The following is a 70,984-nucleotide window of genomic DNA, read 5'->3' on the forward strand; positions in this document are numbered from 1 at the left end:
CTCACCCCATTTAAGGGACCAGCTCCCTGCCCCCTCAGAAAGCCATCAAGGGCAACTGTTACTTGTTTTCGCTCCCTTGTGCTGGAGGACAAGTCCCATTAAAGCCTTGCCTTAATTTCTCGTCTGGCCTCTTAACAATTTCTATCGATTAAGGAAGACCAAGAACCCTGATCGGTAACAAGTGTGCAGTAGCTGGGGTTCCACCCCATTGTCTCCTGCTCAGAAATGTGTAACTAAAGGAAGATGACTGAGTCACCTTAGTATAGGGAAAAATCTCTATTTATTTTTCAATGGTCAATACTTGTAAACCTTGGTACTTTCTTGTGAGAAAGTCTGCTCGTGTCCCAGCACCCAGTGCAGATCCCGCTGCTTTGTCTTTTGTGCAACTCAGCACAGCACCGTGACCCTGCGAGGGCTTAATGCTTGTAGGGTAGATGCACAAATAAGCAATTGGCTAATCCTGGGTCCCTCTCAGGGGTGAAAATGTAGGATCCAACCAGCTTGTGCTTCTCTTCCCAACTCCACATTCAGTGACGGATGCCATGTTGGTAGCTTGCCATCAGCCATGATGGGAGCATTTACACTATGGAAATTGGCAAGAGCTACAAATTAGGACTTTTTCCCCCAAGGAACAGGTTGTTAAACATTTACCAGTACATCACGGGGCAACTTTGTTGCTGGCGGGGAGATAGGGCAGCAGTGGAGATTTCACGTGTGCTGTTATGTGCCGTGAGGAAGAACTCATGATGTCAGGACACTGGGGACAGACATCTCACTGCTTTGGCCAGATTTACTCAGGTATACTGTTAATGTAAAGGATCATCCCAAGCGTTATGATGGAATCTGGCCCCAGAACAACCTTAGAGCTAATCTCCAGAAAGGGTTCCTCTGCAGATGGCATCTAATTGGTGGGTGAGACCAGTGGCAGGACGCTCTGGGGCCATGCGTCCCAGTCCGTGTCTACCTTCCAGCCACTCATTCACCCCAGCAATTGCAAAAGATAAGGATCCCATTTTCAAAAGTGCTACACCTACTTACGCAGAGGCACACATCCTCAAAAAGCGCTGGAAACTTTCCCAACCAGCTGTAGTTCTATCATTATCCTATAGCATTTGGACTATCTCGTGGGTCTTTCATGCCATCAGAGTAACTTGGCAGCAAGAAACTTATAATCCTCCTTACATGTGTTTCGGGTTAGGAAGGAGTGGTACAGATTTCGTTCTGAGCAGCATTGTGGTGTTTCAAGAGAAGTTGCATTTCAGTTTGAATTAAGTTTACATATAAGTGAAAAAGTATATGACATTTCTTACACACAGTATAAACCTTAAGGGAAAGCAGTAGTGATCTGGGACACCGCTCATGTAGGAGAATCCAACCTGGAATTTCTTCCCCTGCGTTTTGAGAGTGTCTTGTAAAAACCTCAGAGCACACCATGATGCTTCAGTACTTTCGGTCATAGTTTGTGTTCCCTCTGGTGGGTCTTTCAGTTAAGTTATCTATGGAAAACTATTTGTCTAAGACCTACTACACACAGGCCCTGTGCTAAGCAGTTTGCAAAGAGTATGGTTACAAAGAGGATGGTTCTTGCCTTCCAGGAGTACAAATCTGTCATGAGAGACCAAGACGTAAAACGATTACAGGGTAGTGTGACAAATGCTTTCCTGAACCTAAAGGGAGATCAGGGAGTCCTTCTGGACGAGGTGCTATTTGGGGTATAAAACGAAGAGCAGGAAGATAGGAAAGGGAGGTTGCTTCCGGCAGATTGAAGAGAAAGTGCACAGGAAGAGCCTCGAGCTTTGGGCCCCAGAGCATGGTGCAGTGGCGGGCACCAAGGATGGGGTTCATGTGTCGTTGGCCTCAGAAATTGTGTGCAGCAGGGTGTTGAAATGGAACCACTTTGTTTCTGTTTCAGCTGAGACTCCAAGAAATGGACACCGTGTTCTAAAGTGAAGTCTGAGGCCCCGTGCTGGAGGTGGTGAAGACAAAAGCTGTTTTTAGGTAAACAACAGGGTCCTACTGTATACTGAACTATATTCAATACCTTGTAATAACCTATAACCTATCATGGAAAAGAATCTGAAAAGAATATACATATATATGTAAAACTGAATCACTTTGCTGTATATCTGAAACTAACAAAACATTTTTAATCAACTATACTGCAATTAAAAAAATGAAAAATAAAAGTAACAAATCCATTACATATAACCATAAAGGACATATTTTTAATGAAGACTATATTTCCAAAAAAATACTGAGAATATTGGCATTATTTTCCATTTTTGCAAATCTCTTTAATGCCTTCCTTAAAAGGCAACTGGATTCTCATACTTGCTTATACATTTAATCTTTTGTAATATGTTGTTTTGATCGAAATATATGAAGAAAAATCTGGCTGCACACAAACTTGTAGCTGGAGAAAGGATCTGATGGGCACCTGAAAGAGCCTCAGGGACCCAGCTGTTTTTGGACCACATTTTGAGAAGGACTAATATAGATGTAAGTGCTAAAACCACCTTATTCCCATAAAAAGTAGATGAGAAGGGAGAGAATGGTTATAATAGTTATGCACCTAAATAATTTCTTGTATATGTTCCCATTCTCAAGTATTGTTTTTAATTTTCTATCATCTGACAGCTAAATAAAGTCCTCCCTCAATTTTGTTGAAAATAAATGATTTGAAATCACACACACAATAAAGACAAAAGCTGTTTTATTACTTTTAATTTTTCACACACACTGAGGTTACAGAAAAGCCAGCCTAGAGGCGAAGGGAAGATTTCGGGGGGTTATTGATGTGTTGTGTGTCCCAATCCCATCCCCAAGGGGTGACGGGCAAATATGCATCTTGAGGGGAGGAGAGATGAAGGCCCCACCCTCCCAAGCAGGTGCCTGGCCTGTAGTAGGCATGCGCTGGCCAGGAAGAGAACTCTTAAATGAAATCACATATTTTGATTACGTCACTACACGGGACATTGTCATTCCTGACTGGTATGGGCACTTTTATTGGTTGAAAGTGACCAGAACGGTGACGGGACATGACACAAATTCCATCTCAGGGCAGGGGAAGAATCAGCCTACCAGAGTAATTTGAAGGCACAGTGGAACTCCAAATAAAATTAACAGATTATTGTATCCATGAATTATGCTTCTTCAACATAGTGGTTACAGACCTCTCTAATTTTTTTTTCCCTGAAAAGGGTCATAGCTTTATATGGACACCAAGAGGCCTAAGATTCAGAGAGGTTCTAACTGCTGCTGCAGACAGTGGGACGCCGTTGTGTTGTGGGTCATGATAGGAGCAGCTTTGTCATCTCCATGGCTGCCTTTGGTGGCAGGGTGGCCCGTCGGATGGGATGGCCCCAAGTCTGGAGGCAGGGAGACGTGTGAGGGGGCCACTGCAGGAGCACAGGGCTTGTATCTGGGACCATAGAGCTGCCCGCAGATTCCAGAGCGATCCAGAGACTGGATCAGTGGTGATAGAGGCTGCACAGAGGAGGAGGGATGACTCCCCCCAGAGTTCCGGGTTGACCAGCTTGACGGGTCCTGGTCTTATGACTGAGCCAGGGGAATACGAGGAGGAACAGTTTTTAGGGGGACGATGATTGGCTCAATCCAGGAATTTGAGGTGCATCAAGGAAGGAGTCAATATTGGTTTGATGCTTGGAAAAGAGATCTGGGCTAGATTTGCAAGAAAGTAGAGGTACAAAGTGTAGGCTATTATTTTAAGAAACCTAGAAAGCATGGCAGAAATCTAGAAGACACAATATGGGTTTTATTTTATTTTTAACTGAAGGCACTTGGACATCTTTACATCTTTTTCACTCCAAAGGAGAGAAATCTGGTCTGCAGATGGTGGCGGGCAACCAGAGCAGAGGTGGAAGAGACATGTGACCCCCCAGCAGCCTTGCATCACAGGGGGCTGGTGTTTCCTGTTTACTGAAATCCCTCAGGATGCCACTCTTGCTTCCTTTGGGTTCTCTGGATCGTCCTGCACCCATTCTATACATCCTTCATTGATGGAAGCTTAAGTGAGGTTGAGAGGGCTTCTGTTTCTAGCAGCTGAAGGATGTGAGACAGACACCTTGACCTTCAGGGGCTCTGTCACTCAAACACATTTGGGAATTTGTGCCCATGGCATCATTCCCAGCTCTGAAGTGCCCCCTTACTGAGTGTCCACAGCCCCTCCTTTTGTCACCCCGCCTGAGAATACAACGTTCATGCTTCCCTCTTTATTCACCATCTCAAAGCCATAGCAATTCTCAGTGCTTCTACTTGGGTATTTCTTTCGCGTTTGTGCACACGTCTGTAGGTCCTTGGAACCCTCTGTAAGTGCTGTATTTAAAAAGGGAAGAGGCTAATGAAAATGTTTTACCCCCCATGATAATGGACCCAGGGAGCCGCAGGCATATTTCCATGATGGTGTTTAAGACACGGTAGTAAAGACACGCACAATATTAGGATTCCAGAGAGGACTTAGTGCAGGCAAGCAAGTGGACACAATCGATTTCTTTTCTGAGTGTAGTTCAGACCAATAAAAGGTCAGGATGTTCAGCTGGGCCTGATATTCTACTTCTCCTTCCTTCCCAGACACTTTTGTCTTCAACAGTGAGCGGGGAGTGAGGGCTGCCATATGGATTTAGTCTCAGTGCAGCAACTGTTAAATGCTCTTTGCATCTTGGTTATAAAACAGGAAGATTTCATGGTATGTAAGATGGGATCGTTTCTCTCTGGGGATGTAAAATAAAACCTCTGGGAATTTATTTTATAGCCGTTATGGGGAGAGTGTATTGTGTTTTCAATAAATACTTTTGCATTACTAGAAAGAGAAGTCATGATTATTTGTGAAATGATTTGCGTGATTTAGCCTGCTGTGGTTGCACTTCACGTGCCTCAGACACACAGTATGGTGAGAACTGAAAAGCCCCAAGTCTACAGCATGTGGGAAAGGAAGTGCGGTTATGGAGCAGCTGTTCTCGGCCTCATTTTTCAGCCCGACTGCAGAGGAGGGAGCCATCTTATGACCTCAAGGGTTTTGCTTCCTTTTCAGAGATTCATCACCTGTGTGACTGCAGAAACTACACAGCAGTGCTTTGTGAATTGCAAAGCACCAAACAACAGAATTTTCCTTCTGACGCTCCACGGTCCTGTGAGAAACTAGATAACTGGCTAAATGTGTTGAATTTGTGATATGAAGATTGTTTCTCAGTCGTTGGTAACATGGGGACTTTGATGACTGACATGCTTTTGAGGGGCCCCAGCCTCCTTCGGGGCTCGTTCTGGAAGGATGTCTTCTCAGCACCGACCCACAGAGGACTCTTGGCTTCAGGGGCCAGTGAAGACTCTGCTCTGTCTCTCTCCGTCAGTCTTCCCCTGCACAAGGGCAGGGCCTATTCCATCTGGTTATTTTAATACACAGCTACTTTTCCACTACAAATTTAATAAAACACGTGCTCAGTTCTTGGTGGTTACGGTGAGAAATTAGATTTTAGGTAGTAAAAGCGTCCTGCGAGGTTTATGTATTTTTATAAAATATAAAGATGGGTGGATGTCCATTCACCCTGGAGCGGGCACTCCGGCCACCAGCTTGGCCATGCTCCTGAGATCTCTGCAAGGATGATTTTAGAAAATGCGGAAAACATATTAGAAAATGTGGAAAACATATTAGAGTATACAGAAGGAAATAAAAATCACCCAGAGCCTCTCAGCACAGATAATGACTATTCACAAATATTATCCTTCTTTTTTGGTTTTTGTTTTTAACTTAGTTCAAATCATACACCATAAAGGTGCAAGCACAATCACTGAAGTTCAGGTCCCAATTAAGAGATGCGCTGAAGAGAAGCAATTTGTCCCTAGGCTTATCTGCAAAAGCACACATCTTCCTGGTCCAGAAAGAATAAGCTCCAAATATATATGATCAGAATTTTTTTAGATTTACCCACAAGTTTATTATTTTCTTTTCTTTTTTTTTCTTTTTTTTTAAAAAACTTTTTATTTTATATTGGAGTCTAGTTGATTAACAATGCTGTGTTAGTGTCAGGTGTACAGCAAAGTGATTCAGTTATACGTATACATGTATCTATTCTTTTTCAAATTCTTTTCCCAATTACATCATTACAGAATGTTGAGCAGAGTTCCCTGTGCTATACAGAGGTCCTTCTTGTTGGTTATCCATTTTAAATATAGCCCTGTGTACATGTCAGTCCCAAAGCCTCTAACTATCCCTCCCCACAACCCTTCCTCTCTGGTAAACATAAGTTCGTTCTCTAAGTCTGTGAGTCTGTTTCTGTTTTGTAAATAAGTTTATTTGTATTATTTTGCTCATCCTTTCTTCTTGAGTATCAGATCTTTTTTCCCCTGAGATTATTTTATATATTCAAGAAGTAGAACCTTTAAAGAAGTTCCTTTAAGGAAGGTTTGTTGGTGAAAAACTCAATCTTTGATAGTACAAAAGATTAATTTTTGACAGTATATATATATATATATATATATATATATATATATATATATATGGTTGATATTTTATTGTCAAATGCTTTTTGGGAAATGAATACTTGAAACTAATTTTTATTTTTTTAAATAAAAAATTTTAATTCTATAGTGGTTTACAATTTTCAAAAGTTTCACACATATGATTTCATATAATCCCACAATAATCCTTTTTTAATCCCTTAGCCCTATATTGCCCCTCCCTCCTTTTGTCACCCCACTGGTAAAAACTAGTTTGTCCTCTGTATCTGTGAGTCTGCTTCTTTTTTGTTATATTCACTAGTTTGTTGTATTTTTTAGATTCCACCTATAAGTGATATCATACAGTATTTGTCTTTCTCTGTCTGACTTGTTTCACTTAGCATAATGCCTTCCAAGTCCATCCATATTGCTGTAAATGGCAAAATTTCATTCTTTTTATGGCTGAGTAGGGACTAAATTTAAAATTAAGTGTATCTCTTGGGGTGATGAAAATGTTCTGAAATTGGATTTTGGTGGTGGTTGTACAACTATAAATATACTAGAAAGCACTTAAACAGTTGAACTTTATAGTGTGTGGCTACAAAAGGTTTTTTATTTTGCACTCATTCTTAACAGATAATTATCCTGGGCTGACAATTCTAAATTGAGAGTTCTAGATTGATCATGGTAAAGAAATTATCCCACTGACTTCTAACTTCCATTATTATAGCTGAGAAGTCAGATTTCAGTCTAATTGCCATTCTTTTGTGGTACTCTGTCTTTTTTTGAGGGTTGCTTCTGAGAGCTCTTTTGTGTTTAGTGCTCTGAAATTTTAAAATAATATATCTGGGTGTTGAGCTCTTTGTGTGTATTCTGCTTGAGAATTGTTGTGTTTCCTGAATCTGAGGATTTGTGTCTTTCATCATTTCTGGAAAATTCGGAACTATTTTTCCTGATTATTGTGTCATCCTCATTCTCTTCTGTCTCTCCTTCTGGAATTTCCATAAGACATCTTAGACATTCCTGTTAGCCCTTCATATCTTTTCATTTCTCATTCCCATTTCCATGTCTTCATTTTTCTACATTCTTATTTTCTTGTTTCTCCCCCAAAATTTTAATACCTGTGTCTGCAGGTTTGGATTTGCTGTTTGTTTTTTTCTGCTCATTCAGCATTCCTGGTCCCTTGTCTGCTCATGTATTCTGTGATTTTTCTGAGTTTCTTTTGGTTGTGAGCTCACGATCAGTGGTCTTCATCTCAGGGAACTCTTTGAGGCCTGGCTTGAGAGCACTGTCTTCCAGAGAGATTTGTGTTTACTTCAGTCTGGCTCCTGCGTGAAGGTCTACTTCAAACTAACTTCTCAGCCAAGGTGTTTTTGGACCACAAAAGTGGGATGAAGTCAGCCCCCAAACTCACATAAGTCTGGCCTGTAATTATGAATCCCAGGGAGTATTTTCTCTCCCTCTAAGCAGGACCAAGACCAAGAGGATAAGATTCTTCACCATCTCCCTAACTGACCTCCCCACGGAGGGTGTGGTGCTGTGCGTGGAGGTCCCTGACCTGACCCCTTGGCTACTGTCCCATGTTTTTGAGCAAACCAATCCAGCAAGAGGAAGCAGAGAGGACACTGCATACCTCTGGATGGAGCCATCGTTCCACCTGGGACAGGAGCTCCATGTGACACATGCACGGAGAGGCTGGAGAGTATTATCTGAGGAGACTTGCAGATGTTGGCTTTTTTCTGACATAACAGCCAATAAAAATTCACATTGGCACAGTTCAGTATTTATTTAATTGTGATTTATACTTACTGGATGAGTTTCTTGCCAGTTAGCTCATTTACAGGTATCTAAAGAGGCCATATTACCATTTTGGAGTATATGGCCTCAAGGCAGACAGCAAGGGCACACATAGGCTATTCTTAAAACTCTAGCTTGACCAGCTTTTGGTCATCAATTAGAGTTGTTTAATTCAATAGAGAACCTTAATTATCTCAGTTCAACTTTGGAAGGAAATATGAGACAGCTTTAGTGAGTTACTAAGAACCCATGACAAATTTTGATAAACTCTGTTTATCTGAAATAAGTTCTTCTCTTTTGCAATAAGATTGAGTTGAGATGCTTTTGAAACGCTGAAGTGTTTCTGCCCCTGCTCTCTCTGTCTGTGGGAGGTTGGTCTGAGTCCATGACTTGGTCATGGAGCAACTCTCTCCTCCTGTTCTAGCTCTGCCTGCTCCAGGCTTCATTCTTACCCCTGACCCCACCCTTCAGGCCTGAAGGGCCGCAGAAAGGGGGTGCTTCCACCTTTGCTGACCCCCATATGCTTCACAGTCCCTGGTTGGTGTCTGTAAACCTGTCCATCATCCTTTTTGGGTCCCTGTCATTTACCCCTTCCCGGCGTGCCATCTGCCCCTTGCTCTTGCCTGGAGGGTGATTTCAGGTACCCTGTGTCCCTCCTTAACGGGCAGAAGGCTCCCATCCTCGGGGTCCCCACGCACAGCACACTGGAGGGTCTATCCCGCCCAAGGGCTCTTCTCCGTGAGGTGTCTCTACGAACTGTTGGGTCTGGATCCCATGACAGGTGTGTTGCCAGTAGGTTTCCAAGTGATTTCGTTTTTCACTAAATCATAATGGAGTGAAGATGCTCGTCAAGGCAGCATACTCCTCCCTCGGCTGCAGTTCTGGGCATGAGAACAGGAGCAAGGTCACAGCTGGTGCCGGGAGATTGGTGCACGGTGCATGCCCAGCCTATGCCGCAGCTGGGGGGCAGCGAGCCAACACCTGAGTGCCTGCAGAGCTGTGGCAGGTACATGTTATCGTGGTGCGTGCCCGGTACATCCCTGGAGAGTGCATTTTGAATGTGGACATTATGTCTTGTGTTCAGTAGAAGACAATTGGATGCGAACCATGAATCAATCCACTTATTTCCAGAGAGCCAGAGGACCAATGGGTAATAGTGTTTGAAAATCATCAATTTCTCTAATGTGACTGAGGACATTTCCACCTGACTCGCGTCCCTGATCTAATCTTGTGTGCTGTGACTGTGATGGCGGGGACAGACAGAGCACTGTCTACCGCGGATGCTCATTAGGCTTTTGACAAGTGCACCCTGAAAGTGGATAATCACGGGCTCCAGCTCTGCAACAGGCAGCCAAGCCACAGCAGTGTGTGTTCTTGCTTCGTACCCTGTCCTTTCCCATCCCCACGGTCATCAGAGGGCCTGGCTTTCCTCAGGCAGGCTGTGCAGTGTGGGAAGTGCCAGGGAGAAATCGATAACATCCTTCCTCATGTCTATAGCTGGGGTGAAATGGGCCGGAACGCTGGACCAGGAGCACTGCTTTGCCAGATGAGGTCCCAGTGGGAGATTTGGGGGTGGGTGGGCATCCTGGGGCCCACACGTCTGCCAGGCCAGTGTGCTGACCTGCTGAGCCTGGTTAGAGACGACGTCTCAGTTTCCAGTGGTGCAGCTGCAACTGGTGAGTCAACGTTCTTCGTGTCATCAGGCAGTAAAATACACGTTGATTGATGGCATTACCTTTCGAGGAAATCCATGCCTAGGGGACTACTTAGTTTTGTTTCAGGCCAGTGCCACAGTCGAAGGGTGAGACGCAGCCCTACACCAGCTCCAGGCAAGGCAGGGTTCTCTGAGAGCAAGTGAGTCAGTCTCCCTAACCCAGGTCAGGGACTGAATAGCTGGGCGAGGCTTTGGGCAAAGCACAGTGCCTCTCTGAGTATTAATATACCCATCTGTAAAATGGGTATATCAATAGTTTTTGTGGGGCTGTTACCGGGGTTCAGAGATAAATAAAAAGTCTCTGTCAAAGAGTAGATGCTCACTAAAGATTTACTTATTATCGCCATCATACTTTTATTGTTAAAATAAAGCCATTCCGTGTCATGTCCATCCGCATCTGGTGCTCCTGGCCTCTTATTACTAAGCCTCTACCCGTTTTGGAGGCAGAGTCTTCTTCCCCATGGGTGTTCCCACCTTGGTTTCCCTGGTCCCTCAGCACTGGAGATGCACCTGCCCTCAGTGCCTTCTTTCACAGGGCACCGTGCGCCTCTGCATCTCACATCCCACCTGAGGGCTGATCTCAGAGAGGCCTGGGTGACATGATGAGGGGCTGCCTGACTGGCACCCCACTTCTCCTTCATCCTCAGAGGATCAGGGTTCCTCACCCGGGGCCCGCCAGGAGGCTGACTTTTCATGCCCCAGAGCCCTCGTGCCCCTCCCCCCGGCCAGGTGAAGCCCCTTGACCAGGTGTCTAGGAACCCACCATGACTTTGAGCTGAAGGTAGCTGCCCGCAACGCCAGCCGTGTGGCCACAGGAAGGAAAACGTGCTTCTGCCTTCCCACGGGGAACTCAGAAAGCTTTTGCCCATGCAATTCTGAGGCCTCAGACCCGGATGTGCTGTCGTGCCCTGACAGGAGGGGTCCGTGCTGCCAGCTCCCTCCCCAGGTGCACCGTTTCTGGAAGAAGAATGGCATCAGGCACCCCCTTTCATACACTAACAGACCCCAAAGTCAAAACGGGTTGTATGGGGACTATCCGCCTGTTCCCTGTCGCTGCCACCTTAATCCACAGAATGATGGCTTCTGAAAGGCAGAATGGAATATTTCCAAACAACAAAATATATTTTAGGCTGTTTGAAATAATGTACAGTACTTCTCATTTTCAGTGTCAGCCAGCATAGATTTATATTTTAGCCCAGACCTCCAAGACCTCCATCTGCTGGGATGCCTGGGGCCCCGGTTCTCTGATTCCTGCAGCTGGAACCTTGAGGGAGGCTGGGCCCCATCCCGCCTCTGCGCCGGCCGGCCCTGTCCAGGGGGTCAGGGAGACCACGGCCGTGGCTCAGAGGCCCAGCGTCTGGCCTGGCTGCTGGTCTCATCCTGCAGTGGCACTCAGGTGCCCGTGTTTGCCAGTACCTTGATTCAGAGTATTTACATTTTTGTGGGGAAGACTCAAGGTTTCCCCGAGCAAACTGGGGATGATCTTTTAAGATGTGAACGGGCTTTGTGAAACCCTGAGTGAGATGTGAAGCAGAGGAGACGTCCCTGGTAGGGGACTCTGGCTGAAGACTCGTGTCCACGTGGGTGTGTGTGAGGGCAGCAGGAGGGGACAAAGGCTGGGGAGAGAGAAAGGACCGTTTCCACCTGCCTGTCATTGATCTACAGTTCATTTAACTCATTTCTATTTTACGTGGTGAACAACTGAGAATATTAGTAAAATCAGAACTAAGGGAACGTATTAACATGGGCCCCAGCACCCAAAGAAAGCCCCCTGTAGAGTTGCGGTGTATTTCCTTCCAGTCTTTTCCTCTGTTTTATTCTGTGCATCGTGCAGATCTCCATGGGCTGTGGTGACCCCAGAACAACTTCTCCTTTGGAGAGGATTTTTATCTAGAAAAAATGTAAATGTCTGCTATTGTTGAAAAATTAGAAAAGATAAACTGTGATGACACCATGAAGTGTGTTTGTCTACAGAGGGTCTATGTACCAAGATGTGGGTGAGATGACCGGAAGGGGTGGGGTAACAGAGCCACAGCACTAAGGGTCCTGGAGCTGGCAGCAGAGGGGCCACGGCAATGTCCACAGGACTTCATGCCGGCCACTTGCACAGGACCCTCCCTTCCTGGGCCCCCGGTGAGGTTCATGGTATCAAATTGTTTGGGACATTTGTAGAAGGAACACATTTTAACCGTCAGCAGGTAATGCATGTCTCTTCCCATTCTGATTTCAAGTGCCCCTTTGGCACTTTCCCGGTGCTTGGGGGTCTAGAGTGGCACAGGTGTGTTTAGTCATAATTCTCTTTTAAAGAGAGCTCTGCCTGAGGTGGAAAGACCAAGACATGGAGAAGCCAATGACAAAGAGTCAGAACAGCGAGAAAACAGATTCCTGAGGGTCTCAGTCAAGGAGAAGCTGGAAAATGACCCAGCTGCTCAGAGCAGAACCCCAAGTTCAATAAATTAAGGCACAGATAGTGAAGCACCTGCTTAAAATCTGAGGTGGAGAGGAAAGCCCTCATCCTTGGTCGTGTTTGAAAGTATTTAGATGGCCCAGTCCGTGAAACGTGGCTGGTCAGAGGCCTGCAGAACTGGCTCTGCAGGTGGGGAATGGGAGCCCCCCGTGCCTCCCCCCACCCACCATGCTTGTGTTCAGATGCTGGGCTTGTGGAGAGAGGCAGTTTGGTTTGTGGGCATCTGATACAGTGAAGGGAGGAGGGAGTGACTCAAAAAATACAGACTTCAGAAGAAGAAAGTGTTTTCTTTGGTGATATGTTAATTATTTCATCTCAACTTGTTCTAGCCATTTTGGGGCATTTGTCCTGCATTGTTATTCCATTAGTGTGGGCCTTTGCTTAGAAAATTCTTTCGCATCTAGTCTCTGTACCATTGTTAGACAGGGTCCAGGACAGAGACTCACGGAGCGTTTTTGTTTCTGGGGGCAGGACACAGTGTCCTGAGGAAAAGTGTTGAGTCACGGCTGGGAGTCCACGGTGGATTTAAGCTTCAGTGGGACTTAATCTCAAGGAGGAAAGTGTGGTTTGAAAAAGCTCCCAGGCGGTTGTGATACCTGCTCCCTTTCCCTTCCTCCATTCTGGGAAAACAGGTGATTAAGACACATTCCTTTACCCTCGAGGGGTTATTAACCCTTTGTGCATCTTACCTAAATAAAGTGAAGTATGATTGAGGCCTGTGCCCACAGATCTAGGTAAAAGGTCTCTGGATCCTTGAGGGAATGATGAATTCTTAAGGGCGGGATCAGGGAAGTCATCACGGGGAACAAGGTGGGTGTATTGATCAGGGTCCAGACGGGAGAGAGAAGCCGCAGGCAACTTGGACAGGGGAAGTCTAATGTAAAGAATTATTAATATAACAGAGGATCGAGTAAGGAGAGATGAATAGTAAGAAGTAAAGAGAACTCTAAAGAAGATACGATTGTCAGATATAAAGAGCAGCCAGGAGCCCCAGGGCTGGTACCCAGACCTCACTGAAGAGGGCACAGCCGGGGCTCCGTGGTGGCAGAGATGTTGCTATGGTGATGCCCCATCAGGACTTACCAGAACCCTGTGCTCTAGGGTTCTGGAGAAAGCTGTTCATGAGGAAATGTCTCATCAGAGGTTACCCAGGTTTTGTACCAAAAAACCACCAGGTTTCTGCTAAAAACCACCCAGGGGTGCTGGGGGAAACTGCTGGCTGCACCCAAACTAGGAAGCAAAACACTTCCTCCTGCCTCCTTCAGGCTCCCTCGTGCCCCTTCTGCCCACAAAGCTGAACATCAGGCTAACTGGCAAAGAAAAAATATTAAAAGGGGTCATATCCATTTTCACAGGACAAGCAAAAATGCTGAATCTATAGCTGAGAGGCAATTAATAAATGAGCATTACAATAGGGTCTCACTGAGCGTCAAGTTTGGAAGGGACTTTAAAAGTCTTATTGAATCCAAATGCTCACATCCCCAGCGTGGCGTTGCCAAGCTTCTGAGTCATCCACGGCAAGGCAGCTTACCTACATCTGAGATGGTCAGACAGTCCCTCCACATACTGAGCAAGCATCCATCACTGGTTCTGGTTCTGGAGATGATTATCTTCCGTCTTCCACCTGACAGCTCTTCAAATACTTGAACCTTATCCTCCTGCTTTGGTCCTTCTCCAAGTCTTCTGCCTCTTGTAAACTACACATCCTTATGACCTCCCTGACATTCACAGTCTTTTCACTCTACCAGGTATGAGACTGGGTAATTTCTCCACACAAATGTCTGTTCCAAATGTGCTCTGCTCGTGCAAGAAGGAGCAGGACCATTTCATTCATAAATGACCCCGTCTCCTTGGCCAAAGTGGTTGACCTAAGGGGTAATTCCTGATCTACATCAGAAATGGGACTTTTCAAGCTGGAGTTAGAGAAGAGAAGTCTCTCTTCACACCTGGTGATGAAACTAAGAAGTTATTAACTGGAAAAGCAGCCTTCCACTCTGATTCCAGCCTGGGAGAAAGCATCCAAGATGAGAGAGAAGCAGAGATGGGAAACGGAAAGTGTCCTGGTGCCATTGGAGTCCCTGGTTCCTGCCATCTCTGAGCCCAGTTCTGGCCCCTCTTCACCTTGGTTTGGTTACATGAGCCAATAAATTTCTCTTTTTTTGCTTAAACTAGTTCAAGTTGGGTTCCTGGCAATTACCAACAAAGAATAACAACTGCAGCCCTCCTGACTTCTAAAGAAAAAAAGATGTAGGAGGGCCATTGGTTCACTTCTTTGATAAGGTTTCTGTAGAAGTGAACATAACTTTAAATAGGAACTCTAGAAATTAGTTGTTAATGACTTATAAGGAAAGTGTATTAGAAAGTAGGCTCTGGCTCTGCCCCTTTTCTTCATTTTCCTTCCTGAACAATGCAGTCCTAAATTGATTAGGTGGGGCCCACATGGAAGCCATGGAGGCTCAGACTGGGGGGAGGAAGACATTCTCACAGGACAGCCCTGCAGGAGGTCTCGGGGCCCAGACATGGTGAAGAGGACATCCAACCCCAGAGGAAGAAGGGGCGACAAGGCCCCCAAAGATGTCCACATCCCCCATACCCGTGAACGTTACGTGTGCACCATGGACTGTGCAGATGTGATTAATTAAGGATCTTGTGACGGGGAGGTGATCCTGGATTCCCCAGGTGGGCCCAGTGTCACCACAAGGTCCTTGTAAGAGAGAGGCAGGAGGTTGGAGTCAGGAGTAGGAGGTGGGGGGATGGAAGCAGAGGTTGGAGTGATGCGAGGAAGGGCCCTGAGCCAAGGCGTGCAGGAATCCTCTGGAGCATGTCGCTCCTGAAGCTCCCAGAAGGAGAGAAGCCCCCAGGGCACGTTGATTGTAGACTTACAATGTCCAGAATTGTAAAAAAATAATTTTTGGTTTTTTTAAGCACTAAGTTTATGGTAAATTGTTACAGCAGCAATAAGAGACTAGTATAAAGGGGATGATGACTAAATAACTATAATAAGGATAATCTCCCAGCTATGGAGATGGGAGTTCTGAATATGGAAAGGGAGAGCACTTGAATAAAACCTGTCTATTGGATTGGAATTAGAAGTGTTGGTGTTAGAACCAATTATTTTATATATTTATATAAATATTTTGATGTGCATGTATGTCTGAATAGGTGTGTGTGTGTGTGTGTGTGTTTATGCATACATATGTGTGTCTTGACTGACAACTGAGAGAGCCGGGGAGTTGCAATACCACAATAAGCACATTTTGCACCTAGATTTTGGCTTCTAAATACCATTTTCCACTAAGGCTTCTTGGAAAGCCAATTCCAGGCTGGGTTAGAGAAAGTCCAAGATGAGCCTGGACCATTTTTTGTGCCTGAAAACAAGAAGCGTTCAAAGAATGATAGGGATTTATAAAAAGAACACAGAAGCCAGCTCCCACTGGTTAAATCAGGGACAATTAGCTGCAAAATAAATACTGAGAGCAACGGACTATAACTCACAGAGAGGAAACCACAAATTCATAGAGATGTAAATAAATCAATGACTAAACCGGAAGTTTGAGGAAGCATGAGATATCTGCATAGATTCAAAGTCTGTCCCCTCAAAATCATGTAGGAGAAAAGAGTAAGACAGTGGAGATGTCTGACAGACATTTCTTGAATCAAGGGATCAAAGTGAACACTGTCAATACCGTAATGAATCAAGGGATCAAGGGATCAAAGTGAACACTGTCAGTACTGTAATGGAAGCAATGAACATTGTTCACCACCTGATGGGCTGCAGTGAGAACACACCCTCATTTCTGTACGATTCCTGCCAAAAATGCATAACCTGAATGTCATCACAAGGAACCATAAGACAAACCCAAATTTAAGGACAGTCTACAAGGCTGACAAGGAAAGAGATATAATGACTCAGGGTAACACACGATTCAGAAACTCCTTTCTCTACCCAAGACGCTATTGGGAAAATTGGGAAAACTCGAATGGGCTCTGGAGACTTAGAGGCAGGACTGTCTTGATGTTACTTTTCTGAATGTGGTGGCTGCCCTGGGTTAAAGAAGGAGAATATCCTTGTTTGTGAGAAATGCACATTAAGTATTTAGGGGGTGATTGATAGGGCATCATGTCAGCAGCTCAGTCTCAAATGGTTCAGGGAAAGAAGAGTCTTTGTTCTCTACTTGAAAATTTTCTGTAAGTTTATAATTATTTAAAAATAAAAAGGAAAGAGGAAGAAAGGGAAGAAGGGAAGAAGGAAAGAAGGAGGGAGAAAGGAAGGGTCTCCCATTCTAATTTGACCTCATATGGTGTTTTAAGATCTGTAGAGGCATTTTCAAACATACGTGGAAATGAAAATATATAACCCTATTAGCATATATAAAATTTGTAATCTTAAAACTCATATCAGCTGAAATAACTTTATTAGATATACTCAGATATTTCTTCTTTGATTGTCTTCAGGTTTAGATATTTTTGAGCTGAAATCGTTTTAAGGCTTTGAAGCTAAAATCTTTATATTGAAGTTTGTGGACTGTGAAATCACAAAACTTTAGAATGTTGCCAAAGTTTCAGAAAAACGAGACTTAGGTTTGACCTGATGTGCTTGGTATCTCATTAGGCCCTTCATGCTTTGATATACTCTCCTGGCAGAAGTTTCCTGGTCTCACTCAGAGATAAGAAAACATCCTTTTCTGTGTCAAACTTTACAGTGAAGTAAAAGTAGAGAAAGTAATGCTTCACTCAGAATTTTCTATTCAAGTTATTTTTTTTTTCTTTTCTTAAACTTTAAAAGCTAAGAATGAAAATTTTCAAACATGGCGAACAACAAGTAATATAAAATATTCCAACGTGCCCACCAAGAAGATCTAACAAATGAGAGTATTTTGCCTAAAGAAATAAAAACATTATAGAGACAGTGTATGTGCTCCTGCTTCCCACTCCGTCCTATTTCTCTTTCTCTCCTCACAGATAACCATTGTCTTCAGGTTGGTGTATATCCTTTCTTCCATCTAAGTAGGCTTTTACTATAGTTCCCCAAACAATATATAATTTTCTTTGAGTGCTTTAAAATTTTATGTAAATAATATCACTTTATATACATTCCACAGTTTGTGTTTTTTATTGAGGCAAAATTTAATGAAAATCACAGATCTTAAGCATACAGTTTGATGAAATTTTCTAAATATATACACTCATGTAACCACTAGCCCAATCAAGATATAGAACATGGCCATTCACCCCGGAAGATTCCCTTCCAGTCAATCCCCACCCCAATAGACAACAACTATTTGATTTCTACCATGATACAGTAAATATCATTGTTCTTAAACTTTGCTAATTGCTATGGGACCTTTGCTGAGTATCAGTTGACTGTACATGTGTGTCTATTTTTGGACTATTTAGTTCCCTTGATCTATTTGTCTATCATGCCAATACCACACTAGACTGATCACCATAGCTTTATATTAAGTCATGAAATCACAAAATATGAGTCCTCCAACATTCTTTCAAGATAGTTTTAGATACGGTTAGGTCTTTTCAATTTCCATAAAAATGTAAAAATCAACCTGCCAATTTCTACCAAAGAATCATCTGGGATTTTGGTTAGGACTACATTGAATCTACACACCAATTTGGGAAGAATTCATGTATTAACAATATTGAGTCTCCCAATCCATGAACATGGTATACCTCTCATTTAATTTCTCTCACTGTTGCTTTTGTTGTTTTCAGTGTAGAGGTCTCACAAATCTTTTGTTAAATTTGTTCCTATGTAGTAAATGTTTTTTGATGCTACTGTAAAGAAAATTTTCAATTTTATTTTCTAATTGTTTGCTGCTGATGTATAGAAATACGATTGACTTTTCTATACTGACTTTGTATTCTGTGGCCTTTCTAAATTCACTGATTAGTTCTTGAATTTGTTTTGTAGATTAATCAGGATTTTCTATGTAAATAATCACATCAACTGCCAATAAAAGATGTTTTACATCTTGTTTTCCAATCCATTGCCTTTCTTTTCTTTTTTTCCTCATTGGCACTAGCTAGGACCATCAGTACAAGGTCGAAAGGAGATGGTAAAAATAGATATCTTTGCTTTGTTCTCAATTTTAGATGTAAAATGTTCAATTTGTCACCATTAAGTATGATGTTAACTCTTAAGTATTCACACATGCCCTATATCAAGTTTATACATGTCCTATATCAAACTGAGGAATTAAATCAAATCAAAATCATTTTATTTTCAGATTGCTGAAAGTTGTTATCACAAATTGATTTTGAATGTTTTCAAATGCTTTATTTTATTAATTTAGTGAATTAAATTATATTGATTTTCAAATGTTAAACCAGCCTTGCTTTTCAAGGATAAACCCCACTTAGTCATGATAACTATATTGTTGTATTTGATTTGCTTTTTAAAGGATTTCATGTCTATGTCTATGTCCATGAGGGATATTGGTCTGTAATATCCTTTTCTGCTAATGTCAGGTTATTTCTAGTTTGGGGTTCTTATAAATAGTCCTGTTATAAACATTCTGGCATATTTTTTGCTGCAACATTGCATCTTTAAGTTGGGTATATATCTTACAATGTACTTTCCGAGTCAGAGGGTATGTGTATGTTTAATTTTAGTAAATCCTGCCTAACTGGTTGTGGCAATTTGCACCTCCACCATCAGGGCACAGCGTGTCACTGGAAGTGTGGGCTGTGAGCTATTTGCTACTAGTCTGCAAAGAGGTAGGTCCAGAAATCGAGAGTGAGCATTTAGACACTTTTATAGAAATGCGCCATTGCTGTGGCATACAAATCCACAGTCAGCAGCCTTGTGTGACAGTGAAGACCGACACTGCAGATGTCACACTTGCATGATGAGGCCCAGGTAGCAGGAGCTCCATACTAGTCCTTCTCAGTCGCACCGTATTTTGGTCTGAAATGCACTGGAAATTGAAAAAGAAGAAAGAATGCTTGTCCTTCACCACATACAGTTTAAGAAGCATTGGTGTGTGAGAACTCTGGTGGTTCCACACCTTTGCTAACATTCAGTCATTTTCATTTTATTCTTTCCGGTGGGTGTCCAGTTGTCTGGCCCTGTGATTTTAATTTGTATTTTTCCAATGACTAAGGAAGTCATACACTTTTCATATGTATATTGGTCATCTGTAAATCCTTTTGTGTGAAGTACCTATTCAAGTCTTCTGCCCACTTTCAAGGTTTATGTTTTTTTTTAATTGACGTATAGTTGATTTACAATATCGTGTTAGTTTCAGGTGTATAGCACAGCAATTCACACGCATATGTGTGTAGATAGATAGATAGATAGATAGATAGATAGATAGATAGATACACACATATATATTCTTTTTCAGATTCTTTTCCCTTATAGGTTATTACAAGATCTTGAATATAGTTCCCTGTGCTATACAGTGGTCCATGCTGGTTATCTATTTTATATATAGTAGTGTGTATATGTTAATCTCAACCTCCTAATTCAAGGTTTATGTTTTAAGTTTCCCCAAAGCACTTAACCTGGGATCTTTCCTAAATACCGCCCTCCCCCCATTTCTACGAGGCAGAAGGTGAGCAAAATATGGGACAGGTGAAAACCTGATTTAAAAGTGAGATTTTTCCGAGTTTATTCAGGTAATATTTATGAGCACCTACCATGGGCCAAGCACTGAGTGGGACCACAGGAATACTGCATTGAAACAAAACAGCCACATTCTTGCCCTGCGGCAATTTACACTCTAGTGGGGAGAAGACAAACAAGAAACTGATGACTTTGGATGGTGATTGTTATGAAGAAAACAGGATAATGAGAGAGTAACTGGGATGGGAGGATTCTTTGGCTAGAGTGGTGAAAGTTTCTCTAAAGCAATTTTATTCAAGCCTGAAACAGGATAGTGAGAAGGAGGCAGCCATATAACCATTATTGGAAAGAGCATTCCAAGAACAGAAAATGTCAGGTGCGAAGGGCCTGGCGTAGAAACAAGTTGGTCCGAGTCTTGATTAGAGAATACTCTCTTATTTGGGTCAAACTTGATACAACAGACGCCACAGATGCCCAGTGCGGGGGACACGGCGGTGCTGCTCTCAGTTCCCCTTGACCCCTTTCTAGTTCTGTGCACCCCTCCCCAACCCTTGATGTGGGTTTACTGCCCAGGCTTGAGACTGGGTGAGTCTCTGAGAGACTGACCCTGGGTTACTGGAGTAGCTTTGCCCACACGGGTTGAGAACGGGGAGTATCTGGGGGTTACATTACCCCACCCATCACCCAGCAGCCCTAATCCACTGGTTGAAGGATATAGGAGCACAAAAGCCAGCTCCCTAGCCTGGAGTTGGGACAAATTAGGGTGTAATTTAGGCTTCAGAGAGACATGAGGGGTCAGGCTGCAGCTGAGACTTAGCTAGAGATTGCACCGCTGGTTGTCTTTCCCCCTATCCTTGCCAGGTTCTTCTGGGAGCACAACCTTAATACAACAGTTGCCCTGAATTCTCATCCGAGAGTCTGTTTTTAGGGAATCAACTTAACACACCCTGATGTGTGTTTTACAATGGTTTTTCTGTTTTAAGAGTATGTCTTTCTGTGGTACCAGGTAATATAGCATGTGCTATGAAGCTGGGCAAACCCAGGTTTGAATCCCACTTCTATTCACTGGCAGTTATCCAGAGCAGTTTGCCCACTCTCTCTGGGCCTTAGTTTCCTCAGTTAGAAAAGCCGGACAAAACTAGAGACATTTTAGGTTAATGGCTGCTGTGAAGATTAACTGAAAGAACGCAGCACTTAGCACAGAGCCCGGCAAAAGTTCCACACTCAGAGCTATTATTGTGCAAACTTTCCACACTTTATGAAAGAGCTCATAAAATGTGGCAAGACTTGGGTTGTATATCTTCAAAAATGCTCTGTGTCACCAGAATTTGGCCGGGGCCAGGGGAGGAGGAGGAGGAGGGAGAGAACTAGCCTTTCTGGCACCTGCGAGGTGCCTCTAAATTTTCATTTAATCCTGAGAGGCACCTGCCGAGAACAGAACGTTCTATTATAATTATTTTAAAGACCCGAACCTAAGATTCCAAAGAGGTTGGTTGCCTAAGGAGATACGATGTATAAGTCAGGTTCCAAATCAGGCCTGTCTGAATAGAGCCCAGGCTGGGACCGCCATCCCCTTGCGGGCAGGGCTCTGTCTTTCCTTCCAGGTCCTTCCCCCACAGAAGGCGTTGGCATCTGTTATTCGGGGGGTTGCCCAGTCCTGGCTGAGATGACTCCTGCCAGGCCAAGACGTCTACTGGCTGGCTCTAGGAATCCGTAACACCTTGTGTGATCCTCTGAGGATACACGGAACAGCCGCCCTTGGGCAGAGTCAGTCTTCAGCCCTTGGGAGGGTGATGCAGGTGAGCTGGGATCACATTTGCAGGCGTCAGGGTCCACGCTCTCTCCAGCCTAACTGTGCTCCCTTGGAGCCCTCACCCCGCCAGCCCCAACTCTGGCCCTCCAGGATCCCTCTGAAAGTGAGGTGGGGTTTCAAGGCAGGAGGATGATGGTGCCACATCTGCAGGCAAGTCAGAGCCCAGAGGGGACAGGCTGATCTGCGGAGTCTAAAATCCCAGGTGCAGATTATAGACAGGAAAGGATGGGGGGCGGGGCTTGGCTGAAAACCCCTTCACCGTCCCCGCTACACTACGTAGTCGGGGCAAGCAAAACAGGTCCAGGAACTATGAAATCCGGGTCAGCTGGGACAGCGACCCATTCCTGCCTTCTCAGTTTCCCATCGTGGGGGAACCAAACTCATTCCTCTGAGACTAACCTTCCCTTCCAAATGCAATCCTTCCACCAGCTGGAGCAGACTTCCAAACGTTCCGAGAGACATTTTAGGTCCTGGGGTGATGGACTCTTGCTCCCTTACAGAACATTGGCTTACTTACCCTCTCAATTCCCCCAGGACTGGGTTCTCCGTCAGGGGTGGGGAGACCCAGGCAGAACTCAGACGCGGGAGGGCTGCGGGCCTCGTCCCAGGGGGCACCCATGCGCACAGCTCTGCACCCAGCCGGTGCCCGCGCGGCTCCCGCGCCCCTCGCCGTCCTCCGGGTGCTGCGACGGGCGCCCCAGCCCAGCCCCCGGGGAGCGCGGGCCCTACAGCGTCTGAACTGAAGAGTGTTCTTTTTTTTTTTACATCTACTTTGCGTTTTCCTTCCTGCACTTCAGCAACTGCATCCTGTCGCGGGTTTCTCGGCAAGGCTTGCTTTCTTTTCAACGTAGCACGCTTAATTGAGAGCAGATTCAAACCCATCCTGCGTTTCAGTCTTGCCCCCAAACCTGCCAAAGGAGAATCGCGTTAAGGGACAGATCACGTTCATAGAAATAGAAAGTCAGCCTGGGTGTCAGTGTCACGGAGGAGATCTCTGCTCTGGCCGCCACAGGTACATTTCCATCAGGCTCAGACACAGGGTCACCTGCCGGTAGAAAACAGGACCGAGAAAGTCACGAGCGTTTTCGTACAGTCTCCCCAAATCCTGCGTGTGCGCAGACCCAGCTGCCTGAGGTTTTGCTTTACAGTAGCTTTCACTGTGGGAGCTCGGAGATGGGGCTTTGGGTGCCCAGGCAACAGGACAGGAAGAAGATCCGTGCCAGTTCTTAAGGACAGCGACCAGATGGGCAGGGACATGGTGGGCAGACCCCCGTGAGAGACCTCGGAGCAGGTGTGCTCTTAGCTCCCATTTTGGAGTGACTTCCACTGTGCTCTGTGAAGTTTCATCTAAACAAAATATTTCTTTTGTTAAGGGCTTTCTGCATACCCAGGCCTTCTGGCTGCGTGAGAGTTTGACCTCCCAATTCTCCAGACTGAGCATTTGGCTGTCTGCTGGTATTTTTAGTAGAAGTATAAAAAGAACCTCAAAAAGTTTCAGCTGGGGTGAGAGTGGGAGCACCGGGTGCCAGTGCACAGGGAGTTGAGCCACAGAACTAACGCCATGAGGAGCAGAAAGCAAAACAAAAGCCACAACCCTGCACATTACCGGGGGGAAAAGCTCAGCACGGTTTTAAAAGTGAAAGTTGAAGTCATTGTCTTATGCTTGATTTATCTAAATAGGGCAGGAGAGGTGATTATTATATGGAACACATTTTTAGGTCCAATTCCCCCATGGACAGAACTCCAGCTACCCACTTCTAGATAAGAATGTAGATTTCAATAATAAAAATAACGAGATATTTGCTAAATTCACCTCCGAAAAGGACATTATCAAAAGACATGCATGACGCCCCTACTGTGTGCCTGGCACTGGGTGCGCTTCAGAACATCATTTTCATTCGATTTTCAAGGTTTTTGGACCTAAAGTCCTTTACAAATAAAAGCATTTAAATAAAATCTACTAAAATCTATGACAAAGCTCTTTCCCTCACTTTGGGTGTATATGCTGTGGTACGGATTCATTGCTCCCATACCAAAATTGTTACTTCTGTTTTGGAGGAATTAACAAAGACAACCCAGGCTTAATAAATCAACACCGAAGTTCAGAAGTTCAGAGCAATTTGTCTTGGGAACAAAGTCTTCCCTAGAGCTAAGAGGCATTCAAAGGAATTCTTGGTGTTAATGGGATTATTAAAGATATACCTGCGACCAGATAAATATTTGATGATTTTGCAAAGCACTAGGGTTTCTTTGCCTTTTTTTTTTTTTTTTTTTTTCTGCTGACACATCTCCCCCCGGGGTCTGGACCTTGTAGCTTCATTAAACTTTGCAAATGAAGGCAGGCTGGGGTTTCCCAAGTGTGTGCTTGTGTGGGAGAGCTTGGCCGGAAATGACAGATCAGGGTTTACAAGAGGGGTGTGTGTGCGCGGGTGCAAGTGCGTGTGTGCATGCAAGCGTGTGTGTGTGTGTGTGCACGCGCGCACACGCACAGGGAGGGGGGTAGCTGGGGGAGGGAGGGAGGAGATGCGGGTTACAAAGCTGCCATCTAGAGGCCGCCTCCCTGCAGTGTATATAACGCAAGTCTGCAGCCCGAGAGCTCACACTTCCTGCAAAGCGCTCAGCCCTAAGGCAGTGAGCGCAGGAGCTGGGAAGGCGAGCCCTGAGCCCTAAGCCGGAGCGGAGCCCAGCCGGGAGGTAAGGAAACTGTGCTGGGTCAGCAGCCCTGCTTAGAAAGGAAGGGAGGATGGCGGGCAGGGGCTCTGCTCTTAAGCTGATGGTCTTTTTCAGAGCTCTTCTTTTTTATAAGCTGTGATGGGTGTTGGAGAGTCTGCGGGTCTGGTTTCTGAAAGCACAGGCTGCGTGTCGCAGGACTGCATCGCAGAGTGCGGTTGTTAACTTGGGGCTTCAGCTTGGCTGCAGAAAGTAAAAAAGGGCAGTTTTCTGAAGTGGAAGACACTCTGTGTGTGTGTGTGTGTGTTTGTTGGATTGAGGAATCGGGGGTTTATTTGCAAGCAGAGAACTTCACAAGAAGGCAGACTGTCCATTCAGCTTGCTCAAAGTTGGCACTGGGGTCAGCTTGGCACCACTGCCTACCTGTTTTGCTTCTGGTATATCCACTGGGAAATAGAATTGGCAGTGAATGTGTAATTCCAGAAAGATGTACCATTTATGAAGAGGCATCCTTGAGCGAAGAAGAAAACTGGGCTGAGAATCTCTTTGGGTCCAGAGTGGGTTTGAATTCACTGCTTTGGAGGATTACCAGAGCTTGTAAGTCCGGAAGCTATGAGGGTGAATGTTAAATACAGCTCGGTGGTCTTGTCTCTTGACTGCATCCCTCCTGATCTAATTTGAGTATCTATTGTTCGCTCAGAAGGTGTTAAACCCAACTTCAGTTGGAAAAAAAAGGCACACACACAAGTCTAGGATTTTGCAATTTAATTACACTCTTGAAGTAAAACGAATTTTGTTCGATTTTGTTAGCCCGCATAAAGGTTTGAGGGGTGACGGAAAGTAAAAACTTTGCAGTGAGGTCAGGGTTGGGTGGTTAGCCAAGACTTGCAAGTTCCAGGGAGAATGAGAAGTTGTAAAAGTCAGACTGGCTGTCTCCTTTTTTCTTTCTTTCTTTCTTTCTTTCTTTTCTTCCTTCCTTCCTTTCTTTCTTTCTTTCTTTCTTTTTTCTTTCTTTTTCTTTCTTTTCTTTCTTTCTTCCTTTCTTTCTTCTTTCTTCCTTCCTTCGTTCCTTCCTTCCTTTCTCTCTCTTCCTTCCTTCCATCTGTCCTTCCTTCCTTCTTTTTTCTTTCCTTCCTTCTTTTCTCTCAATTCATTTGCTCACACCAGGATAATTACGTTTTCCAGATGTAGAAGAGGCCTCCCTGAAATGGTTTACAGCCCTTTGAAGGTATTTGATGCCCTGACATCCCCTGAAACTTCATTCTGCAAAATCTCAATGTGGTAACTTTTTCTTTTCTTTTTAAATGTGCAGATGCTGCCTTTGTGTCCCTTTATTTATTCCAGGAAAATGCAGAGATCAAATAGGCTTGTCTGGAAAGGAAAGTGGAGGCTGCTGGTGTCTGTGCTTAACTTCCCATAGATTTTAAATGGATAAACTGCTTGCCCTTCTTTCATCAGCCCTTGAGCTTCCCCAGATGCAGAGCCTTTTTCTGAAGCAGAGTTGCACATGGGAGCTCTAGCTTGGAAACAATTTGCTCTTTTTTCCCCAGTCTCTGCCATAAACACTCCAGTGTGCACACAACTGCGGAGCCTGATGCCACAACCTCCTGGAAACCGGGGTGGGGGAGGAGGGCTGCACGGGATTAGAGTAGAAAAGCAAAAGAAAATTGAGAAATGCCTGTATTTTGCCGCCCCTCTGATGTTTTTAAAGGGGTGTGCGTTGCAATCGTAGTTTTAAAAAAGTTCCAGAAGGTACAGCCGAGGCAGCATGACGATGCTTAACTGAGTCAGGGCTTCGGAGGTGAGGTTATCCCATGTTAACAGCAAGTCTCGAGAGACTGGAGAAGGTATTATGGTTTCTAATCAGGTCCAGAACAGGCAAAGTATAGGCTTTCTGGATGAAAAAAAAAAAAAAAAAAAAAAAACCCAAACAAAAAAAACTACTTAATCAGGAACAGTGGCTTTTTGTGTGATCACTCCAGGCAGAGAGGTTCCCGTTTTCCAGGAGACACGAGGGAAGTTGGTCACTCAAACCTGAGACTGAAAGGGAGTCATTCTGTGAGCCCCAAGAGTAACTCAGCACTTGAGATGGTTCTCAGTGATTTCGCAGAACACGAATGGAATTTGGGGCTAGAAAGTATTTGTACTTTTCATACAGGCAACCAAGGAACTTGGTTTTACTCAGGAGCAAAAACAGTATTAGAAGGGCTTCCAATCGAATTGCATGTGTGTAAGTGGAAATTTGTGTGTCATGTCAAGTGTTTTTAAAGTCCAGGAAATTGTAGCTCTGGGACACATATGTTTTATTAAAGTAAAAGCAAGCAAGCAGAAAGGAAAAAAGGGGGAGTCCTCTGATTTTGAATACTTAATGGTTTTCTGCAGGGAAACTTTGATACTTTGGTTACATAAGAATCTACTAGCTTAGAATTGGAAAAAAACAAACGTTGTTGCTTGGCTCTTAAAGTGATGAGAGAATTACATATTTTTATAGTGAAAATTTTGCTGAGCCCCAAGTAGGTTTGGAAGCTGACCCCTTTTTTTTTTTGTTCCGAGCATTTAAAGGTGGAGGGGCTGAGACCACCTCAGGTGGCCTTGGACCGCTCTTGGTCAAGGGACAGATAAAGGTGCAGGGGGCCGCAGGGGGACCGCATGGTGAGGGCTCTGCCAGCCAGGTAGCTACCGTCTTCCAATTCTCTCATTGTAACAGAAACCTTTGTCGGGTCTTCCCTTAATTTTGTCTAAGATTGCGTCCTTTTCTCCTGGGAACCCCATTGTGTGTAGCCGGAGGTGAGTGGCTGTCCTGGGCTGCCTCATCCTGATCCTAAGCTGGGTGGGAATCAGGGCTCTGGTTACACCCATCAACCCAGACGGCAGCCTTTGTGCCGTGGGAATCTCTGGATCTGCCCTTCTGGGTCCAGCACCGCTTCCCTGTGGGCTGCGAAGCACAATAGAACAGATCAGGTTTCTGGATGTGGGGTTCGTTTTATCTCCCCAAATACTTACAGTGGACAAGGTTGCCCTGTGTGTCAATGTGTAGTGTGTCTGAGGACTCTGGAAATAGGTGGCCCATATGTGAATTAGGGTTTGGATTTTTCTTTCTCTCTCTCTCTCTATTATTTTTTTAAGTTCTCAAGTGATTCAGAGCAATTCTTTACTCGTGTAAAATAAGCAGTCAGGACAGCATCGTTCTGTCTGCGCGACACGGGGTGGGGGACAGACCTCCCCCATTCTGCTCTCAGCCCCAGCAGGTGGCCTCCCAAGCTTGGGCTGAAGCTTTCCTGGACATTCCCGTAGATTGAATGCAGGATTGCTAAGAAGTGAAACAAACCCCAGTGATGTGCGGTTTCCTAATGACCTTTAGAGAGGATGCGGGCCCTCTTTATGCAAATTGCACTCGGCTGAGTAGTAGAAGGGGCAGGGCTTTCACAGGAGACCAGGGCCTGAGTGCCACTGGAGAGTCCCTGGGGAGTGGGGAGAGTGAAGAGAGCTGGTATCAGCCACACCCCTGAGATGGCTGGTCCTGCTGCCCGTCTGACCTCAGTTTCCAGGTGCCCAACAGCGAGATTAGCCGAGCCGGGTGATCTTGTTGGGACAGCACTGAGTTGCTCCGTGAAATTCCACCCTGGGAGTACACACGTCCCAATTGCAGAAGACCAGTAAAGAAGGCCACCTGCAGGCAGAGGTTCTGGAGGGCCCAGAGGGCCCCTTGGCGTCCGAGCTGGTGCCCCGGGCGGCCTGGCACTGCATCCTGGCACTTGCCTCCAGTCCGACCTGCACGCAGCCTCCAGTGCAAGCCTTCTCCGTGGTTTGTGTCACCTCTTTCCCCCTTTTCTGCCCCGAAGCCAGTCCCTTGCTCAAGGCCTTGATGGCTCCTGCGTGCACAGGCCCCGCCTGACTGTTGCAGCCAGATTCGGTGACCCTCCTCATGGCATATCACTGAGCATCCCACCACCCCCTTTCTACTTGGGGGTCCCCATCAGCCACTGGGGTGGAAATCCATCACCATTGTGCTCAAGGGCTGTCCAGCACCACCCGCCTGCCTTCCTGACCCTCTCCGTTACTTGGCGAGTTCCTGGGGGCAGGCGGGTGTGATGATTCCGGTTTGTTACGCCCCAGAGCAGTGCCCCTCACAGAAGGGGCTCCACAAACATCTGGGGGCATAGAAACCAGTGATGTTTATCTTAGCTCTGTGAGGATTTCAGAAAAGTCTCTTCTGGGCCTCCATTTCCATTGATAACCTCAGATTTCTGGTCTTGGGGGAGCTTGATTCGCTGTCGATTCATTGACTCTGAATTCATTGAACACCTACTTTGTCCAGGTGCCATTGCTGGCTGCTCTGTACACAGAGAGTAGGATGTCATGGGGTGGGAGCTTGAGGAGGCGGGGAGACACGCCAATAGCCCAGTGACACAGAATGGAGATGCGCCGCTGGGCTGGGAGAAGGCGGGAGAAACAGAGGGGTATTTGGGATGGAATTGATTTGGGACGGGAGGGTCTCAGGGGTTGGTCGGGAAGGGTCTTCCAGGATTGTGATCGGAAATTGCAAACATACTGAAGGCAGTTTTAGGGAACACCGGCCAGATACCTGAACACGTGGCAGTCTGTGTCCTGGAGGGAGTGACTTTTGGCCAGTGAACGGACATATTCCTTGCAGGCCAAACTGCCACCCCATGGGGACCCTGAACTTGGAGATTCTCATTCTGGCTTTGCCCCCAGCTGGCCTGGTGAGCTCAGGGCAACCATTTGGAGGCAGCTGAATGTGTCAGGCCGCTTGAAGCAGCACAGTGGTTGCCAAGGATACTTGATTGATGAATAATAAGCCTGAGAAATGAGTGGTGCATCTCCCTTCCACCATTTGGGGATGCGAGTGGCAGATGAGTTCCTCTACAGACCCCAGGCTGGTGGGGGAGGGGGGATGGACGGACGCTGGTCCTCCATCCTCAGGCTGTAGGAAGATCCACTTCCTGTCCTGGCAGAAGTGCAATGCTCTCCGGGAGCAGGTGTTGGGCATGGAATCTATGGGAAGTGATCCCTGGAGGGGGGTTCGGTGAGATAAAGCAGTACGTGTTGGGGAAAAGGGAATGAAAAGTGATGATTACTGCTTTGTTCTCAGTGGGATCTCCCCGGTCTAGAAAAAAATGGACCACGAACCTTTATTGTTCTGTGGAACATTCCTCCCTCTATTCACATTTACAGAATTCTTGATGGCAAGTTTCAAATCATACAGAAGTGTACAGAGTAGAAACTACAGTTCCCCCTTTGTCCCCTCATCCCACACTCCCAGCCCAAAGTTATACTTACTACAGATCTTCTTCCCATTCCTTTACACACATATATTTATCTATAAAAATACACATAATTTTGGTTTGTTTTTTTTAACGTACATGAGATTACGGTATGTGTGTAAGTGTAACTTTCCACATTCGTAAAAGTAGGTTTCTTATTTCTTTGTACAGCTGTATTATATTCCAGACAGTGGTTTGCTGTCCTCCATGGGTGGACATTTATGTTGTCCCTAGTTTTTTGCTGGTTTATAAATAGTGCTTCAGTAAACATTCTTGCATGTACATTTGGGGACCTGGGAATATATATTTTGAGAGGAGAACGTGTGAACTTGTAAAATTAAAGAACGGTAAGAATCTTTTATTCCAAGCCCCGTTTTTTCCCTTCCATCAGGAATCTTTATGCAGATGTTATGACCTGTGTCAGAAGTGGCCTCTCCTTCTCCTGTCCACCCCGGTGGGGGGCCTGGCCCACAGGGAGGCAGGCGGTGGGCAGGTGAGACTAACACCCAGAAGTCCCTCCTCAGCTCTGGCCCAAGCTGACGGGAACGGAACTGCTGGTTTATTCCAGCAGAGGGGGTCTGGTCCCAGTGGATGAGGGCATCTGCTCCAGGCCCCGGGGTCTGTGTCAGGCCCGCCGGTCCTTCCCGGTTGGCACAGGCAGTGGGGCCTCCCTAGTGGATGGGGTGATCCCCACTCCCGCTTTTCCTGGAGATGAGACTCTGGTGCAGGATCTCAGGGGGTTTGAGTGGCCCCAGGGGGTCGGTGGGAAGCATCCCTCACCCCCTCCTCCCTCAGGTTTGGCCAGGCCTTGGGGAACCAGGGGCCTGGGTCGATATTTCGTAGCTGCTGTGTCACGTCTTTGTTCGGGTCAGGAGCTCCGAGAGCATCACTTGTTAAAACCTAAGCCAGTGACTTAGGAAGATTCTTGTCTTCAGTGGGGCAGTGAGGGGCGCACACCGTTAGCCCCAGACCTCCGGGACACGCGCCCAGACGGCCACGGACCACATTTGACGTAACATGGCAGATTGTCTTTATATCATAATATTCTCTTTTCTGGAAAGAGCCCTTGTTTGTTTCCAAAACAGAATGCATGTAAAATAACAAATGACCGGAGCTACGCTATCGTCTGGCGTTCTTTCTTTTTTTTTTTTTTCCTCTTTAGCTTCCCATTTAAATCTGGGAAGGACTGGATTACTGCACTGCTTGTTTAACCTCCTCTCTCGGTGCTTCCCTTCCTTCTCTGGACCACTGGAGCCTCTGCCCTGGGGTCGGGGTGGGGGGGTTCCCCAGCAGACGGTTGGTGGTCAAGGCGTGGGCCTCTGGCTTCATCTCCTGGGCTGATGGGTGATCGGTGATGGATGATGGGTGATTGATGATCGATCAGTGGGGCGAATGGGCTTTCAAGCTCCAGTGAGGAGCCCCCCCAGCCTCTACTCTCCCCTCAGCCCTTTCTGGAAGATTCCCTCATGCTGTCCAGGAGGGAGGGGAAAGGACGCCTGCAGGGAGTGATGTGCCCGGTTCACAAGTAACATTTTGGGCTCAGAGGACCAGTGATCACTAAATCCGGTGTTCATCACCCAGAGGGCAGAAACCAAAGGACCGATTCCAGGTCCCTGAGCCCTTTCCCACCTCGGCTCCGGCTCAGGGAACACCGAGGGTTGGCCCAGCCCCCGTGGTGTGAGTGCGGACGGTCTGTCGTGAGGGAGAAGTGGGGTCCTAGAGGGACACAGACGCCTGGCGTTTCCCGCGAGGTCCCCTGCGTGCATGCGTCCCTCTGTCCACACTGAGCAGTGCCCCGCCACCTGGACACTGCAGGGCACAAGGGTGTCCCGGCGAGCGGAATGACTCCTTGGGTCGCAGACGGAGGTGAGGACACGGCATCTAAGTCAGGCCAACAAAGGCTGGGGGTCCTTCCTTTTCCTCCAGCCCCTGTGAATGACCCAAACGCCAGGGTTTCTGGCTGTGTCCGCCGAGGCCTGCTAGGGCTGTGCCAGTGCGGGCAGATGAAGGAGCCCCAGCTAGGGGCCAGCCCGCCTTTGCCCACCTTTGTGGGGCTGTGGCTGGTTCTCCAGCTGAGCTTCTCTGCTCTGCAGGGACTCGGCTCAGATGAGGTCACGGGGTGAAAGCGCTTTATAAAACTAAGCCATGCTGCAGACATGTTTCATTTTAAGGAAATGGGGGGAAAGTGTCACCACGCTAGAGCCAGGCGGGAGAGGAAAGAGCAAATCCTCCGTTGCCCTCTGCTGGGGTCAGGGGTGCAGCGGGCACGGTCAGCTCCAGGCAGGTGGGCAGCCCGGACAGTGGGAGGGGCGGTAGGACCTCGCAGGCTTGGTCTGGGGGTGGTTGCCTGCCCTGGGGCCCATGCAGTGGGCCGGGGGCCTGGCTTCTCAGAGGCGCCCTCTGTGTGTCCATGTCCCCTTGGGGTCCTGGAGCTGCATCTTAGGACAGGGCATTCCAGAGTCTCTTAACGCGAGGAGTTTATTTGTCCTAACTTGACCTGGGTGACTCTGCGTGGGCGCGCTACGGGTCAGGTCTTGCGACAAGTTGGTGGTCCCGGGGCCCGAGGGTCCTCCTGGCGGGGTGACTCTGAGGACACCAGGCTTCCCGGTTGCAGGGCCCGCGGTTCCAGCCGCCTCCGGGGAGGTCCAGGCGTCTCCATCAGCGGCAGAGGACACTGAGGCGCGGTCAGGTCACCTGGAGGGGAACCAGCGGCCACTTACAACCCACAGAGGAGAAGGGACAGGAGCCTGAGGGCTGTCTCCCTAGATGGGACTGAAGAGCAGGTCCTGTGCCGTGAGTTTGGAGGCAGCCCTGGGAGGCAGCAGACGGTCTCACTTCTTGGGATTCTGTTCATGAAGCCTGGCGGTGAGAGCATCAAACCGCGCTCTCTGCGTGGCTCCTGCGTCGCCCTCCAGGGCAGGACGTTGCCCATCAGCTGGGAGGAGTCAGCTTTGAACGCGGAGCAAAAGCTAAGTGAGCCTGTGCTTTCTAATAGGTAAAGAGACGGGGAGGGGCGGGGATGAAGTTTTGAGCTTCTGCTTGTGTTCGGTTCTGTCTTAGGCCCGTGAATTCTTAGGTAGCTCCGTGAGATGGGTGCTGGTGTCCTGAGAAAGCAGCGGCAAACGACAGGTTAGCTAGTCTCAAATTAAGCACTAATGAGTGAGGAACCCGAATCCCAATCCAGGAAGGTCTGATCGTCAGATGGGTGCTTTCCCAGCTGGGTCTCTGCAGACCCTTAGCCCGGTCACCTGGGCACTGAGCCAGGGACCATAGTCCTCATCCTCTGGGAGCTCTTCTATGTGGCCTGGAGTCCACTTTATTTTATTTTTTAAAAAAATTAATTAATTAATTTATTTTTGGCTCTGTTGGGTCTTCGTTGCTGTGCGTGGGCTTTCTCTAGTTGCGGCGAGCGGGGGCTACTCTTCATTGTGGTGTGCAGGCTTCTCATTGCAGTGGTTTCTCTTGTTGCGGAGCATGGGCTCTAGGCGCATGGGCTTCAGTAGTTGTGGCACGCGGGCTCAGTAGTTGTGGCTCGCGGGCTCTAGAGCGCAGGCTCAGTAGTTGTGGCGCATGGGCTTAGTTGCTCCGCGGCCTGTGGGATCTTCCTGGACCAGGGCTCGAACCTGTGTCCCCTGCATTGGCAGGCGGATTCTTAACCACTGCCCCACCAGGGAAGTCCTGGAGTCCACTTTAAATGAACTTGGCAAATAAGCTTGACTCATGGTCAGTCATTACCTACAACAGGTGAAAAGGAAGAACAAACTCCTACCTCTGGGTGATAACTCCCATCAGGGCACCCTCAGGTTGAATAGTTTCATTTTACATCTTCCTTCCCGTAGTCATGCAGTGAGGCTGCCATCCCATGGCGGGTGGTGGAGGGATTTCAGGGCCCTTGGGTGGACCAGTCAGCAGAAGACAGCCCAGCCCTGGGCAGCTCTCAAAGCTGGCGTTTGTGGGGGAATCATTTCCAGGCATAGTGGTGCCTCGGGCCTGGGTTCTCCTTGGGTGTTAAAATGGTGACAGTTGAGAGAGTGTTGACCTCATGCCGGGTCAGCAGGGAAGACGAGAAAAGTCAGCCCCTCCAGAGATGCAGCAGGTGGTGGTTTTTGTGCTTTGGGTCTTGGCACCAGTTACTCTTGAAGCAGTTGGACAAATAGAAGACGGAAAACTAGGCAATGGCCCACACTTTGAGACAGCTGGTTGGTTGCCCTGAGTTGTGAACCACATGGCAAATTCAGAGGCTGCAGGTTTGGGGTGCAGTGAAGCTGCAGGGCGTGACACACGCTGCCCACATCTCCAGGGGCCTCCTGACTGCAAACCGCAGTGGACCTGAGACAGGCGAGCAGGACACTTGTAATACACCAGTGCCAGGAAGAGATCCACCCCGCCGCTCTTGGGGACGTAGGTGAGATGGCTCTGCCATCCCCAGCAGAGAATGAGCTGGCCCCTGGGCCTCAGCACTACTGGGCCTGGGGCTCAGTGCCTTATGTTCCTCTGGCCTCTGGAGTGTGTCGGTTTCACACCCTGGGCACAGCCAGGCTGGCGATGTCTTGAGAACACAGCCCTGCAAAGACAGAGAAAGCAAACATTGTTTCTCTCTTTGAGAGAGATGGATTTAGATTCACACGGATGTAGAATCTGGGTGTGTTTTCTTTTGCAGATTCTGTTATGTTTGGTTTCTTCTCTCCTTTCTTTGCAAAGATACTAGGGAGCTACGGGGAAACCGCCGAGCACGCGGGGGCACTGGGAAAGCGTTTTACAGATCCGGAGTGTTTGCTAACGGAGCCATTCTGGTCTTCCATCCTTTCGTTTGCTTTTGCACGTAGGCCGTTTGATCGCTGCCCGTGGCACCATGGATCTGCACGTCTTCGACTACTCGGAACCGGGGAACTTCTCCGACATCAGCTGGCCGTGCAACAGCAGTGACTGCATTGTCGTGGATACTGTGCAGTGCGCCGGCATGCCCAACAAGAACGTCCTGCTGTACACGCTCTCCTTCGTTTACATCTTCATCTTCGTGATCGGCATGATCGCCAACTCCGTGGTGGTCTGGGTGAACATCCAGGCCAAGACCACGGGCTACGACACGCACTGCTACATCTTGAACCTGGCCATCGCCGACCTGTGGGTGGTGGTCACCATCCCGGTCTGGGTGGTCAGCCTCGTGCAGCATAACCAGTGGCCCATGGGCGAGCTCACGTGCAAGGTCACTCACCTCATCTTCTCCATCAACCTCTTCGGCAGCATCTTCTTCCTTACGTGCATGAGCGTGGACCGCTACCTCTCTGTCGCCTACTTCACCAACACCTCCAGCCGCAAGAAGAAGATGGTGCGCCGCGCCGTGTGTGTCCTGGCATGGCTCCTGGCCTTCTGCGTGTCCCTGCCCGACACCTACTACCTGAAGACGGTCACGTCCGCTTCGAACAATGAGACCTACTGCCGGTCCTTTTACCCCGAGCACAGCATCAAGGAGTGGCTGATCAGCATGGAGCTGGTCTCCGTGGTCCTGGGCTTCGCCATCCCTTTCTCCATCATTGCCGTCTTCTACTTCCTGCTCGCCCGAGCCATCTCCTCCTCCAGCGACCAGGAGAAGCACAGCAGCCGGAAGATCATCTTCTCCTACGTGGTGGTCTTCCTCGTGTGCTGGCTCCCCTACCACGTCGTGGTGCTGCTGGACGTCTTCTCCATCCTCCACTACATCCCCTTCACCTGCCAGCTGGAGAACTTCCTCTTCACGGCTCTGCACGTCACGCAGTGCCTGTCCCTGGTGCATTGCTGCGTCAACCCCGTGCTCTACAGCTTCATCAACCGCAACTACAGGTACGAGCTGATGAAAGCCTTCATCTTCAAGTACTCGGCCAAAACGGGTCTCACCAAGCTCATCGATGCCTCCCGAGTGTCGGAGACCGAGTACTCGGCTTTGGAGCAAAACACCAAGTGATGCGCTCTGCACGGCCTCTGGGACGTGTGTGCTTGCTCCCAGCAGGGCACCGGGCTGTGTCATTTTCCACAGTAAAGCAAAGTGGCTTCAGGCTTGATGCCGCAGTTGCGTGAAAAGGGGAACGTGTGTCTCTGTGGCTCCTTTCTCTCTCTCTCGTGCCAATGTGGCTGTCTGTCGCGTGGCCGTGCGTCCCGACGGAGTGGCACCCACCATGTGGGGCTGTGCCGAGGAGTCCCCACTGCTTGTCACACCAGCTGCGGGACAGGCTTGCCTGCACTTCTGTAGAATAGGACTTTCCTGTGCTCCCTGAAGGTTTTATATGGTGATTTGTATTTAAATCTTAAGACTTTATTTTTCTCACTCTTGATGTACCTTCTAAATGTATTTGAAAGTTTAAATATATTTTAAATATTGTATGGGAGGTATAATGCTGACATATATTCAGTGTTGTAGTTCTGAGATTAGTTTGACTTCCGTTTTGACTAAGGATGACATTAATTGTTAGCTGTTTTGAAAGTATATATATATATATACACATATAAAAATATATATATATATATATATACACATATAAATATATATATATAAATATATGCCAGTCTTGGCTGAAATGTTTTATTTACGATAGTTTTATATCTGTGTGGTATTTTGGCCCGGTCTGGGATATGGAACGAAAACTGCTCTGTAATGCAGTTTGTGACATTAATATTATTGTAAAGTTACATTGAAAATAAAGAAAGCAACACTATTCCAGTCTGTAACACGGCGCACAAAACAAACCTTGTATTTCAGAGAGTTCTTTCCATTTGTAAGTTATTTTTTTTTAATAAAGATTTTTTTTTCCTAAAAAGGTGTTCGGGTCAAAGTTTTAAAAGCTTGTTTGGCATTAGGTGGCATGTCTGACAATAATACAGATATTTACAGCATAGATGATCAACCTAATAAATGTGTTTAAAGAAAAGAGTACTACCATAAAGGCAAAGCCCAAGAGATTAACTTGGATGAAATGATATAAAAGGAGAAAAATTTGAGTGTGAGTGTTTTGTTCTGTTTTTAAAATTCATGCCCTGTGTTTGAGGGAAGGGAGATGGTCGGTAGGTGCCCCTGTCAACACAAAGTTGGTGCAGAAGTGTCCCCACCTGCTGTCGGCTGAAGGGTTTGGGTCCCAGAACTGATCCTCATATATGCCCCGTGTTCCCCCAGGCCACACGACATGGGCCTGGAACCTTCCCTGCCGAGGTTCTGTGGTTTAAGTTCTTTCTCTTTCTCTGGTCAAGACAGACTCTTCACTTAACAGATAACCCATCCATGACCCTCTTCTTCAGGCCTTGCAGTGACTACATTCCTGGCCTGTGCATCACCAAGTAAACCCACTTCACTAGTAGTTTGAAAGAGCGCTCTCAGAATGGCCGCTCCTGCTGTGCCCTCACCAGCTCTACCTGGGCCACAAGAGCAGCGGGGGCTTCAGCAGCTGGGCCTGGGCAGGAGCTCAGAGAAGGACCTGGTGCCCCAACGCTGCCTTGACCAGCTCCACCTCTGATGGGACCGATGGGCATAGAGAGCTACTTGCCAACATAAGGGTCGACCTGGACCAGGATCCAAATCTCACCTGTGAATTTGGGGGCTGCTATCCTATAGCAAAGCACCTCGTGCATCTCAGCTCCCCCGCTGGCCCAAAGCAGATAGCCCCTTGCAGCCCCCAGGCCTTAGATCCAGCCTCCTGCAGAAAGGGTCCCCCTTCTCAGAGGGCTTTATGCCTGAGAGTTTTGAAACCTGGGTTATAAATTAAATACTTGATACACACATATGTTCTCCGGTCCATATGCGCCTTGCCTTGTTCCAAATAGGATTCAGGTCAGATAATAATAATGTGGATAGTGGGATAACGGCATAACCGTAGGTGAGACAGCAAGATCAAGGAGAAATAGCAGAATGGCAAAGTGAAATCGCAGAAGATTATGACCCAAATACAGGTTCCTGAGAATAGAAAAGGATTGCAAGTTTGTTCTGTGCTTTCTAGTGGCCTAAATTCAGACAGAAACATACCATGTAGTCAGTGCGAAGTGGGGCACTGATTGCACCCCAAGCTCAGCTCTGCAACAGGCATAACAGAAGTAATTCAACTGAACTTCTATTTTGAGGCCCCATCTTGGTCAGTTCAGAGATGCCCACCTCCCCCATCCCTGCCGGCATCTGCTGAGATGTCCTCTTGCCTGCCTGGTCCTCATGCAGGGCTCCTTCTGACAGCCCTGTTCAAGGGTCTCTTTCTGCCGTTCCATACCTCTCTGGACCACGGTGTACTCAGGTACTTGGGGGGCTGCCCCTGGCTCTTTTCTGCTTTTCTGCCTTCTCTGAAGCCCAGGAGAATCACCAGCTGCTTCCTCCTGCACTGAGGTGCAGAGGGAGGGAGGCTGAACTGAATCTAGACGCATCATGTAGATTTTCCATCTCCCCCCAGGGCTCAGCACACAGTGTCGCAGACCCCTACAGGTCTCCGGGATGCAGGCTCCAGCTGTGGGATGCTCCAGTGACTAAGGTCTCTCTGGTCCTTCCAGAAATCCCCTTCTTTGCCCTGCCTGGGGCTTGAAGACTGGCTTATCCAGACTCAAAAGCCTCCCCTTTGATCTCTGGCTATAACATCCTTCTCGGGAGCGGTAGTGGGTGGTGTCACTGCAGATGTGGTGATAGAGGCCCAGGTCAAGGGTACAGAATATCCATGGGGGTATCATCAGTTAATATTTTAAACAATTTCTGTCCACCTCGCGGATGTGGGCGTGGAGTGGGCAGAGGTCATGGGCCAGGTTTGGGGTACGAGGTGGGCGTTGGTGGGGAAGAAGGGCTGGGCAGAAGTCCCTGGCCCTCCTCAAACACAGAGGCCAGAGTCTGAATTCTGCCATTCGAAGACCATTCTTTTGGCATCCTTTGTGATGGAAAGATCTTTGAAAGTGCCAGCCTCGTGAGATGGTAATAACACTGTTAGTCATTTAGCAAGTGATGGCATTTGGACCCCATGTGGATGTCGGGAGCTCCAGTGTAGGGTGGGGTCTGGGCTGGGGAGGAAAGCAGCCATCAGCTCCGTGACGGCCCTGCCTGGAACCCAAGATGGGGAAGTTTTTCCACTCCCCTCCCTCCCGCCTGGCACTCTGCTCCAAATGGCAGCGGCCAGCGGGACCACCGCAAGCCGCCCTGATGGCAGTCTGTTGTCAGTCAGGAATAAATGTTTTCCATTTGGTTCAACGTATGAGCAATTTACTGGGTTCCCAGAAAGTGAAGAAGAAAAATAATGCCACTGAAAACACCAGATGGAAAATGCTTTGGGCATAAAACTCTTGGCTGGCTGACGGACTTTAGTCCTCGCAGGAGCCTGGCAGCAAACTGGGATGAGACCCCGTGGATGTTTGTGCTCAGATCTCTGACGGAGCAGCGAGGAATTTTAACTCACTCGCAGCTGGCCTTTTCTCAGGGTCTCCCCAGGAGACAACAGCTCAGGGATGTGACCCAACTTTTTAGGAATGTGGAAATTCTGCCTTTGCTGGGCTCCTCCTGTGAGGGCACTGACCACCAACCAGGGGTCCAGGAGACATTCCATCTAAGGTAAGCCCAGTATCACAGAATTTGGGGACACACGTGAATCTGCCCTGAATGGGGTGAGTGGGATGGCTGATTAGTGCAGGCAGGTTCCCCAGAGCTCCTTTCTGGAAGGACCAGCCTTCAGTCTCAAGCTCCAGCGTGCCTCTGTGTGGATACAAGCCCCTGAGATTTCCTCTCTCCAGAGCAATGGTTTTCGGTGAGCTAAATGTTTGAAAAGGTCCATTCAGCATTAAAAAAAACTTTAGTCCTCTTTGCCTGTGGTCTTGGACCCTCCAAGGAAAGCTCCTTTATACCCTTGATGGTGCACGTACAAGCAGTGCCTGCCAGGATCCTAAAATATCCAGAGACATTTAATATGGAATGATGCTAGTTTAGGTAAGGGCTCATAGGAAATTAAATTACTTATTGTAGGCAGTTTGTATTTGCAGCAATTTTTTTTTTTCTTTTGCTTTCTGAGTGACTGATGGTGGCTTGACATTTCTGTAAAATACTAAGAGTTTTCTTCCCTAGAGTCGGCTCTCATGCACTCACACACACACACACACACACACGTGGGTTCGTTACCATATATGGGGTCACTAACACACGCATCATGGACACGGCTTCAACAGTCACGTCTAGGGTGGTCTAGCCGTTGTCTGGGCCACAGCACTGAGGTCTGCCTTCTGGAAGTGGGAGCCTCTGCTAGAGTGGGGACAGCTGACCGCGAGGCCCAAAGAGTCCTCAACACTGACGTCCTGGGGAGTCTTCGGGAATCCTCAGTTTCCTCGTTCATGAAGTCAGATGATAATAGTCCCTGCTTCACAGGGTTCCCATGATGCTCCAGTTCCAGGGCCTCTGCCAGGTGCTCGCCAGCAGCCCGGGGCACACGGAGCACGTGCTCAGGTCCAGAGCCGCTCTGTCCACAGCCTCGGGGCACAGTCTGCATTTCTTTTGCAAGAAACAATGCACTCCAGAGAAATTCGGGGAGAGAATATCCACCCGTGGGCAGTGACTGAAAGAGTGAGGCACATCTGCCACAACCGGGCCATTACGTCCCCGGGGGACGTCGGGCAGTGTCTGGAGACATTTTTGGTTGCCTCCCCCGGGGGTGGCATGCTCCCGGCATCTGGTGGGTGGAGGCCAGGGAAGCTGCAGAGCGTCCTACAATGAACTGACGGCCCCCAGCAAAGGATTACTGGCCCCAGATGTCCGTAGAGCTGAGACTGAGGGACCCTGGTCTCGGAGGAGCCAAACACTAGACACACGAATTCTGGCCGCTATGCACTGACTTCCTACGATCCGCTCGGAGCAGGGCCCTTTGACAGTCCCGGGGCTGAGGGTATATCCTAGGGGGCCCCCTGAGCCCTCAGCTTCCCTTTTCTTGCCCCTCAACTCTGCAGAAGTTTGCGAGCTGACAGGCAAGGGCAAGACATACCTTCAATCCTTGTGCAGGGTTCAGACCAAGAGTCTCCTGGTGCCTGAAGAGATTTTACTTCCACAAATCTGGTTAAGAGCTAAAGACATGCTTCTGAAAAAGGCACACACAAATTAAACTTTAGTCAACATCTGAAGTGCCCTTGGGAGGTTTAACCTTTCAATTTAATATTGACACCACTTAGTTTTAAAGGCCCCAGAAAGAACACGGTTAGTGACAGGCCTGCTTGAGGAGACCGGGGTGACAGATTCAATTCTGCCTCTCGATAGCTCTGTGATGCCGGCAACAGTTCTTCCACGAACCTCAGTTTTCACACCCTTAAAATGACTTCTCCAGGACTTCCCTGGCCGTCCAGTGGTTAACACTCCGTGCTTCCAATGCAGGGGGAGAGGGTTCGATCCCTGGTCGGGGAACTAAGATCCTGCAAGCTGTGTGGCGAGGCCAAAAAAAAAAAAGACTTCTCCACCTCCATAAAAGGGTTCTTGCAAAGGTCAAAGGAGCAGGTATGCCAGGAAATACTGTTGAGTGACGGGATAAAGGGGTGAATGCTGCAAAATGCTGGGAAGCCACCCAAAGAATCCCCAAACATTTCCCAAGCTTTTTGCATGATTCATTTCATGCTGCCCCAGTGCTTAACTATGACGCAGCCTGGGATGTCTTCAATATCATACCTCGAGTGCACCCTGTACTTTCCGGGCTTGTTTTAAGTCTACAAATGAGTTTATGGTCACCCATACATTGTACAGTTGGTCACTGTACACACACCCTTGTCTAGATTTCTCAGGGTCGTGCTTCCCAAGGACTGAGATAATTGGCAATAGCAGCAGGGCTCTTCATGGGAGGGCCTGGTTATCTGTAGGGTGTGTGAAGAGTGATGGGTGATTTTGGTGTTTTTCTCATTTTCCAAAGCTTCATTTCTGTTGCCTTTTCATATGCTTATTCACTCAGACCTTTCCATGTGGGATTCAGAAGGGCTGCCAATCAAGTCATTTCTCCCGATGGGCTGGGGAAAAAGAAAATGGGGCTGGGGGTGGCTTCATCAGCCGTTTGTTAGGATATAATGTTCAGAAGCAGCAGAATGGAAAAATCTGAATTTCCATAGTTATTTCCGGAACTAAACTGATTAAAATCCTTTCCTAGGTAGGTCGGAATCTTCCCTTTACCCATGTTTAGAAGAAAAGGCCGAGAGAGTCATTGTGGCGAGGGCATTAAATCTGCTTGGGTGACTCAGAATGTGTGTTGGCACGGCGGCATGTCACGGGGCGAGTCACAAACCCGGCGAGTCGGTGGCCGCGGTGTGTCTGAAAGGGACCCGGGCCTCACGATACCACGCTGAATTTGCTTCCTTTTAGCCTTTCACAGCAAAGTGTTTGAAGCTAAGCTTTTCATTCCTTTTTGCGAGGCTGTGATCAATAGGAAGAACGCATTAAACGTTCCCCCACCGTTGCCTTTCTCAGGGTCGTGGTTAAAAGTGAGAATTGTGTTTTAGGCTGTGTGCTAATGAGAATTTGAATTTCGTGCGGAGCTGGAGTGTCAATGAAAAATCGCCCGTTGCCCAGCTGTGCAGCCCGTGAATATCTTTCCCTGTGATTTATTCCACACTGGCTCCCATTAGTTTACTCATCCATCCGTGCGTGTGTTCATTCAGTCATGGACCGGATGAGCCTTACTGAGCGCCCACTGTGTGCCAGGCACTGTGCTTGTCTTTAACATGTCAGAGACAGCTGTGGCTTTGGTTTTTCTTTTTTTGTTTTTAATTTTTAAAAATTAAAACAAAATTTTTTTGGCCGTGCCACGTAGCATGTGGGATCTTAGTTCCCTGACCAGGGATCAAACTCACGCCCCCTGCATTGGAAGCGTGGAGTCTTAACCGCTGGACCGCCAGGGAAGTCCCAGTTTTTCTTTTTTTCTATGCTCCCAGCCTGGAAGGGGAGATGCACAATGCGATGCAGAGAAACTGTCATGGGCAGGATGCTGAGAAGATTCCCGGTGGCCTCTTCCGGAGATGCTCAGAGCCAAGAGGGGGAAGTGATCCTTCCCAGGAAGAACCAGGGAACGTTTACAAAGAGGGGTCCTCCCTTCCCAGCCTGAGGGTGGCCAGGACCCCAGGGGGCAGGCCCAGGGGACGGATGTGGGCCGGCAGTCCCCAGGACGGTTTCTGGAATGCCGTCCCTGTTAAAAGTAAATGCTTTCAGGAAAAGTGAAGGCATCTCAGGTGTCCAGAAGTCAATCCACACTGATGTCATTGATCACTGTGTGATAGGAGCCTGTTTCTAGGTGAGAAGCCAAGGTCATATCATGGCCACCCACACCCAGAGAACAGAAGATGAGGCTTCAGGACAAGGACATGGGCAGCGGACAGAGTCTCCGGGGAATGGGTGCTCAGCTCTCACGGCTGTAGGATGGACCACTAGACCCGTGTTTCTAGAAGGAATGGGCTGTTCTCAGAGAGCCTGGACCCCTGTCCTGCTCGGCGGCCCTGCTGCAGGCTGACCGCAGCTGGAGGGTCTCTGGTGGTTCATGGAGGAGGGCACGGAGGCCACTTTTAAAGCTGGGCTCTCAGGGTCTCACCTAGACAGCCTTTCCCAGGGTTTCCGTCACATTCTCCCCCCACCGCACACAGGATCTGTAAGCTAAGTGGAACCTCACGCTGTTGCCCTTGGTCTCTGGGGTTCCCGGTCTGTAGGATGGCTGGGGATGCCCCGGAGGGCGCGTGGCCACTGCCTGGGCGTGTGGGAGTATAGGGGCTTCAGGCAGGGAGGACTCCAGGTGCAAGTTACACTCCTAGGCAAAGACCCTTTCCCAATAAGGCCCCATTCCCAGGCTCCTGGTGGCAGTGTCTTTTGCGGGGACACCGGTCAACCCACTGCTGGGATGCTCCTGCCCATGAATGGGATGGGGACACCATCAGCCCGTGTCCTGGTCCCCAGTCCAGCCCTGCACACGTGGGACCTGCCACGGGCTGGGCTCCAGCCAAGCCCTTCTCCCCCTGTTGGCCTGCTTGCTGGTTTGGGTTTCTGTCTTTCACATTAGGATCTTTCTCAAATAGCTACTGGTCTTTGGTGATCTAGTCACCATTCACAGTGAGACGCTGAAAGTCTGACTGACTGTGCGTTGAGGGGCCCTGGCGGCCAGCGAACCCTGGGGAAGAACTAGCTGACGGGGCCGAGAGGCTTCACCTCGGCGCCCTGAGGGTGAGTGGCTGTGGGGCTTTCTTCTCAGGCTGGTCTCTTTTTCCAGATCTTCCTCCTTCGGTGTGGGAAGTGTAACCCTGATTCGTGGCATCCTGGAAAGGAAACAAGGGAAGGGGGTTAGCGAGTCTCACAATCTGGGGGGCACAATTTTGCTTAGCTGCCCTATTTTTAGTCCTTCCTCCTGTACCCACTGTCTGCTGTGCCTGAGTTCCCAAAGCCCAGACTCCAATTCCCCAGACCCTGATTCAGTTTCCCCACAAGACACACTCTTCTGTCTGGGTTGGGACGGGTGGTCTCCTGAGTGTGAAGTAGGGGCGGGATATGGGGGGGGGGTCTAAGATCATATGTCTTCAGTTTCATGCAGTGGCATCTTGGTAAATGCTTAACAACTACCTTCTGGAAGGAAAAAACAGCCCTGATTTCGATTGTCTCTTGATTCCTGTGGTGTAAATATTCCCATCATGGTCCATTTCAAGCTACCATGTGACGTCACTGAAGGCAGATTCGGGAAGAGATGCTTGCAGCACGTTCTTCATATAGACACAAGTGACCGGGGTCCTCTCAAGAGCAGACGGTGGCAAAACGTGATAGAAGGATTAGGAAGTGATGCATCCTGAGAGTTTTATCTTTGTTTTTAATAAAATACTTTAAATTCTAAGTTTATATAATTTAAGTTTTGATAATGGCCATGTTTAAAAGCTGACTCACAGACATCTTGGAAATGTAGCAGTTGGTTCTTGCCAACTGTATGTTGCACACTACAACACGGGGCCACATCACCCTCTCACTGGCACCTGGTAGCTCAGATTTCTAAGGCTTTTTGGAATTTGTGGCATAAATAGGTTTGTTTCTTAGTGGTTTCTCCCTCTGCAAGCCTTCTGATTTCGTTACAGTTTTGGAAGATGGAAAGTAAAAGGTGAGTGAGTAGTCAAGGTGAATACATTTATATATTGATATATATGTGTATATCCATATACACACATGTGTATGTGTGTATTTATATTTCTTTTTATTTTCTCTATTGCCCTTGTAGTGAGGTTTTGGGAAGGTGTGCCGGTTATTCCTTGTTACAGTTTATAATTCTTTACATTAAACCTTCCCTGTTCACATTTTTTCTCCTGATTGGGCCCTGACTGGATGGGGTGGTGCCGGGTGAGTCAGTGCAGTCGACCTGCTGTGTCACACGGGAAGTTCAAGTTCAAGCAAGCTAGCTATCTTAGGGATCTGTCTTCCCTCACGGTCTGCAGCCACCCTATCATTCTCCCACCGGGGCCGTCACTTCAGTTTAAGCCCTTTCTAGTTTCATTTGTTGGCTTATCTCTGTCCCTCCAACTCACCCTTCACACAAATGTCAGAGTCATCCTTCCAAATGTTCTGCACGGAAGGGGTGACTCCTACAAACTACACTTCGGGGGACTCCTGGTCCCCGGCTTCTGGCCGCCCTGGGCCACGGGATGGGCCCAGCAGGAGGGTGGGCACATGGGAGGAGACAGGCTGTCCCTTCCTCCCTGTCTCTGCTTTGGTCAGTGTCTCTGGCAGTGGTTACATCGTCTCTGTGATCCTAATTCCCACTTGCGGTGCCTGGCCACAGAGCCTCTCCGGCTGGGTGGCCTTGGCCTCTGCTCGGGTACCACCTCCGCTCCGTTCCCTCCCGGATGCTGATCTCCGGGTGGCCTCATGGACTTTGAGTGGCTCTTCAGCACGATTAACATGGTCACACGCCGTTTACCAAGGTCTCTATGCTACCTTCTCTCTACTCAACTCAAAGCCATGGGCTCCTTGTTCCTGGCCGGACTCTGAATCAATGAATCCTGTCCTTGGACTTGACAAAGTCTCCTGCCCTTGGCAGGGAGAAGGTGGGGACATTCTTGATTCCCACCCATCACGCCCACTCCCTTGCAGTTGATATTTTTCTTTTCTGTTTTCTTTTTAGTAAATTCCAGTACTCGACACTAGCATGGGTAAAACTCCACCTTATTTCTACTACTGCCCATGTGGAATCCTGAAACCCAGAATATCTCCTCTCTAGCAGTCAGGGCTTAACCTCCTGCCTGATGGCGACCAAAGGCCCTGATGCTGGCGGAGGGACCAGCTCTGCAGGGTGACCGCTAAGGGGGCTGGAGAAGGATACACAGCCCAGCAGCTGACGAGGGTGAGAGACTCGCAGGTGTGGAATTCCCAGGGGCAGGCCGCGAGCAGTCAGCGAGTGATTAGGTGTGGCCACTGGTAGCCTGCCTGGAGGCTGACTTAATCAACTCATCGTTTCTGGACTGCCCAGGCTCAGCTTCCTGTGGCGACCCCGCACATTTACCTTCCTGGTTTGAGTCCCCGTGGGGTGAGACAAATCATGAGGAGACCAGCCTCGTCATCACCCTCATTTGTGACCAAACCCCAAAGCCCCAGGCTCTTTGATAGCAAGTTACAAACTCTGCTTCTCGGATGCCAGACTCTGGGGTTCAGGCCAGCACTTGTCTTACAGAGAAGAAACAGACACAAGGAGGGCAAGTGTCTCAGCTGAGGTTGGGGGATTGTCCCTGGGGTAGTGGATTTCAGGTGAGTTACGCTCCAGGCATCACCGGCTGGCTGGAGGGCACAGATACAACCGTGGGGATGAGAGATGAATGCATGCCCGGCGCTCTGTGTGCCGGCAGCATCTCTCCAGGGGTGCCCAGCCCAACACAGCCCCGGTGCTCCTTGAGAAAGGGGGTTCTGTGATCTCACAGGCTTGGGAAGAGCTGCCTTGCGTCGTGGGATCGACACGTGCATCCTGGCGTATCCGAGGCTCACGAAGTCTGGGGGTGAAGGAACCCTTTCAGCTTTTTTGGCCATGGAACCCATTCCTTACAGAACATGTGTTTCTGGTTCCAGAGCTGGTTTTGCCTGCAGTGTTCACATGGAACACGGAAGAGTTTCCAGGCCTGGCAACAAGGACACTCCCTGGGAAGGTCTGAAACCAAAGTGACTCCTGGGGTCCACCTGTGGATGTTTTGGTTTAGGAACTCCAGGATGGACTCCACAGTCCTTATGTCTTAAAACTTCCCAGGCGATCTGATGATCACTCAGGTTAGGATGTGGACTCACGTGCCCAGAGAAGCATTTTGGTGGCCACAGAGCCCAACAGTTGAGTTTTTTCTATGTGTTCAGTCTGAGTACCCCAGAGGCAAACAGGGGAGGTCAGTGGTGGCACGAGTCCATCTTAGACCCGCCCTGGGGGTGAGCATCTTGGAAAACATTGTCTCAGGAGAGACCCCGATAGAGCAATCATGCCTTTCAAGGGCTGGAAAAGATGGCTATAACTTTACAGATGGGAAAGTAACTGTACATTAGTGGCTTGCAGTGAAATTGTGAGATTGCACTAAGACTGCACTAAAATTGTGAGATTGCGCTGAGACCAAACTGCTAAATTAGTAGCTTTCCCTTTGGGAAGCCGGGGGAGGAGATGGTCTCCTCTGTGAATGTTTATTCACCCTTGGTTTGCACAATATCCAGGCAAGTCTTCTAGTGCATTTCCACCCATCCTGGGAAATGTGTTCCACATCCGCTGGAAAAATCAAGTCGGAAGAGACATCTGAGAAGTGCACGGACCCATCACTTGAGGAAGAGCCTGAGCTTGTGGATTAGAGCTGATCCACGTGCACCTCTAGTAACGGGGGAGGCAACGAGACCTGTTTCCACATCCCCTAAGGCGAGCGTGAGTGGCCAGGGGATGTGCGTGGGGCAGGTGGGCCTGGCTGCCTCGAATCTTGTGCTGAAACCATCGTGTAGGACAGAGGGACCCGCAAAAAACGGGGCTGTCCGACTCTCGTGGAATCGGGTCCCACTGAGTTGTGATACAGTAGATCCGGAAGCAACAGCACCCTGGGCTGGGTGGCCCCGCGGGGAGTGACAGCCGGGCCAGACAGGATTCTGCAGCTCTTATGAACCTCACGTGGTTAAGCCTGGCTGCACAAAAGAATCTGAAAATCAGTTGAACAATCATGTTTAATAAGTGACCATATCTCAGCCTCACATTAAGTTCAGGGCTGTTTAAAATGCATCAAAATCTTGCTTAGCTCACCAAGTACTTCCCTGTGTAGAAAACTCAGGAATTTATTAATGATACTTTGCATCATGAATTATTTTACCTCGCTACCCCTACCATCAAGGTGCCTCGGGGGTTTTAAATGGCAGACGACCTAGAAAGGGGTGTGGGCGGCAACTCAGGTACAAGGGGAAACAAACAGCATGTGAAGGGATTGCCAAATGCTGGAGCTTTGGGGTCTAGCAGCTCTGGGTTTTACTCTCCATTAGTCTCTGTGTGACTTTGGGAAAGTTACACATCTCAGAGCTTCGGTTTTGATGACTATAACATGGGGATGCAGGTGGTATCTTTTTCACGGGCTTGTTTTGAGGATTAATTCAGAGAAACTGTATTCACTGTGCGGCATAATGTCTGATAGATGTATACACCCAAGACAGGGTTGGTGTGGTCACAAAAGTTCTGGTCCCTCTGGGCTCCTGCATCACTTAGACCTGCCTTCCTTTGTGTCCCGTGTCCCCAGCTAGACGTGAGCGCCCTGAACCAGGAACCAGATCGTCTCTGCACACCCACCGCCAGCACTGTGCTTGGCTCTTTGCTAGTTGCTCAATGCAGAGCTGTTGAATAAAACAGATGAATGAACAGAAGAAGGAGAGTCAGAGCTTTTACCGCTAAGCCCCAAGCTCTTCACGCTACAATCTGCTGCCTTTAGAGAGATGCCGTGACAACAAACAGTGAAAGCAGGAACATGATTGGTTTAAGCCCATTAAACAATGGTGCCCTGTGCCATGGCCTCTAGATACATTCAGAAATGATAACCAAGGGGGACTGGAGGCTACGACGCCCCGCCTTAGCAGGCATCCCTGGACTTGGTCTTCTACAGCAGTGGTCTTCAACCTTTTTGGCACCAGGGACCAGTTTCGTGGAAGACAATTTTTCCATGGACGGGGCGGGGGATGGTTTAGGGGGTAATGCGAGCGATGGGGAGTGGCAGATGAAGCTTTGCTCACTCACCCAACGCTCACCTCCTGCTGTGCGGCCCGATTCCTAACAGGCCTCAGACCGGTATCAGTCTGAGGCCCGGAGGTTGGGGACCCCTGTTTCTACAGCATCCAGTGGTTTCCCGCTCAGAGACCTGAAAACTAAGATACTAAACAGTCTATGGATTTTCTTTTCTTTTTCTTTTTTTAAAAAAAATTATTTATTTATTTATTTTTGGCTGTGTTGGGTCTTCGCTGCTGCGTGCGGGCTTTCCCCAGATGCGGTGAGCGGGGGCTACTCTTTGTTGCGGTGCGTGGGCTTCTCACGGTGCTGGCCTCTCCCGTTGCAGAGCACAGGCTCTAAGCGTGTGGGCCTCAGTAGCTGTGGCTCGTGGGCTCAGCAGTTGTGGCACACGGGCTCAGCTGCTCCGCGGCATGTGGGATCCTCCCGGACTAGGGCCCAAACCCATGTCCCCTGCATTGGCAGGCAGATTCCCAACCACTGCGCCACCAGGGAAGTCCCTGGTGAAATACCTCCATGTGCTTCAACTTATAAAGGCCCACGTGATTAACAAAAACATGGTTTATAACAGGAAAGAATATAAAAAAGAATGTATATAGATGTATAACTGAATCACTTTACTGTACAGCAGAAACGAACCCAACATTGTAAATCAACTATACTTTAATTAAAAAAAAAAAAAAAGAAAAAACAAAAAAACCTCCTGTGTTCTTGGTGCACAAAACCAGGAGCTCCTGGCAGTTTTGTTCAAGCTTTGGGTGCTTTGGCAGCTCCAGCAATGGTGCCACGGGAGCAGCCCTCTGAAGACGGTGGATTGCGTGGTGACCAGGTCCCGAGGAGAGCCCTGTGCCGTCTGAAGTTTGAGAGGGAACGAGAGAGAGGAAGCTCCCATCTAGGTGCTAGACGCTGGGCTGAGCCCGTCCCAAATGTCGTCATCTCATGGAATCCTGATCGAGTGTGATTATCACCACTGCTTCATGTATAAAGGAACCCACACAAGGCATATAAGGGGAGGAAGCCTGACTTTGAACCTAGGGCTGGCTGGTTTTGAGGCCACTGCCTCCAGCTGCTGCCAGGAAAAGGAATCGGTCCAGGCAGACTAGTACGGGGACCCGGGGGGCTTTCTGAGACGGTCAGCCCAGCTGCTCAGAGCAAACCCCAGCGCTGCCAGAAACCCAAACCCAATTTGCAAAAGAATTCTGTTTCCTCTTCCCTCTTTGCTGAGCTATGGAGTTAGGCGTTAAGTCCTTGAGTCTTTGGTTTCAAGAGCAGATACACCTGATGATATATAGATTTATTTTACAGAATTTCCCAAAGTCAGAAGTTATCTGCAGGCCAAACAGGATTGCAGCCCAGGAGGACTACGTGAAAATAGGAAATTGGGCCTTTGGGGTTCCACTCAAAGGGAAGGAAGGATGAAGAGGTGGGTTTAAAACTAAGCAAAGGAAAGTGCACTGATTTTTACTTCGTGGTTTGTTTTCCCTGTCTTTCCTTTCTGAGAGCTGGGTCGGGTCTTCTAAGGTCACTTGAAGGTTGTTAAACTGACCATTCTTTTTCCTGGAAGTTCATAAAAATAATATCGATCTCATGTGGCTAGAAAGCTCAATCTTAGAAGCCAGACCCCTGCCACATAGGGAGGGTGGGCTATGAAGGCTGGACACCCTAACCGCGTGGCCTGTTTTTGGTGAAAAGTCCTGAAATGTCTGAAACGGGAGATTGTCTTAGAGGAGGCCAATCAGAGGCCCTGAGTCCTTGTGAAGGTTCTGTATCGAGAGGCGGCCAACTATCTCCTGCTTTCCAATCACGAATCAGAACTTCCTTCAACAGATGGCCGTTTCCATGGGGAGTTACTGGCTTCTGTACAGGGCCTGCTTTTGGTTACTTGATCTACAAAATGCCCATAGATTTGAAGGCTCAGCAGAGTGTGTGTTTGCTGTGCTTCTCACTCAATCATATTCCAAGGGAAGGGCAGCTGGGGAGGCCCCTCCTGCTCCTTTGTACCTCCAGGGTCTCATGCCAAGCCTGGCAACACAGTAGGCCGAAGAGCTGCTCATTGACTTAATAAGCAATTGCGTGAATACAGGAGATGACTGCTCTTTTGGCAACACTCCCCTCAGTGAGGGAACATGCAGTCAGAGCAGACCCACTTGGATTTTGATCCAGCTCCAAGAAGCTGCCCAAGGCTTTGGAGCTAACGATCACTGGGGTCAGGCCTGGCTTTGGGCCAGATGAAGTGCGCTTCACCCCACCTTGGGCTGTGTTTCTCCGAATATCCCTGACTTCAGGATAGGCCAAATGCCACCAACAGACTAGTCTTCCTGGATCCCGCCAACTCAGATCTGTGAGCCAGGATCTCAGCCAGCCAGACTTTTATTCCGGATTTCCCTGGGAAGGACCACCAAGCTCACAGCCCAGCTCTGGAAGCAAGTACTGCCCGTCCCCCAAGGCTGGCTTCCTCCGGCCAAACATATGCTGCTTTCTTTCTAGTTCAGAGATGGCAACATCAGACATACCTAAATTCAAACTCTTGCTCTGGACAAGTGACTCAGCCTTTCTGAGCCTTCATTCTCTCCTCCAGAATATGGATTCCATACTAACATCCATCTCAAAGTGTGTGGTGAGTGTCAATTAAGACAGTTCTATAATGACCCTTACTACACAGGTAATGGGGAAGAGCAAATCTGACTCCATGCTGGATCTGTTTCTTTTACTTTAACCCTTGTGCTCTGTTGCCTGTGCTTAGTCATGCTGGCTCTGCACCTTTTGTAAAAGAATGTTGCCTAGAGCCTGAAATATACAGGATAGGCTATTCTCAAGGCTCTGACCTTTAAGGGTATAACACTTTTACATTCGTATAGATATACAAAGTTGCAGAAAAGAGAATAACATTTGTCGTGTTGGAGGTTTACAGGAACATCCTGACCTGACCTAGGTGGACTGCTGCACGCCCCTTCCTCGCCTTGCCTTTAAAAGTTCATACTAAAAAAAAAAAAAGTGCTTTGCTGAAACCTCTCAGGGAGTTCAGGCTGTTTCCGGCACGACCCACCCTTCTCCTTACAGGGCCCTGCAATAAATCTTTTTCTGCTCCAGACTCTGCTGTTTTGGTTTGTTTGGCCTGACTCTACGTCAGGCACATGAACTTGCATTTGGTAACACACAGCCTAGCACACTTGTCCCTTCAGGGGTGGCTCCCCTTTCCCCTTGCCTGACAGCCTTCTCTTTCTAATTTCCTCCAATGTCTGACATCATCGTGAAAGGGCAGTTGAGGATGGGTGAGCACACTTGTGATACACAGGCTTGGACAATGCTGGGAGGGCCCCATACTCATCTCAGTGGATTGTTATCAAATGAATCAATCCATTAGTTCAATTTCACCATCCATAAACTTGGCAGATGCTAACTTGACCCAGAAGCAGCGGATTGCATTGCAGCCTTGGTCCTCTCAAGAAGAATTCTTTCCACATCATCCTTCTTTTTAAACAGATTTACCAGAAGTTGTTTGTTCTTACATTTCAAATGCAAAGTTCTTTTCCATTTTAACAGCCCTCTGCTATTAGTTTCTAGAACCGTGCCCTGTGGTTACGTGCATAATATTTGAGGAATCCACATATTTAAAAATTGGTAACAGTGGGGAAAATAGAAAACATTCTTGGCCCCAGCTATGATGACTCAATTCATGTAACCTTCTGTCTTAGCCAGCGCCTGAGTAAGTCATGATCGGGCGCCAGTCCCCAAAGTCAACTAACTCAGTTTGTTGGAACAACACTGGGGCCAAGGGACGGGGCTCCAGCTTGCCTTACAGACTCCTGAGGGCTGCCTGGAGGAGGTGGAATTCCCTGAGGGGCCTTAATCAGCATCTACTCCACACGCCCCATCAGGGCAGCCATCCTCTCTGTCTGTCCCTGAGCACCTGGCCCTCTTGATGCTCCATTGCTTGTTCTTCAATCTCAGGTGTGACAGAGAAGGGATGTGAACATTGGGAACCATGCCCACCTGTGAGCACCATGGCATATAAGAGAATAGGTCTGGGTTTTGTTTCCCTTGTGTGTTCTCCAACTTCTACTGTATTTTTCACCTGAAAGGAGTTGGGAGGAGGGCAGTGGAACGATTAAACAGGAGACTGTCCGCTCACCTTGGTGTCTTAGGGTCCTTCCAGTGTCTGGAACACAGGAGGATCCATCCATACTTGCTGAATTAAGGAATGAATGAATGAGACTTGTGACCTTTGAACAAAGGAACAAAGGGAACTTCACTTATTCAGATCCAGCTGATTGATTTATGTGCTTTCATGAAACTCTCATAAATTTGACCAAGACTTACCACATCTATCCTCAGGGCAGGCTGGGTTTTTGAAAGCAGCTATCTGTGGGTTCCTTAGTGAAAACCAAACAACATAAATCGTGCCAGGACTTACCAGCTACGGCCCCGGGAAGGCAAGCTTGTCTCTAATTACCTGCAGTATTTCTGCGGGGAGCAGCGGCTGGCAGTGGGGGCTGAGTATTGGACAGATACGTAAATAATAGCAGTCATCATAACAAAACCCGAGTTGTCAATGCCCTGCCTTCTCCATGAGCATCGCGTGATGGAGACATTGCTCCAGACGGATGAGGCGGCAGCCTCCAAACCAACCTCAGGCTGGTCTCCCCAATTCCACCTCCACCCCAGCACCTGGCATGTAACTTTCAGAAGAGGTAACCATGAAATATTATTTTAAATGGTTTCTTTTTCCTACTGAGAACAAAACTCACAAGCCAGAGTTACTTACCTTTGGCTCTGCAGCGTATGAGAGAATTAGCTCTGCTACCAAACATTCTACATAGAATGAGTGCATTCATCATGAAACCCTGCTCCCCGGTCTGTTGCTGGAATTGATTTTTACCAGCAGGAGCCAAAGGCGAGCTTTGGATGTTGCTTTAGTAAGAGAAACCTCATGGGCTATTTGGTGAGAGAGAAATATTGCTGTTTTAGTCACCTGTGTGCAGCTGACCAGCCCTTTCCCTTCCAAAAATATTGCCTGGGGATACTCATTTTACTGAGATAACACCCAAACTTCAAGAGGGCAGGCTAACTTCATAGATTTTGAAAAAAATGTTGTTTTTCCAAATCCCCAAATGACATCATAACCATTACACTCTCACTTCTGAAATGACAGTATTTAATAAGGGTTCTTGGAATGACTTTTTTGCCAATTAGGTTTGAATAAATGGGGAGGAAGTAACCCAGAGCACGAAGAGTCTACGTATGAAAAATTCACAGACCACAAAGGGATACTTTGCCCCATGCCACAGCTGCCTGGGCTGGGGCGGAGAGGGCACAGAACCGCGTGGTCCTGGGGCGGGCAGCACAGAGACCACATCCAGCTTAAACAAAGGGTTAGCATGCTTTTTTTTTTTTTTTTTTTTAATCAATCTAGGAAGCTAAGTTGTCATTAATCCTTTGAATTTTATCGTTTGGAAACACATGGCAGACCCCTGGCCTCTTTACACTCGGAGATTTATGAAGACCGGTTGTCAGCACCTGGGAAGCTGGGTGTCCTCCACGTGTTTGTGAGCCGTGGTGCCCAGGCCCTGTGGCTGTGCTTCCGACTCTCATAAGAGGACCACTTATCAGTGATTCTAGCAGGTATCAGTGTGTGTATTTTTCCATTGCTGGCACGGCACTGACTTCCCAACATTTATTTTTCTTGTATCCTTAGAATTCTTTCGTGTGACTGTTTACAATTCTTTTATTTTTCTTGCATCTGAGCATACACCCTGGTAGAAATTTGACAGAACTTTGACAAGAGGGGTGGATTTAAAATATTTTTGCTTTGGTCTGGGTCAGTGCTGCCCAGGAGGTAACATTACGTGTGGAAGAGGACAGGATCAAGAGTCTGGAGGTCTGGTTGCACCCCTCTCTGCCTGGAGACCACATCCCAGCTTGCTTTCCTGTAATACACAGGGGAGCACTGTCCCCCATGGAAGGATCTCAAGAGTTTATTGGGGGATGAACAAGGTCATGGGAGGAAACTGCCGAGTTTCCAAAAATGCATTTTGTCATCAAGAAAACCAGTGAGGAATTTAGTGGATAATGGAAAAGTGATTAAATATTTTTCTCCAGACACTGCAGTTCCTTCGGGGGCTTCTTTATGGAATCTCTGTGGCTTAATAAGCCCCAGGAGAGGGCAAATGGCTTGTACTGAGTTTAATTAATCGACAGGCGTCTTATCCTCCTCAAGAGCTTTCTTCAAAATGTTGGGAGAAGGATCCAAGGATACGATAAAGCACCATGAAAATACCAGGTCTGTAACTTCTCTAGGACAAAGCTCTTCAGCACATCTGGGAAGTTTTAAAACATTTCAGAAAGCTGCTCGCACATAATACAAGCACAAGGTACTTGCAGGGCATGGTGACCTTGGCCAACTAAGAAAAGATGTTAGAGAATGACTTTACTTTCCAGGGTTCACACCTCAACACAACTCTCACTCCTAAAAATTACCCACCAACTTCTAGGCCAGTGGCCAATTTCCCCTTGAGGAGTTAATTTAGTAAAGAGAGAATCTAATGATTTCAGGCTGTTCCTTTGTCTGGATGAGTCTCCAACTTGGCCTTGGGCTTTGTGGGTCCAGCTCCTTGGCTGAAACTGGCCTTTTCTTCACCCACCATGGCTCACCCATGCCAGATCCAGTATGGCAGCCAAGCGCCACCTGTGGTTTAACTTTGAATTAATGAAAGTAAAACAAATTCCATTTGTCAGTTGCACCAGCAACTTAAAGTGTTCAGTAGCCAGGCATGGCTCGTGGCCCCTCCCTCTGGACAGTGAAGATTTAGAGAACATTTCCTTCACAGCAGAAAGTCCTATCAGGCGGCACTGCTTGGCAGTGTACACACTGCAAGTCCCCACCGTGGGCTGATACCGACAGCCCACATCTCGCCCCAAACCAGGCCAATAGCCGCTGGAGAAAAATCACAAGACTGTGAAGACAGGTGCTAGGCAAGGGGATGGAGTTGGATCTAGGCGGGTCCCCCAGGCACTCGGCCACTACGTCCTTCTTCAGAAACCTTCGTGTCCCTTCCCTGCCTGTTCCCTGGCTCCCCAACTCCTACCCCAGCCACTACACCTAACTCATGGCTGAGGACCTTGCCTGTCACACCCTGGAGAAAGCAGGGGAAGGAAGGGCATGCCCTCAATTTCCTTCCCTGCACCCACGCCGCCCCCTCCTCTTTCTTCCCAGGAAGCCTTACTTCTCTCCTTTTGTTCATGACCCTCCAGCCCAGCCAGGAACTTTGTTCATCATTGTTCCCTGAATCTGCTTGTTCGCCTCTTTATCCCCATGTGTTAGTTTCCCAGGGCTGCCCTCACAAAGTACCGCAGACTGGTACTTTAAAACCACAGGAAAGTATTGTTTCAACGTTCTGGAGGCTGGAAGTTGAAACCAAAGTACCAGCAGGGCCTTGCTCCCCCAGAGGTCCTAGGGGAGGATCTATCCCCTTCCTTTCTCTTCGCTCCAGTCCTTGGTGGCCATCCTTGGTGTTTCTGGGCTTTTAGATCCTCAATCTAATCCCCCGTCTTTACGCGGTGCTCTCCCTGTGTGTCCGGCTTCACACAGCTGTCTTTTTATATGAACACCAGTCATGGCTGGAGTCGGGCCCACCCTACCCCAGTGTGACCTCATCTTAACTCATTACATCTGCATCGGCCTTGTTTCTAAATCAGGTCACATTTTGAGGTCCTCGGGGTTAGGGCTTCAATGTATCTTTTTTTGGGCAGACAAAATTCACCCAGAACAACCCCAAATCCATGACCAGCTCTGCCCTGTACCCGGGGGGTATGGCCGTTCTGGCCTCTTCGCTTGGCATTCTTGCCCTCGGTCCTTGGTTGGGTTTGTCTCTAGGAGCCTCCGGGAGCAGATGCGAGGTGACAGAGGCATCCAGCCCTGCTTTCTGACCCTCCTGTGACGAAGCTGCAGCTCCGAAAGTGCCAGGTCCTCTGATGCACAACTTCGTTGGGCACCTTCCGCTATGCGGTCCCGCTAGACAAGCCCGGTGCGGGCCTCACCGTGTCTTTCTCTCTTCTGTTCAGCTCTGGATGTTTAATGACTCTCCGTGGGTCTCTTAGCATCCCTTTTCGTGTCTTTAATGCTGCCCACAGTTCCCTCGATAAATTCTCTGCACCATCCCAGCTGAGTGTTCTGTACGTCTTCGGCTGGATCTTGTAGAATGCGTCCTATGCCAGCCACATGCTACAACCCCTTGTCCACAGACGCAGTCTTGAGTTTCTCGCATAATACACATGCTCTTCACCAAGAACAAAAGAAAACAGAATTTTAAAATCTTCCCTGGGCGCTTGGTCCCCATCACACCGCTGTCCCCACCGTTTCTGCCCTTTACCCCAAGCCTCTTGAAGGGCTGTTTACTCCTGCTATGTCCATGGTCCTCCCTCCCGCTGGCTCCATCCAGCCATCCAGTCTGGCCTGGTCCCCACTGCTCCACAGAAACAGCTCTTGCTTTTCACTGGTGTATGGCCTCACCAGGAAGTGTCCACTTGACGTGACGCTACTCTGGTTCTCACGGTTCCATCCACCATCATCTTGATTTGCACTTCCTTTCCTCTCCATCTCACTAGTATCCTGATTTCCTGCAGGATTCCTTAGTTGTCCTCTGCTTGGGCTGTCACAACCAAGTGCCACAGACTGGGCTTGAACAACAGAAATTTGTTTCCTCGCAGTCTGGAGGCTGGAAGTCCAAGATCAAGGTGTCGGCAGGGCTGGTTTCTGCAGAGACTTTTCTCTTCGACTTGCAGAAAGCCCTCTTCTCGCTGCATCCACACACGGTCTTTCCTCTGTGCACGTGCATCCCTGGGGTCCCCCGTGTGTCCACAGTTCTACTTATAAGGACACCAGTCAGATTCGAGTAGGGCCCGCTCTAACGGCGTCATCTTAACTTATACACCTCTTTAAATGCCCTCTCTCCAAATGTGGTTACGTTCTGAGGAACTAGGGGTTAGGCCTTTGACACATGAATTTGGTTGAGGGCACAATTCACCTATAGCAGGTGATCTTACCGAAATGCCATCTATGGGTCAAGGGATTCTTGGCTCCATGCATCCAGTCTAGACCTCTCCTCTGAGACCCAGATCTGTGTCCCACCCACCCCTGGACACCTTTATGGTGATGCCTCAGGAGCTCAAGCAAGCTACCCTCCTTGCCTCCACCGTCCCCACTTGCCCTCCTGTGCTCCCACCTTATTAATGGCTGATCATGCAAGTTGTTCAAACCAGAAACCCGGGGGTCTGGAAGCACACCCCCATCCCCTGATGTGCACGTCTGGTCCATCACCAGCTCTTTCTCCGTCTCTGCCATCTCCACCTTGGTCCAGGGGCTCCCTGTCTGGACTATTGTACCACCTTCCCACCAGCCTCATCCCCTCCAGCCTTTCCCTTCTCCAAAATGCCACCTGAGTGACCTTTCTGAAATGCAGATTTAGGCATTTCACACCTGCCTGAAAATCCCCAGGGATGCCTCTTCACTTAACGAGTTCAAACTCCTCGTTTAGCAACTGCCTCCATGCTCTCCACTGCTCTCTGCCAAGGTGCCCACGTCTCAGTTACACGGTTGGCTGGCAGCTCCCCGGGAGCCCTGGTTCCCTAGGAGACGCCACCCCGTGCTTGAGCCCATCCCCGCGGGTCTCCAGTGGGCACTGTAGTCCTTGCCTGTAGTCAGGGCTCAGCAGACGTCTCATGAACACATGAACCTGCTTTGCCTGGACAGACAGGACCATCCAGGCTCATCCACGTCCTCTGGTCCTCAGCTTCCTCGTGACCCCTGGTGATGTCCCTGGGGCACTGTGGTACTCCTCCTGGCTCCCTCCTGGCACTGGTTGGAAGGGAGAGAGGAAGGCAGCTTTTCTGGGCCTGACTGTCCAGTCCAGGGAGGTCTTCAGGGCCCCACCTCTGCCGTTGACTCTGGGTCCCTTCTGGGATTGCCTCTGACCTGGCAGGCTGGCCGGGGTAAGTCCGGAGTCCCCGTGTAACCCCAGGCCTGCAGGAGTGGGGCCCATGGCCTCCCGCCGTGGCTGGGCCACCCTTCAGTGGATTCACCCCCAGATCGGAGGCCCCATAGCACTTACCTCTACAGAGTCCTGAGCACACAGACCGGCCCTGCTGGGCCCTCAGCCTGGACCCCTCGTTTGCTCTTTCTCTTAGAAAGGGGCCCCCATGCTCTGACTTCCGGGATCTTTTCCCTTGGCCTCTCTAAGATCTTCTACTCACACCCCATAGCTTTGGGTGAGAGCGGCTGTCTTAGCCTGCTCAGGCCGCCACGACAAAGTCCGCATGTGAGGGGGTTAAACAACACACGTCTATTTTCTCACAGTTCTGGAAGCCAGAGGTCCAAGGTCAAGGTGCTGGTGAACTTGGTTTCTGGCGAGGGCCTGCTTCCTGGCTTGTAGACAGCTTCGCTCTGTGTCCTCACTTGGCCTTTCTTTTGTGTGTGTGGGGAGAAGGGAGAGAGAAAGAGAGCATCTCTGGGGTCTCTTCCTCTTCTGACAAGGCCACAGTCTCAATCAGGGCGCCACCCTTATGACCTCATTTAACTTTAATGACCTCCCTAGAGACCTCATCTCCAAATATGGTCCCATGGGGGGTTAGGGCTTCAACATATAAATTTGGGGGTGCACAATTCAGTCCACCGCAGAGACTTTCGGTGGCTCAGGGATGTGGAGGCGGGTACCCAGGACGGGGCACTGGGCCAGGAGCCCCAGGGTGGCATTCTGGATGCACCTTTGCCACTTCTTGGCTGGGTGACCTCAGCCAAGTTCACAACTTCTCCGACCAGCCAAAAGGAGTCCTATGTACCCTACAGGGCTGAGGTAATGACAAAGGAGACAGGGCTTATGGGGAGGTCAAGTGCCCTGCCCAGTGAAGAGTTGCTACATATTCCAACCATGTGCAAAGAGGGTGGAATCGCCAGGAAAACAGGCTGGCTGCTTTTCCATTTCTTTCAAGAAAACCTTGTCCCTGGCTGCAGGGCCTGGCTGCTGACATTCAAACGCCTTCCATTTCCAACGAATACGGTGGTTTTTTTTTTTTTTCTATTTGACTAGAAGCTTAATAATATTACCACCTAATGAATTCCAGATGAGAGATCTGAAATGCTAGGTCTGCGAGCCTGTCCCAGACGCTCCTAGGGCTTGCTAGTCTCACATGCTATGTGTCCTGACATTTCTCCAAGCTGAACTGGAGGTAAAAACCTAGGGTTTAACCATTAAAAAAAAAAACCTATAGTCTTCAGTAATAGATGTCACTGACATTTTCAGTTCTTGACATTATTTAGCAAACCTTGTAGCAGATCAAAAGGCCCTCTGAGGATCTAACATACCCCGAGGGCTATGCTGTATCCTCAGGCTAGTTTGTTTTGCATCTTGCTTTCTGGAATAATCTCAAACAATGTCATAACTCCATTTTTCATCAAGTCCTATGAGAAAAATGTCAGGTCTGCCTGCATTGTGTGATTCTGCCCTGTTATACATAATTTTATATTTGGTTATAATAAAACCACCCAATCACCCAGGGGTATGATCAGGCTGAACCTAGGAGGCTCTGACTGATAGCGATACAGACACGCAGGCAAGTTCAGACTTGTGGCTGCTGCCTGTGGATTTAGCAAAGATCCCAGGTCAGGGTGAGAGTCTGGGTCCTGGGCCAGGCCCGGTTTCCTTATCTGTGTCCAGGCAGGTGCCAGGGAGGCCAGACTCAGTTTCCTTATCTGTAAACAAGGCAATCACATTAGCTCAAGGCTGCTGTAACAGTTTTCAGATACGTAACTTTTTCAGGTAAAATAAAACACAAACAAATACAGAAAAATCCAAGCTGCTCTGGTTAAGGGGGAAATCAGAAAGTCGGGGCTTCCCTCTTCCCCACCTCTACGAGAGAATCCGGCACGCTATGGAACACGGTGCAAAAGTCATTGGTTCCACTTGTGTCTAAGACCCAGAGCTGTCAGCAACTACTACGCTTATGCTTTTTAGTGTTCGCTGATCAAGAAGGCTACCTTCTGCTTACGTTTCATCATGAAAAATCACCCAATGACTCCTTATTAGTTTTATTTTGATGAAACATAAATGATGACATCTTCATATCAGTTAGTTGAACTAGTTCATTAACTGAAACAGCAACGCAGGCTATGGTGAAATAGTCAATGGTGCCATGGCATTTTGTATTTTTCAAAGATATTTGCAGCAACGTATTCTGACCCATGCTCTTTCACAGCGTGACTTTGTCACTCCTCCAATACAGGTGGGGTCCGTGTCCCACCAGCCACGTACCTACGGAAAGTCCTGGTTATTTATTACCTATGGTAACACCAGCATCATTTTCCAGCTCAGTCACAGAATTCCTCTCTTATTTTGAAAGTGAATTCAGTGGGAATGTTTAAGGTGGTGGGGGTGGGTGAAGTCCATGAACTGAAACTGCCATCTTTAAATGCAAGACTCGGAGCTCCTCCCAGACACTTTCTTAGCTCACCTGACTTATTATATACTTTTGCGTGGTATTTTTAAAGAAATGAAGTTATTATGTATATTATAATCTCCTTGGGATTTGTTGTAGAAAGAAACGGGGAAATAAATGAATAACTAAATGATGAATGATGATGAATAGCTAAATGATGAATAACTCAATCAGCATCATTCCCCATTTGTTTGTGTAGGGCTAGATTTTCAAAATAAACCAAGTTTGTAGATGACAGCTCCTTAATGAGATAACACTTAACAAGGGACAAACCCTGAATACGGATGGGAGAGACCAGTGTTCCCGGGCCACGGAGCTAGAATTTTAATAAACAGGAGAAGGCACTGCTCCTTTGTGCCAGCGGGTCCCCCATGACAACAGCCCTAACTCTTTGGGTTCCTGCGGTGTGACCAGGGCTTCTCAGCCAGCCTCTCTCTTACTTTCAAGGCCACCTTGCAAGACTGTATCCTTGTGATCGCTCAGCCATCGGCCTGGAGTGATGTTGCTACCTTTGGTGCCTGGGTCTGCTTCATTCTAAGGTCTTCTTCTGTCGACGGGACCGCGGGTTGGGTTTTCTTTTTGATGCGAGCTGGGATGAATTAGAGAGTGATGGTTGGTGACTGGCTGATGGAGGTCAAGACGTACAGAACACGTATTCAGAGGCAGGCACCCTTCTATGTGTTTTATGTACGAATACGTGCAACGTCACAAAAGAACGGGAAACCAACTCCTATGCCATGATGGCACCCCAAGCACTCATGTGGCTTAATTTAGAAAAGGGGAGGGCTTCCCTGGTGGCGCAGTGGTTGAGAGTCTGCCTGCCAATGCAGAGGATACGGGTTCGAGCCCTGGTCTGGGAAGATCCCACATGCCGCGGAGCAACTGGGCCCGTGAGCCACAACTACTGAGCCTGCGCGTCTGGAGCCTGTGCTCCGCAACAGGAGAGGCCGCGATAGTGAGAGGCCCGCGCACCGCGATGAAGAGTGGCCCCCGCTTGCCACAACTAGAGAAAGCCCTCGCACAGAAACGGAGACCCAACACAGCCAAAAATAAATAAATAAATAAATAAATAAATAAATAAATAAATAAATAAACAAACAAACCCAAAAAGTTAAAAAAAAAATAGTGTGTAGAAAAGGGGAGAGTGACAGGGGTCCAGCGCTGTTGAGGAATTTGAGGGTTATCTGTCTGCTGTAGACACTTATGTTAGAAATTAGCATCAGGAGGCAGATTTCATGTCCTTGCAAACAAAACATACCCAGAAGGGTACACAAGTAGAATCTGCTGACAACCTGTGGTCTTAAAGGGGCAGATTTAGGAAGATGAGGTCAAGGGGCTTTCTTCAGGTCACCACGACCAAGGCCACAGGTCGATGCAACAGCGAATGGAACAAAGCCCCATGTATGACCATCTTGACAGAAAGGAGACCACGAGGAAAGCCATGCTTTGGGCAGAGAGTGACAGGGACAGATGTAACGAGAGCGCCTCACTGGGAAGAGGGCTGAGGGCTGGGGAAATCAGCCAGGGCAAAAGGTACCACCCAGGAGCAGGTGCCTCAGTCCTGGGGCGGGCATCGGGGTTTCCAATAAAGCAATCCTCGTGTGTTGTGGCTCCACAAACGTTTTATTAAAACAATGTAAGTCGATAGTGAGCCTTTGGCACTGGACTCAGTTCAAAGGCGAGTGGAGAGAACGTGAAAGTGTAATCACACCTCTGAGCCCCGTGAAAGGTATCCTTGCTAACGCTTCGGTCTCGTGATGAAAGCTCAGTGGAACTACAGTTCAACTGCTCAGAATTATATAACTAATTCCCTTCAGCTTCAGCAACAATGATTAATCAGCCCAAACCTTCTCGCCTGCTCCTTGGCGGTGGATGGTTTGAGTGAACAGATCAGGTCCAAATTTATTTTGCTAACAATCTCCCACGAGCTGTGCCCGGGGCCAGGCGGGTCTCCTGCTCCTCACTCAGAGCCAGCGGTGAGCTGGGAGGGATGGAGCCTGCACTGGGAAGCTGTGACGGTCAATGTGATACCGAGTTACAGGAGCTCTGATGGAGTTGGATCGTTCACTTGGGTCAAGCTGGGGAAACCGACCTGTTGCGCAGAAACACCTGCAGGTCAGGAGTGAAAGTGTGGCAGCACGAGCACCTTGGGGTCAGTGGCAGGCACGGCTTATCCGTCCTGGTTCTCTTCCCTGCCAGCCCCCGCTAGCAGGCCTGGCTCAAAATCCTTTCAGCACAGTGATCGCAGGAGCCGTTGCCCATCAGCTGGGCTTGACCCTGAAGGGGCAGCTCATTGGTCACCTTGGTGTTAGGGGACCAGCACTAAGGAAGCCTGAGGTTGGCGGGGGGCTCTCCTATTGGGTCAAACGTGGGGTGGGAGCTGGGGATGTGACAACGTGGCCGTTGCCTGCTGAGCATGGTAGAGTCTGGCCTTGGAAGCCATGGGGTTGGAGCTCATTGCTCCTTAACCGTGTGTCTGACCATGATGACCTCCTGGTCCTCCTTCTGTCCTAGACCTCAAGGTCCCGGGGGCAGGGCTTGTACCTTGCTCACCTCTCCATCGGCTGCGGCACCTGCGTGTGGCACAGGGTTCTCAAGACGTGAGCGTTGAGGGACCTGGAACAGGCGCCCAGAAGAGACGAGGCGAGCAGTTTACTCTGTGGAAAGTGACAAATGATTGACTCAAGCTCAAGTCTTCTTTTACATCCCTAAGAAAGATAGTTTGGGGGTAACCGTGGGTTTCCGCTATGAAGGGTCTCACCCACGGAAGCTAAGGGGCTGCTCACCTGCCACCTTACTGCAGTTGCCTCCCTGTAAGGGCTGAGTCCAGCTTTGCGTGAGTCCTGGAAACTTCCGGATCTCTTAAAGCATCCCCAGAGGCTCCCAGTCTCTCGGATCAGTTACACAGTTTGAAAAAAAGCCCTAGTCGCTGGGTCTCTGCATCTCCACTTCCCGCTAAGGGAGGGTTAGTGTTGGGCCCACATTCTGGGCTCCCACAGGACTTCTAGGGTGGCCTGAGTCCTGTGTCCTGTGTCCTTACCCTGGGCTCCTACTTGACCTGCAGGCAGGGCCTCTTCAGCGTGATGTGAGAAGGCCGATCGGACCGATCCTTGCCCTCCTCCCTGCTCTCTGCTCCCAGCACCCGGGTCGGAAGGCGAGGGCCTCGTGATCCAGGCTGCTCCGCGAGCTACAGAACAGCTGTGCCCAATTCCAGGCTCTCCCTCCTGCCGTGCTGCAGAGCTGGAAGCTCTCCGTTTAGCCTGATGAACCTCTGTCCTGTGTCTCCGAAGGGCACTTTCTTCCTGGCGTTGCAGTCTTCACGGGAAGACCACAGGACACTGAACCCGGGGCTGCTTGCCCACACTGGCCGAGCACTGGGCATCCTCACCTGGTTGGGAAGTAGACCCACCAACCCTGGCTCACTGGTGCCCGTTTTGCGGCTCCAGCGTGTGAGTTCTCTCTGGGCCATCTTTGCCAGCACCCACAGAACAGTGGGATTTAAGGAAAACCAGCAGGACCCATCGTCATGTTTTCCAATCAGTCAAGGTCCCTCATTATTCTTTGCTTGAGTTCAGCCTACAAAGACCCAGGAGGGCAGCAGCTCTTCCCTCCAGGGACCACAGATTCCTGTGAAAGAGTCAGGCCACTCCGGGCTGAGCCATTCCCTCAAACGGCTTTTTTTTTTTTATTATTTTTTTTAAATTTTGGGTTTATTTATTTATTTATTTTTATGGCTGTGTTGGGTCTTCCCCTCTGCGCGAGGGCCCTCTCCAGTCGCGGCAAGCGGGGGCCACTCCTCATCGCGGTGCGCGGGCCTCTCACTATCGCGGCCTCTCTTGTTGCGGAGCACAGGCTCCAGACGCGCAGGCTCAGTAGTTGTGGCTCACGGGCCCAGCTGCTCCGCGGCATGTGGGATCTTCCCAGACCAGGGCTCGAACCCGTATCCTCTGCATTGGCAGGCAGACTCTCAACCACTGCGCCACCAGGGAAGCCCCTCAAACGGCTTTTTATTGCCACGTTGCCTCCTCCCAAGGGACCAGAACTGCGTGTGCACCGTGCAGGCGGGCACGCAGGGGTGCGGGAGGGAAGTGATATCTCGGAGGACGTGTTTCCAGCCCTGGGCTGGGTACCCGCTGGTATTTGTTCATTGAGCCCTTCTCACCATCATCCTCCCGTCTGCAGTTGGGGGCACTGGGCTTGCCGGAGGTGGGCACGCCCCTGGTCCGTGCTGGGCTGGGAGGGAGCCCGACGGTCTTCTGCAGGTGCTGCCTTGGCCCTGCCTGCTAGAGCCGGTCGCTCAGCCCCGAGCTCTGTGCCCCAGCCGGGGCCCCTAGACACGCTGGGTGGCCTCTCCTCCATGCTTGACTGGGTGAGCTGGGTCTATTGCACGAGCTGCCGGGTTTGCTTCTTCTCTAGGAGTCTCTCCAAGGTCGGCATTTGCCAAGGCCACCAAATGAGCGTCTTCCTGCCAAGGGCACGTTTTATGTGGCCCAAAAGCAATTCTGTTAGTAACAGACTTTTATCTCAACCAAGACAAAAACACCACCCTTTTAAAGAAGAGAATGTTCTTTGGACTACTTTAACTGCTTATTTTACTTAAAATAGGTATTTTGGGGCTTCCTTGGTGGCGCGGTGGTTAAGAATCCGCCTGCCAGTGCAGGGGACATGGGTTCGAGCCCTGGTCCGGGAAGATCCCACATGCCGCGGAGCAACTGGGCCCGTGAGCCACAACTACTGAGCCCGCGCTCTGGAGCCCGTAAGCCACAACTACTGAAGCCTGTGTTCCGAAACAAGAGAAGCCACTGCAATGAGAAGCCCACGCACCACAATGAAGAGTAGCCCCTGCTCGCCACAACTAGAGAAAGCCCGTGCACAGCAACAAAGACCCAGTGCAGCCAAAAATAAATAAATAAAAATAAATAAATTTATTTTAAAAAATAGGTATTTTGTGTGTGTGTGTAGTGTGCACAGGTGTCTGTTTTGGAGGAGCAGGGAGCAGGGCATCCTCTAGGATGTCGGCTCTCGGCACAGACCCTGCCATCCAACACGCACACACCAGCTGCTCGTGTGTGTCTGCATCTCCTCCCCGCGGACAACATGGAGCATCCGGGGCCAGGGCAAAAGTGGTGACTCCCCGCTAGTCCTTCCAGAGGCCACCAGGTCCTTAGGGATTAGGGTGTCCACACTGGGTCTGCGGGAAAGCGCTCTCCGCCCTTTGTACTTGTTGCCTCTTCCCCCCACCAACAGTCACCTTGACATCATGCCCTCAGTTTTCATAAGAAGCATAATTATATGAAAAGGCCAGATTTGGAGCATCTGCATGTTTTTTGTAAAACTGCCATCGTCCAATTCTTGAATTCGTCATGCTCTTCTGCGACCGTCCCACGGGTCCCAGGCAGCACACTGTTTCCGCAGCAGGGCCGCGCGGGTCCCAAGTCCTCCCTTGGTGGCCGTTTGTGCTGCAGTGGAGGTCGTTTATCCTAGCTTCGGTTTTCTGGGAAAAATATTTGCCTCCCCCGCCTTATTCTTTTCTTCTGGTCTTTTTATTCTTGTTTCAGTGGTTTTTGGATTTATCGCATCTTTTTTTAGTGTAAATTGCCCCCAACCTTGTCTGGAAATAGGCCACTTTCTCCATCCGTGGTGTGGGCCAGCTGGTGGCTGATACCTGACTGTCAGGGGGGGCTGAACGCTTAGGGAATGATGACGCCGGAGTCCAGAGGGAACCTTCTGAAGTAAACCTTACTCTGCCCTGTGAGCCTTAGTTTTCTCATCTGGGAAAAAGGAACGATCACACCATGTGGCTTTCCGGGGCCTGGTGGAGATAAGGTTTTTAAATTGCTCAGCCTGAGCACATCATAGACTCAGTAAATGTTGTGTCCTCTTCTGAGTGGCCTTGGTTTGGTCTAATCAGGGCTGGTCTCCTGCGTGTGTGACCAGCCAGTCACAGGGCCTGAGCTCGGAGGGCCCTGCCCTTGGGGTGTAATGCTCTGCAGTCGCCGTCTTGAAATCCTTCATCGTTTTATCTCTGAATTTGTGTTTTTTATGGGGGTCTGATGGTACAATGGAGGGTGCACCCCCTGCTGCCTCCCTGCCCCTCTTCCCCCCCCGACCCCTGCTCAGGGTCTGGGAGGGCACAGGGGTGGGGAGCCAGGGTAGGTGTGCTGAGCTGTGGGACCAGACACCTGTGAAGGTCTGCAGTCAGCCCACAAACATCCCTGTGCCCAAGCCAGAGAGACATAAACAGCAAACAAAAGCTAACATGATAGGTCAAGAGACCACAGAAGAAAAGACTTTTGACCCGAGAGCCTGCATGTTCACTTTGTGCTGGGCTTCGCAAATCATGTAGCTGCCTCTGCGTGTGGCTGCTCCTCCTGAGGGTAGCAGGGCTGTGTGTGATCAGTCTAACGGGAGGGGGATTTTGTGTCATCGGGTTCCCTGGCTTGCCTGGCTGAGGAGGAAAGGATGGAAGGAAGGATGGCAGGATTGTTTCCTAAGGCTGCTGTAACAAAGTGCCACAAACCAGGTGGCTTAAACAGCGAAATGTACTGTCTCACATTTCTGGAGGCTGGAAGTCTGAAATCAAGGTTCCCCAGGGCCATGCACCCTCTGAAACCTGTAGGGGAGAAGCCTTCCTGGCTTCTTCCAGCTTCTGGGGGTTGCTGGCCATCCTCAGGGTTCCTTGGCTTGATGCTGCAGCATGTCAATCTCTGACTCCGTCATCACACGGCTTCTCTCCTGTGTGTCTCTCTGTGGCTCTTCTCTTCGTATAAGGACACTGATTGTCTTTGTGCACGTGGCTGTAACAAAGTACCAAAGACTGGCTGGCTTATGAACAGCAGATTTACCTCAGTTGTGGAGGCTGGAATCCTGAAATCAGGCTGCCAGCACGGTTGGGTTCTGGGGAGTACCCACTTCCGGCTTACAGAGGGCCAGCTTCTCATTGTATCCTCATGTGGCAGGAAGACAGCCACCTAGTTTCCCGCCTCTTCTTATAAGGGCACTAATCCCATTCATGGGGGCTCCACCCTCATGACCTCTTTCCCTCCCAAAGCCCCCACCTCCGAATACCATCACCTTGGGATCAGGATTTCAACATATGAATTTTGGGGGGACAAATCATTCAGTCCATAACACCAGCCATATTGGATTAGGGGCCTACCCTAATCCAACGTGACCTCAACTTAACCTGATTACACCTGCAAAGACTCTTATTTACAAATAAGGTCACGTTCACAGGTTCTGGATGGACGTGAAGTTTTGAGGGACACTGTTCAGCCCAGTACAGCTGGACCTGGCCATCCAGGACCTTTGGTCACTCCTGGATGAGACTGGGTGAGATGATGCCTAGAGAGCTCTGCCTGGCACATGGGGAGTTCAGCAAACGCCCTCTATTCCTGCAGCACCACCAAGAGCTTCACCTGGAAGAACATAGACATTCATTGGTTAAAGGGCCTTGGCATTGAGGGGTGGCCGATAATGACAAAGGAAACACAAACATGTAGACCCCAAAGAGGTCTACGACAAGGAGATGAGCATTGTCTGTGGGTGGGTGTGAACCCAGTGAATTCATTCTTACATCCACTCAACAATACTTACTGAATGCCTGCTGCATTCCAGGCACCGTGCCAGGGGCTGGGATGCAAAAGGAGGGTGATACAGTGAGAAGTGTCCTACAAACGGGGAGCAGCGCATTCTGCCTGGGCAGACCCGTGACGGTCTCGGCAGAGGTCTCCAGGGAGCCGAGAGTGCAGGAAGGGGAGGCAGGCCAGGTGGATGACCAAGAGGCCGGGCAGAGACCATCCGGCCAGGTCACCGTGTGGACCACGGCGAGGGGGGGGCCTCAGTGTGTGTTCAGGCTGTGGCACATGGTTTCCTGTGCTGCTCGTGGATGAGCGATGGGAGGAGACTCAGGGCCCAGATCTGGGACACCAGCCCCAACAGAGGATGACGGAGGTGGCAGGTTGACAAAGACATCAAGGGACAGAAAATCGCTGGAAGCAGCCCAAACGTTCAACATGGAAGGAACGGTGAGGCAATCTCAGATGTGTCCCTACAGCAGAGCGCTCGGCTGCCGTGAAAAAGAATGAGTGAATTTATACGTGCAGACATGACAGAAAACCCAACCCATACTGTTGCCTGGAAACAGCGAGTGGCAAAACAGTGCGTAACCCGAGGGTTATATGTATGCAGAGAAGAAGCAAACAAACCGCATGTATAGTTCAAAGGCACTAGCATGTGTCCAGCATAGTTTTCGGTGCGTCTACGCTCAGAGCTGGAAAGGTCTGGAAAGATAAAACACAACATAAAGATAACACACAAAGATAAAACAAAAACTGAAGCACTAAAGGTATTAGTGCTTCTTTCTGGGCAGTGGAAGGATTGGCTTTGGGAACTTACTCTATTTTTTACAGAGACGTTGTCTTCATCTCTTTATTCCTATGCTATGACCAGCGTGTGAGCAAAGTACAGCACACACCCAAGGCTCGAGAATATGCTTTGCTGAGGGGTTGGCAAGGAGGCACAGAGGCTGTCACCCCCCAATTACATGTTGATTGTGCCCTTTCAGTCCTCCCAAACTCAGCTTTCTGGTGATACTCTTCTCTGTCTCTAGTAAATGGCATGCCCTTAATTACCGGTGTCTGTTTTCTGCTGGCAGGGCTGGTGAGTGTGCTGGGCGGCCGGCTGCAGCTCCCAGGACTGATAAGGCAGGCTTCACCGATCTTTTTTGGAAGCCAGCCTCCTGATTAGCATGCTTTTTGCCTCCATGCATCTTCCAAGGAATCCGCCTGGGAGGGTTTTGCCTGGTACCCTAATGCTCATGGAATGTGCACGCCAGAGGGCTGATGTCTGGGTCTCCAGATAGAGGAAGGCAAGGAGATGCATTAACCACTTCTTGCTTGGCAAGAAGCTGGCGCTGCCTTGGGAGGGCAGACGAGGAGGGTGGTAGGCATTTGATTGCAGGACGTTTGAATGTATGTCTTTGCAGGGCATTCCTGCGAGACGGGAGACCTGGGCTTGGAATGATCCGCATGGGGATCTTGTTGAAGTTTCTACTTCCACACACACACAAAATAGAAGAAATACTTTTCCGATGACAGATAGCTAAGGAGTCTGTGAATGTGCTGGATGTATAGTCAGGGAGGAGTACTGGAGCATATCTAAAAAGATGGAATTCCATAAGCACAATTAACTTGGCTTCAAGAAAACCAGTTGCGTAGGTACAAAGAAGATGTGTCTGAATGAGGGCAGGTGTGTAAGAGGCTGGGGATTTGGGAGGATGGTGTAATGAAGTCAAGGGGTGAGTGATTCAGCGTCAGGCTGCATTCACACACCTGTAGATGGTGGAATAAAGACACAGAACAAGCCCCTGGGACAGTGCGCTCATCTCCGGGCAGCAGCCTTTCTCCAAGCTGGCTGGAAGAAATATTATAATTTCCAAAGAGTCCTTAAAACTTTCTAAGAGTGAGCTGTCCGAGGATAAATGGGCTTCCTTGGGTCAGAGTGAGGTCCCTGTGGTTGGACATGTGCAGGGAGCCTCATGGCCGGAGCTCCAC

At 48.8% G+C, this 70,984-nt stretch overlaps 1 protein-coding gene across 4 annotated transcripts; it reads left to right on the plus strand.

The window, feature by feature from the left end:
- The first annotated feature begins 24,419 nt into the window (after nt 1-24,419).
- ACKR3 (atypical chemokine receptor 3) lies at nt 24,420-36,572 on the plus strand. 4 transcript variants are annotated; one of them, XM_059928995.1, is made up of 3 exons: nt 24,422-24,520; nt 32,396-32,754; nt 34,608-36,572. In XM_059928995.1, the coding sequence occupies exons 2-3, from the start codon at nt 32,634-32,636 to the stop codon at nt 35,720-35,722; spliced, it is 1,236 nt and encodes a 411-aa protein (XP_059784978.1). In that variant the 5' UTR covers nt 24,422-24,520; nt 32,396-32,633; the 3' UTR covers nt 35,723-36,572. The 4 variants fall into 4 exon arrangements, with proteins under 4 accessions (XP_059784979.1, XP_059784978.1, XP_059784980.1 ...); XM_059928997.1 differs by lacking the exon at nt 32,396-32,754 and adding an exon at nt 25,682-25,724 and having other exon boundaries at nt 24,423-24,520; XM_059928996.1 differs by lacking the exon at nt 32,396-32,754 and having other exon boundaries at nt 24,420-24,520.
- The last annotated feature ends 34,412 nt before the right edge of the window (nt 36,573-70,984 follow it).

This window comes from Balaenoptera ricei, chromosome 7 (genome assembly GCF_028023285.1).
Source record: "Balaenoptera ricei isolate mBalRic1 chromosome 7, mBalRic1.hap2, whole genome shotgun sequence".
Taxonomy (NCBI): Eukaryota; Metazoa; Chordata; class Mammalia; order Artiodactyla; family Balaenopteridae; genus Balaenoptera; species Balaenoptera ricei.

Excerpts from the sequence above, each read along its gene's own strand:
- ACKR3 (XM_059928995.1), top strand. The coding sequence starts at position 32,634 with ATGAAGCCTGGCGGTGAGAGCATCAAACCGCGCTCTCTGCGTGGCTCC. Across the intron at positions 32,755-34,607 it reads GAACGCGGAGCAAAAGCTAA|GCCGTTTGATCGCTGCCCGT; the intron begins GTGAGCCTGTGC and ends TTTTGCACGTAG.